Source organism: Nicotiana sylvestris, chromosome 11, assembly GCF_000393655.2.
Source record: "Nicotiana sylvestris chromosome 11, ASM39365v2, whole genome shotgun sequence".
Classification (NCBI taxonomy): Eukaryota; Viridiplantae; Streptophyta; class Magnoliopsida; order Solanales; family Solanaceae; genus Nicotiana; species Nicotiana sylvestris.
In genome coordinates this window covers 22,342,813-22,414,901 of record NC_091067.1, presented here as the reverse complement: position 1 = coordinate 22,414,901, position 72,089 = coordinate 22,342,813, and the positions used below count along the sequence as shown (strand labels likewise).

General features: G+C 40.0%; 1 protein-coding gene and 1 long non-coding RNA gene across 2 annotated transcripts; both read left to right on the top strand.

Moving 5' to 3' along the window:
* Positions 1–17,076: 17,076 nt before the first annotated feature.
* Positions 17,077–22,211, top strand: LOC104221710 (uncharacterized). The gene is made up of 7 exons (XR_709792.2): positions 17,077–17,309; positions 19,907–19,978; positions 20,061–20,127; positions 20,283–20,450; positions 20,751–20,849; positions 21,406–21,552; positions 22,140–22,211. It is a non-coding gene; the product is annotated as an uncharacterized lncRNA (long non-coding RNA).
* Positions 22,212–45,989: 23,778 nt separating this feature from the next.
* LOC138880813 (uncharacterized) lies at positions 45,990–47,897 on the top strand. The gene is made up of 3 exons (XM_070160992.1): positions 45,990–46,790; positions 47,028–47,428; positions 47,834–47,897. Exons 1-3 carry the CDS (start codon positions 45,990–45,992, stop codon positions 47,895–47,897), a joined length of 1,266 nt encoding a protein of 421 aa, XP_070017093.1.
* The last annotated feature ends 24,192 nt before the right edge of the window (positions 47,898–72,089 follow it).

Below are 72,089 nucleotides of genomic sequence, written 5' to 3'. Positions count from 1 at the left end.
CGAAGATTTTTTTTAAGGCTGTGTGGGTCAAATGGATCAAAAATCCTAAACATGACCCAAAAGGTGGTTGTTTATGCAAAGTCAGCCTTCCGGCGTCCCTTTCGGGAACATTCGGCTATGTCTTGATAAAACAGCGTTACCCGACTTCTTTATGACAAAATTAAAATTTTGACACGTTTTTTATTTATTTATTGGTTTTTGGCTATTTTAGCAAAAAAAGGGGGTTGGACCCGATGAGGGTTGCCTACGTATCTCACATCCGGTGAGAATCAAACCCGCGTAGTTCGGGCAAATTAACCGAACTATTTTAAAACAAGATTTTTTTTCTCTTTTTCTTTTTCATCAGTAAATAACAAAACCACTTTCCATGAACGACTTTCATTTTCATTTTAGCATTTTCAGAAACAAATAAAAAAAACTATTTTAAAAGTAAGACTCTTTTTCATTGTCATTTTCAGGGGAAGACAAACTATTTTCCTTTATATATATATATATATATATTTTTTTTTTGAAAAATAAGACAGAAACTTTTTTTTTCTATTTTTCTTTTGCTTTTAATAAAACAAACTAATAAAACATTTTTTTTATTTTCTCAAAAATTCGGCAGAGTTTTGACAGTATTTGGGCATTGGTTTTTTTTTTCAAAAATAAACAATCAATTCCCTAACCGCTATTTTTTTTAATTTCAAAATATTATTCTTTATATTCAAAAGTCAGTCAACACACAAGTCCGAATCAAATAAATGCGCAAGTAGCAGCAAGTAAGATGCATCAGGATGGTCATTTTCATTTTTTGGTACACCTGTCCTAGACAGACCCAACCCCTGTGTTGAGCCTCCAAAGTCAAATGCACGTGATGCAAACAAACGTTCCTACTAGGGATCCGGCATGAAGCTGAGTTATTCTAAGTGAAAAAAAACCTGAGGCATATTGTTCTAGCCCTGGCTTACCCAAGTGGACAGCTTGAGCCGAAATGGGGGCAACGTACCGGGAGCACGAAAGTCTGCCCGGCCTAGTTACTTGTCCCAACTTCGTCTTATTTGGTATGACTTCTAACAGAAAGGTGGGCCACGCGCACGTGTACACCATAAATTCAGAAGACTCAGAAAGAAGAAGGGTTTCGTAGCAGTTTTATATACACAATTCAGATAATATTAAAGCGGTAAAAGCATCATTTAGCACATTAAGCATAAACATGTAAAAATCAGAGAATAAATAAAGCCAACTATAACAGTTATTTTAAGCTCGAATTCTTAAACCCTGAACCAGAGATTCTGGGTTCGTTCCCCAGCAGAGTCGCCAGAGCTATCACACCTCCTTTTTCCGCCCCCAGCGGGGGTGCGAGGAGTTTTCTCCAATTAAAGGACAGTCGAAACGGGATTTGTTTATTTGTTTCAGAGTCGCCACCTGGGAATTTTATGGTGTCCCAAGTCACCGGTTTTAATCCCGAATCGAGGAGAATATGACTCTGTTTGTCATTCTGCGAACCAGAAATCCAAGTAAGGAATTCTGTTAATTCGGGAGAAGGTGTTAGGCATTCCCGAATTTCGTAGTTCTAGCACGGTCGCTTAACCGTTATTATACTTGGCTTAATTATCTTGATTTGCTAAATACATTTTTTATTGCATGATTTTGTTACCGCTTCTTGTTTAGATTGTTTATAATTAAAGGTTTTCTTGAAACGAATCCCGCGTACGTATATTCGTGTTATATATTTTTATAAACGTGAAGAATCATGTCACGCATACGTGTACACAATAGTATTGATAATATTATTTTTGTTTATTTTTTTAATAAAAATAGACTTATGTTCGAAATTGTGCTTAAAAAATAAAATTAAGAACATCGTCATTCTTGTATGATTAAATAGTGAACTGCACATCTCGGGTTTAATTTAACATCCTCCGAAGAACCTCTTTTATTAAAAGTTTGTTCGAAGTTGCGCGAACGCATAATCCGAATTGCCTTTAGAAGAATAATCAAGTCACGCGAACGCATCCCTAATTACACAAAAATATTCTTTATAAATTCTCTACAAATGTTTATTATGTCCATCTATTTTTATGTGAAAGTCATGAGAAGTCACTATTTGGGACGCCTCTAAAATAATGATACGGAAAACTAAATAACGTGCAACTAAATTTACCGTTTTTATTCGTGAATACGGTGTCCGTATTTTATTTATGTATTTTTAGTTTTTGGTAATTATATGCACAATTTATTCGTTATTTTCTTAGGCTTAAGACTAAGTGTATACGTTTGAAAATTTACCAAAATAAATGAATCATGTGTGAAAACTAAGAAAGTTCACTTAATAAACAAACTAAAAATTTTCGAGGGGTTTTCCTTATTCTATTGGGAGCGAACGCTATTTTATACATTTCAACTAAAATGTTACAATTCGTATTTATAAATCTCATCTCCTTCTCATCAATTGGTTTTTAATGCAAAGCTATAATCATTTGGTTAATTTGCTTACAATGATAGATAAAAATCAAGTTGATAAGAAAGAGAACTATTCTACAAATTGAAAAAATGGCATTACATGTAACGTAATTGTACGTCTGAACCATTCATAATATTCCAACATCGTAACGGATTATATCAACTCACCTTTCACCTATGGTTATACACATAACCTGTTATTACGCCATATACGAACAAAATGCAACCAACATCATCTAGCCTTAAACAACAATCGAATATTTAACAAAATAGGCTAGTAATGTAGTTTCTTGATATTCCCATACTATTCTATGCTTAGCTAACAATATCACAAGATTTAATTAATGGCTAGCTTACTGCCATGTTCCTTATCTTATAATTCTTAATATAGCTATACTTAATGAGATTCTGAAATAAATAACATTATTACAAAACTTAGGCGAATTTCAAAAGAAGATGATTAACTAACAGTTCTCACGTCAAGTGTAAGCTAATAGTTAATAAAAAATAAAATAAACTCAACTATTGCTTTAAGATGAACACCACATATTTGAAATTTTAAATTTCATTTTTTCTTTTTCTTGCAATATTGAAGCTTTTCATGGCATAGACCTTCAGTTGTGTACCTGATATTGGAAGCAAAAGAAAATGAAGATGAGAATCAGCAGCAGTAATAACAATACAGCACAGCAACAACAGTCCAGCAACAGTAACAACCCAGGAACAGAGTTTTCAAACCAGTGGAGCAATAATCTCAAAACAAAAGCTTCAAGCTTTTATGAAACAACAACAATTAATGCTGATTTCAAACAATGAAAGAAAGCAGAAGATTTTTTTTTAGTTTTTTTTTATTTGAAAGTTTGAATATTTTTCGAAATTTTTCTCTCTCTTAAATATTCAGCTCTCTTTTTTTCTCTCTGTTTGTGTTTTTCTGTTATGTTATTCTCTGTCTATTCTGTCCGATTTTTTTTTCTCTATCTGTATTCTGTTCTGTCTGTGTCCTTGTGTTCAAGACTTCCTATATATATCCCATCCCATAAATTTTTAATCAATTAAAATTAACCCATTTTCTCTACCAAACCCATTATCTTCCCACTCATCCCAATTACATTAAAAAAATATATCATCACCACCCCATTATCTTTTGTCCCCCATGCTTCACTAAACAAATACAAGATTCCTCTCCATAAAATTTTGTCTTGTCCCCCCTTTATATTAAACAACTATATCAAAAACTCACCCCATTACATTTTGTCCCCCATGCTTAACATAAAGAATTACAAAATGTTCAATTACCAAACTACCCCTCCGACCTTATTGCAATTACCATTTTACCCTTGAACATACTACAAATTACCAAACTACCCCATCAGCTATAACAAATCAATTAATCACACTCAACCAAAATATAGCCAATATGACCAATTTCGACATAAATTCAAACAACAAATCTCATGAACATGATTTCTTCAAAATTTCAACAACAAATCACATGAACACAAATTGAACAACAAAGAACAACTAAAATTTTATTGAATAATATTTTTAGCAACAAACAAATCTATTTTCAGATTCAACAACAACAATCAAACAAGTATATTTAGATTTCTAAATTCAATAATATTGAAATTAAAATCAACTCTACCAACATTACAACAAACAATTCCTATATTAAACTTTAAATAAGATTATGAGACAAATTCAAGAAATAATCATAGGTGATAAACAAGAAATCAAACTATACAAATTTCGGATTCAAGATCAACCAAACAAAGTATGAACATGAATTAAATCTATTTTAACACAACAAACATGACGAGTTAAATGACTCAAACAACATTAATAATTTTCTGGAAAATACATAACAACATGAAACAAATTGAAAAAAATAATTAATTAATTTTCAATTTGAATCTAACAAACATTAAACTAACAAATTTTTACCTAAACAATAAAACAAACATGAAATAAACATGAAAAACTACTAATTAACTTTCCATTTGAAATCTGAAAATTAATTCAATCAAAATACACGAACAAAACCAAAAAATCAAATATCTACTAACCGGATTGAACGAAATATGTACGGACTGTTTCGACAAACTTGGACCAAAGCTCGACCAAACGATGACGAACATGAATAAATGAAGCCACGCCGAAGCAGCAACAGTAGTTGACACCGCAGAAACGCTGCTCGAGCAGCAACACGACGACGGGGAAGTACAGACCCATATGACGGACAGTTCAGACTCATATGACGGGCTGTTCGTCATCGACGACTGGATGTAGCGAAGAAGAAACAGCTGGTCGACGCAGCATCAATGGAGTAAAAGAAGCAGTGGTCGTCTACTTGCTGCTGCGTTCAGCAGCTTTGAGAAACAATGGAGCAACAGCGCGAGCTTGACGCAGCAGCAGTTGGGTCCGTTCGAAGAAGGTCGATTTATGGGCAGCAGCTGTGACGAGGAAACAACAACAACATGGAGGATCTGGAGCTATTGTTGGCTGCGTCAATGGTGGACGTTCACGATGGTGAGGTCGAGGAAGAAGGAGAAGCAGCCGCCATGGACGGGCTGCTGCGTGTGTGCGTGTGTGTTTTGTTGTGTATGTGTGTGTGAGTGTGACGAGCTGTTTGTTAATGGAGTTTGGACGTGAGGGAGTGGGGTCGAGGGCAGCCATGGTTGTGTGCTTGAGGAAGCTTGAGGAAGAAGAAGAAGATAGGAGGGGTGGCGGATTGGTTAGTATAGTTTTAGGGTTTTCTTCTTCTTTTTTGTTTTTGTTTTGTTTTTGTTTTGTAAAAAATGAAAGACAAAGGGGGTTTGGGTATTTTAGGTTATGGACTGGGTCGACCCAGTTCGAAATGGACTGGGTCGTTTTGGAAGATTGGGTATTTTTTGGGCTTGTGGCTTAAATTTGAAGAAGAGGCCCAATTCCGATTTTTTGTATTTTTGTTTTCTTTTTTCTTCTTTTATTTTTCTAAAACTAAATTATAAAAATACTTAAACTATTATTAAGAACTAAATTAAGTTATAAAAGCGCAAATTAACTCCCAATAACAATTAACGCACAATTAAGTAATAATTAAGCATAAAATTGTATATTTGGACATTAAATGCTAAAAATGCAAACGATGCCTATTTTTGTAATTTTTATTTTTTGTAAAACAAATTTAATTACTAACAATTGTAGAATTAAATCCTACATGCAAAATGCGACATATTTTTGTATTTTTATTAATTTAACAAATAAACATGCACAGACAAATACAAATAATTATTCAAAAATATCACAAAATATCACAAAATTGCACACCAAAGAAAAATCATTTTATTTTTGAATATTTTGGGAGTAATTCTCATATTGGGCAAAAATCACGTGCTTACACTTGGCGCAAACAAAGATAACTGGTGATTCTCTCTAACAGACAAATTGCTCAAAAAGCAGGAAGTCATTCAAGATATCAGTAAAGGTCACCTAAGAAAAGGCCTCTAGTTGGGATAATGCTGATTGGGCCACAAATACAAATGGTACTGGGTGTGAAACAATTAGGGTTTATGCAGAGCAAAAGTCTCTCGAAACCGACTCAAGTTGACTGAGCAGAAGCCAAGCTACCCAAGACTCAAGGCCACAAACCGACCACCATTTTTAAAACTAACAAATTTTTCTTTGTGTGAAACAGGAACAAAGCAGTGCAAGAAAAGTGGTTCAAAAAAATAAGAGGAAAAAAAGAAAAGAAAAAAAAAGAGAAAAGAAAAGAAGAGAAGACCCGACAAAGGGAAGTTTCTCAAATCTTCACCTTTATTTGTCTTCCTATTGTGTATAAAATCTTGCCATTGATCTTCACATTTTGCCTCCTAGGATAAAAAGTCCTGGTCTGATGGATTTTCCTCCCAATAAAAATCTTAGTCTGATGAATCTTTCTCCTAAGACAATAAAAATGGACCTAGTCTAATGAATTTTCTCCCAGGATCAAAATCTTAGTCTGATGAATCTTTCTCCTAAGATAACAAAAATGGATCTAGTCTGATGAATTTTCTCCTGGGATCAAAATCTTAGTCTGATGAATTTTTCTCCTAAGATAATAAAAAAAAGACCTAGTCTGATGAACTTTCTCCTAGGATCAAAATCTTAGTCTGATGAATCTTTCTCCTGAGATAACAAAAATGGACCTAGTCTGATGAATTTTCTCCTAGGATAAATGTCTTAGTCTAATGAATATTTCTCCTAAGATAAGAAAACCCTAGTCTGATGAACTTTCTCCTAGGATAGAAATCTTAGTCTGATGAATCTTTCTCCTAAGATAACAAAAAGGGACCTAGTCTGATGAATTTTCTCCTAGGATCGAAATCTTAGTCTGATGAATCTTTCTCCTAAGATAGAAGACCTAGTCTGATGAACTTTCTCCTAGGATCAAAATCTTAGTCTGATGAATCTTTCTCCTAAGAGAGAAAACCTAGTCTGATGAATTTTCTCCTAGGATCAAAATCTTAGTCTGATAAATCTTTCTCCTGAGATAACAAAAATGGACCTAGTCTCTTATGAATTTTCTCCTAGGATAAATGTCTTAGAGTGATGAATATTTCTCCTAAGATAAGAAAACCCTAGCCTGATGAACTTTCTCCTAGGATAGAAATTTTAGTCTGATGAATCTTTCTCCTAAGATAACAAAAATGGACCTAGTCTGATGAATTTTCTCCTAGGATCAAAATCTTAGTCTGATGAATCTTTCTCCTAAGATAGAAGACCTAGCCTGATGAATTTTCTCCTAGGATCAAAATCTTAGTCTGATGAATCTTTCTCCTAAGATAGAAGACCTAGCCTGATGAATTTTCTCCTTGGATCAAAATCTTAGTCTGATGAATCTTTCTCCTAAGATAACAAAAAATGGACCTAGTCTGATGAATTTTCTCTTAGGATAAATGTCTTAGTATGATGAATATTTCTCCTAAGATAACAAAAAAGGACCTAGTCTGATGAATTTTCTCCTAGGATCTAAATCTTAATCTGATGAATCTTTCTCCTAAGATAGAAAACCTAGTGTGATGAATCTTTCTCCTAGGATAAACGTCTTAGTCTGATGAATTTTCTCCTAAGATGGAAGATCTAGTCTGATGAACTTTCTCCTAGGATCAAAATCTTAGACTAATGAATTTTTCTCCTAAGATAAGAAAGGATACCTAGTCTGATGAACTTTCTCCTAAAATAGAAAACCTAGTCTGATGAATTTTCTCATAAGATAATTTGAAAAAAAAGGATGTCTCATTTTTTAAAAAAAGGCGTTAGGGCAATTTGTTCAAAAGATTGATTTTCTAAAAAAAATGTTGATTTTTCTTTAAAAAAAAAGAAGAAAAAAATCTTTCTTGGTTCATTTTAGTATAGGTATACAAGTCAGTAATATTTTCCAGCATAGGGTCTCACTCCCTAGTTGATGCCAGCATAACCTGATAATCTTTCCAACATAGAGTCTCCATTCCCTAGTTGATTTTATTTTAGACATAGGGTCTCCACTCCCTAGTCTTCTTTTCCAACATAGGGTCTCCACTCCCTAGTTGATTTTGGTTTAGACATAGAGTCTCCACTCCCTAGTATGCTTTTCCAACATACGGTCTCCACTCCTTAGTTGATTTTATTTTAGACATAGGGTCTCCACTCCCTAGTTTCTTTTCTAACATAGGTTCTCCACTCCCTAGTTGCTTTCATTTTAGATATAGGGTCTCCACTCCCTAATCTCTTTTGCCCAAAGGATATATAATCCTGACTTTTATTGCTTTCAATAAAGAAGTAGTTTAGAATTTTGTTACAATAACTCCAAAATTTTCCTAGTGAAAACTGGGGCAGAAAAATTTCGTTCGTTTATTTGTTTTGGTGTCTGAGCAGGTTTTACCTCGAGGCACAAGGTTTGAGATGACCAAAATAAGTAGCCTCAATCCAGAATAAAAGAAAAAAGAAGAAAAGAAAAATAAGTAAACTCAAAGTGCAGAAGCAGAGAAAAGCTATGGAATGCTCGAGATGTGATTGAAGTCACAAGATTTGCATGTCCTGCCTTAATCCGAGAAGTTGAAAAAGTAATGAACCAGCACCTGCAGCTAACAAGCATCAAGATTCAAATCAGAGTCCACGTGAAGAACCAACTAAGACTCGAGATCAAGCTTCGAAGACTCATAGATAAAAATCTTGTAACTCGTACCTGATAGGCTTAGTTAGTCTTTTTAATTTTTGATTTTGATGTAATAATGAGACCGAAACCTCGACGGAATGACACCTCGATCGGCTCTCCACCTCGGTATACTCCATCATCTCACTCACATCTGAAATACACGTGGCCTGATTCCTTTATAGCCAAGGATATGTTGGCAGCTCAGATACCAGGGCTCGATCACATTCTCCTTTGTTTTAGTTTTAGTCTCCTTAAATAAGGGTCGAGTCAAAAAACCTGTCTAGTCATTCTTTGTCAGAAAACTCTTTGCATTTCCAGTCAAAGAGGGGCAGCTGTAAACATGTTATTTTTGACACTCCCCAAGATTTTTCATATTTTAGGATGTAAAAATTTAATTTAGGCCTAATATAGCTATTTCAACTAATTTTTACTCTGTTACTTTATTTTATTACAAGAAAATGAAAATTACAAAAGAAAAAATAGTTTCATTAATGTTTTGTAGTCATTTTTAATCTTGAAAAATACCAAAAATAATTTTGTTTCAATGGTTAGTCTTATTTTAATAGTTATTTTACTTAAGTAGGACTAGTTAATAAATGAGATCGTATTTTAATCTCGTTCGCGGGGAAAGAATGAAACTTGGGCTCGAGCAACCCATTTTTAGGTCTAATTTTTGGACCTAGTCCATAATTACCAAGCCCATAATTCCTAGGCCCATACCCCTAACTAATTCCTATCCCTATATAATAGTACCTAATACCTAAATAAGTACCTATACCAAGAGACCCCCACCGTTCTTCTTCATTTTGGCAACCTAAGAACACCCACTAAAACCCCACAAAAATTTTATTAACATAAGGCTAGTGTTGCTGCAAAGGTCATACAACTTTTCCGTTTCTTTTGCATAAGGATTTGGATTCAGCCTTCTTCTTCAAAATAACAACAGAACGAAAAAAAAAAAATTAAAACCAGCAGCCTTTCTCCTCCATCCAAGAACCCCTGTCTTCCTCTATTGAAATACATCAAATTACCTCCAAAATCAACTCCTAAAACTCCATCAAAAGCCATGGAAATCAGCCCTTAAACTTAGCTAAAGAAAAATGCAGCAACACATCCATTAAACAGCCATGAAAAGCATCCGAAATTGACCCAAAACGTCACTCAAAACCCGCCCAAAAAATGCAGCAAAAAACAACCCCCAAACCTACGAAAATCTGTTTGAAAAACAATCGCAAATCCACCAAAATCAGCTCCAAAAAATGCTTCCAAAACCCAACTAAAACAGCTTCTAAAACATGCCCAAACCAGCCCAAAAAATACCCAAAAACAGTCCCGAAAAATTAGATCTAGGACACCTTTAAATCCAGCTCTGTTTCACCACAAAATCGCAGCAATTTCTATCTTCACTTACTGCCAATGCTCTCTTGAATTGAGAAAGTCCAACGAGGCCATCGAGGTTTGAGTCTTGTCAGCTGAGATCCGTGTTCATCGAGGTCCTGTCTCGGGATTATTTGCTTTGGGATTTCCTTGTTGTAAAACTCAAAAGATGAGGTTCAATACAAAGGTCCAGTTCTCTTAACTCTTTGTCAATTCTATTTACTGATTTTAGCCTTGATATGGATCACTTATTGTATGATTCTATTGGATATTTAAACATTTGATGAAGCTTTCTCATAACATGCTTAAGTGATTTGGGGATAAATGTTAAAATTGAAAAATAGATTCTTACTAATAGTTACATGTAGTGTCGTATGTGAGATTTTGAAGGTTTGTTATGGATCCTTATTTTCTTACTTGGTACAATCTTATGGAATTTGTCATTCATTACCGTTTGGGTCTTAGTTAACTAATATTGAGTTTGATGAGCTTTAATTTCGTGGGTAAAAATCTGAAGTTGCAAGGCTAGTGTTTTGTTTGGATTGGTTTTGAAGTTTATCTAGCTTATTGGGCATATTCATTCACTTTTGTTTATTTGAGTTGGCCTAATACCTAGTAATTCCAAATAGGCCAAGCCCATTCAAATTTGGCGTTAATTCTGCCTCATTATCTGTCCTCACCTAATTCATAATTTAGTGTTAATTAGAATAAGTTCAAAGATTGAGTTGTAAGTAATTCAAAGCAATTTGTTAATGATTCTTGTTTCTAAATCATACATCTTTTTTCACAAATTAATGTCCATAAACTCTCGGCCTTACAATAATCTTAAAATCTAGGAAAAATAATGAACACTCATAGTTTGCTTTAGGCTCGATTTAGACTAGTATTGTGATTATGTGTTCGCGTAACATAATTGCAAATTTAATTCTAAAAAAAGACTCGAGGGATGCGTTCGCGCAACTTCGACAAAACTTTCTTAATAAATCAACAAAAACGTTATTGATCGTGGACACGTTCGTGTGACATGATTTTGGCATGCCAAAAGAAAAGAGTATACGTACGCGTAACTCAATTCTTTAATTACGAATAATTCAAGCGATTAAAAAGCGGTAAAAAGATAAATGCACATAGGTCCTAAAATATGTAATTAGACAATTTAAGCCAAGTAGTAATCACTAAGCGACTGTGCTAGAACTACGAAACCCAGGAATGCTTAACACCTTCTCCCGGGTTAACAGAATTCCTTATCTAGAATTTCTGGTACGCAGACTTTTAAAATAAAATAAAAACTTCCTCGATTTGGGATTTAAAATAAACAGGTGACTTGGAACACCAATTAAATTATTCCAAGTGGCGACTCTAATTAAATAATTTAAATAATCCCATTTCGAATAATGTCACTTTAATTGGAAAAGCTCCTATATACCTCTCGGGGTGTAAAAAAAGGATGTGACAGTGGGGTCGTGCACTATTGGAGATTGTGACTTGGTCCGTCCCGATTGATGATTTTACCGCGTATTTGACTGAAATCTATTTGCTATCGTCATTATTTGTGCTGAATGCCATATTTGGGGCCTCGTGCCAACTATTTGAACCATTCGGGGATTTATATTGATATTTCCTCATTGTTTTGACTTTATACTTGAACTCAATCATGTTAATTTCCACTATTTTCAAAACTCAGTCATGCTTACTCTGCTTTAATATTTGAAATGATATTTTAAATAATATTTTGGGCTGAGCATCATGTTTACTGTTGCCCGAGTAGCTTACGTGATTTTTGACTGAATAAGGTCGAGGGCCTGTATTGTGAGTATACTTTTGGGTCGGGCTGTACACCGTAGTAGTGAGATACTAATTATGATAATGAGGCGGAAGGCCTAAGATTATGTGCCACGAGGTGGCTTGATATTGATATGAGGCCGAGCGCCTGTTTATGATGCCACAAGATGGCTTAATATTGCGCTTGGCCCGTAGGGCCCCTCCCGGAGTATGTACACCCCCAGTGAACGTAGGTACCCATTGTTATGTGAGATTTAGCCCGAGGGGCTGGTATTATTCTATGTGATTGCTCGAGGGGCTGGTACTGCTCTATGTGATTGCCTGAGGGGCTGGTATTGTTCTGAGATATTGCCCGATGGGCGGAGTTATTGACACTGTGCCCGAGGGGCGAACCTTATGTGCTTATCCTTCTTATTTGCCTGTCATTCACCTGTTTAATTGTGTATTTGTGCTCGAGGGGCAGATTTTTGTGCTTATCTACACTAATTGTTTTGCATTCATTTGCGTAACTATGGGAAACATCATTTTCAAAGAAGTTTAAACCGAGCTAATATGCTTTTAAGAGATTTTACAGCTTCATTGCTTTCTTACTGGTTTTTGAACTGCTTTTATACAATATGTTGATGCACTTTTCGTGATTTCTTACCATTCAGACTTTAGTTATGATTGTTACTCACTGAGTTGGAGTACTCACTTTACTCCCTACACCTTGTGTGTAGATTTAGGTATTCCTGCACCTGGTAGCGGGTATTGGCTGATTGGAGGCAGAGTCATCGAAGTTTAACAAGGTAGCTGCTGGCGTTCGCAGCACTGCTTTTCTCCCTCTTCATTTCATTAGTCTGTATTTTGTACATTTTTGAATTTTTAGTTGTATTTAGACCCTAGTAGACGCTCGTGACTTGTGATACCCCGATGTCGGGCTATATTCATTTTCGCATTTATTTTATTTTGCTAAGTCTATATTTGTTGGGGATTTATCCTTATAAATGACTTAAATTGATTTATATATCTGTTAAAACTGAATTTGGGAACTATGTCGGTTGGCCTTGTCTTCACGAGAGGCACCATCACGATCGGGTCCGGTGTGGGGTCGTGACAAGTTGGTATCAGAGCCTAGGTTACATAGGTCTCACGAGTCATGAAAAGGTTCAGTAGAGTCTCGCGGATCGATACAGAGATGTCTGTATTTATCCTCGAGAGGCTGCAAAACCTTTAGGAAAACTTCATATTCTTGAATTCTTATCGTGCGTCCTTGATTCATCTTGAAAAGTAACTCTTTGAATTCCTTCCACGCGTTCGTGTGCGCGTATGAGCGCTCAGTATCAGATGTGCATTGATGGCTTGTGATTTCCTGATCGAGGGGCGAGATGTGATCTCTGTGAGTTGATGTTGGGCCATTCTGGAGGACTTGAGGCCAGATTTTTGCCTATAGCTTGAGCACCGAGGTGCTGATTGTGTGAGCATGTATTTTTGAACTTATATGTTCGGTAGTGTCCCTATTAGTGGAAGTGACGGCTGGATGGCTATGTGATGAGTATGTTAGTACTGCGAGATGTATCTATACGATTTGGAAGCGATGAGAAGGGTCTGCTAGAGGATAGAAGAATTATTAGGTGCTTGAATTCCATCTTAATTCGAGGTATAGCCCCGAGGTATGGGCGTGTGAGGACTTTTTTCATGTTTCCTAGTCGGAAGTGAGGTAAATTTCATGTTACGGTATGAGTTCAGACTCAGGAAGACTAAGTGACTGTGTAATGTTTATGATAGTGGAAGGTATGCAGAAATGCTAGTTGGAGGCAAAACAGGTGGGTTATCTCCTGTAGAGTATTCAGAGGTTGTGTGATCCTTAAGTTGTCAGTTAGAAAATCTCATTTACAAGAGAAATATATGTGTTGAAATTTAAATTTGGGTCGCGTAAGAGAGTGGGCTTGACTGTTGTGTGAGTGAATGTGAGGTTTGCAGAAGATTTAAATTACAGATGGTCTGTGTTTCACGGGCTTATGAAGGATCGAGTTCAATCTCACTATGGTATTATGGCAACAATAAAGTATGTGCGTTATGAGTTATTTTTTGATCTATGGCTTCGAGCCAAGTGGGGGAGTCTGCTATTGCTTAGTTGATTATACGATTATATGCTATGTTGGTCCCAGTTTGAGGCATTCAGGCGAATTAGTTATGGCCTACAGAGATTGAGACCGAGGATGGCTCGAGTAAAGGGAAAATTCTTAACAAAGGATAAAGTATGCTTCATAGGTGTGTAAGAATCACGGGATGTCTTGAGTCGTGTTGGTAAAGGATGCTCAGTGCATAGAGCAGGAAGTTGCTTGGTTGTAATGGAATGATGTCACATTCTACAGTGTCAAAGTTCTAATAAGGCACGGGTTGTTCAGTTCGTTTGATTAGGCTAATTGCGGTTTGAGTAGAGTGGATGACTCTCGGGAATGGTTCTAATGGGTTCAAGATTTTCAAGTAATAATTGGAGCTTTTCAAGTGTATATTTGGGATAGAAACTGAGGTTTGCATTAGAGGGTGCCAAGAATTATGTCATATCTATATCAATTATGGGATTCTATATATCCGTATTAGGAAGGTACTGATTCTAGATTTGCAAGAAGTCCCTTCGGGGTAGATATTTTGAACGTGGTGCTTTTGGAAACATTTAAGAGGGTACTCAGCGGCTTATGAGCCTTAAACCATGTAGTTTTATGCTTGGGTCTCGTATGGTAAGTCTGGGTTGAGGAATTGTGGTGCTACAACAAGAGGGTATATCAAGTTGAAGGTAATCAGAAGGAAACTCGGATAGATGGGGTAGCTTGGTAGTGAGTCAGATCGGTATGGTAATGCTTATGAGGTAATGAGTTATACAGGTATTTCGCGATAATGCTCTTTGGTTTTGATGGCTTGCGTAGCTTGGTCGAGTTAGAAGGATTCAGTCCTGGCCGGTTTGGTTTGTGCAAGGGGAACTCAGAGAGTTCTTGATAGTTCCTACCTCGGTTGGAGATGTATATTTTCTATGGGCATGAGGAGCATGGGATATATAGTGATTTTCTTCTAGATAGGATTAATTAAAAGTTCTTGGTTGGTTGAGTACATAGTTTCTTGTGGCTCGAAAGGGATATGAAGTCCTAATGTTATCCTAGGATGGTATGGTATATACGGTATGTTGTGAGGATTGAGATTGCATGTGTAAGGTTACGGTTCAATTCTTAAAGGAAGGTCATAAAACTTTTAGGCAGTGGGCAATTTCAGACAATTTGAGAAATGAGCTTCAGATAATTAAAGAAAGGGTCTTCGGATGATTAAGGAAATAGTATTGCTAATTAGAGTGATTTGGCGAGGGTATATGTTTCAGAAAAGGCAATGTAATTAAGTTAAGGGCACTTTGGTAGTTTGCAGCATTTTCTTGTTAGATTGACTGCTGATATTCGAGTTTGCTTGGTGGCACAGAGGAATTTTAAAGTATCTCTCGTGGAATGATTGAGTATTTGAGGTGTGGTATGCATTCGGATGGCGGAATTAGGATCAGGTATGGTGATTCATGTGCTATATGGAGTTGGAGACTGGGAGTTCTCATGATCAGGCTATGTTATGATTGTGTGCCGTGTGTATCGACACTGTTTAGTGACTATCGGGGTTTGGAGACTCGAGCGGATCTTTTGTTGCTTGGTATGTTAGATTTTAGATGTGATATTGGGTTCAGACTGGTTGTCTCCATGTTGTGTCATTCTAGACTATTGCGCTAAGGCGACGCTGTTGGCTAAGCTGGAAATTCCACGAAATGAGTGGCGAGGTTCGACGGATTATGTCCTAGTAGAGTAGTTTTATATTTCGAAGACCCAGCGGACGGCTGGGAAGGATTGTCTTTCTTATTTGGGGTTTTGTGATGGATGTCAGTGCAGAGGCTTTTACCATTGATTCAGTTTCGGTGGTGAGGGACTTTTCGGATGTATTTCTTATGGTCGGGCATATCGCCGGGCAAGGTTGTTGATTTCAGAATTGATCTGATGCCGGGCACCGTATCGTATGGCACCGACAGAGTTGTAGGAGTGGAAGGAGCAGCTTGGGGTTTCCTTGATAAGGAGTTCGTTGGAAGGCCAATGTGGATGCGTGTTCTAACTTGAGTCGGCTTGGTTGAGTCGGCTTGTATTGTTGAGGGATGTGTTGATTCGACTGTATTGAGCTTATCAGTAATCTGGGGAGATCTATGAGTTACCTTTCCGTGTTGCGAGGCGTTAGGATTTGTTGGTTATCGGCACATGTGGTGTGGTGTTATTGGGGTCTCCTAGTAGAATTCGAGTGGGAAGAGTATTGGATATTGCTTGGCGGATGGCACATCGGTTATGTCCTTTCGAGTTGTGTGGTGTTATGTATTTGCTTTACCGTGGTTATGATGATTTACTGTGGTTCTAGACATCAATTGAGCGTGGTCGTCAATTTCGAGCAGAGTGACTTGAGGTGTGTCATGTGGAGCAGTGTTTGTATAGGATCGCGCATTTGCAGTGAAGTTATGTAGAGGTATGACCTTGCGGATTAGATTCGTATATTCTATTTCTATGATGTGAGACGGGTTCTCAGCCTTGTGTTGTGGTTATACTGGTGAGCTTGCAGTACAACTTTTTCATTTGAGTCATTTTCATGATTTGAGTATGTTCGGATTGTTGCTTATTTGTGCGCGTATTGCGCAAGTCGTGGCATTAGTTTATATTGAGATGTCATGTCACCAGGGTAGTTGTGTTGGACTAGATGAGATCGTTGGGATCTTTAATGAATACGAACGGATTCGATCTCAGCATGTTGGAAGGATAATATCGAGATTCGGCTCAAAAATTTGCTATAGTCTTTGCCAAAGGAGAGGTGACTTCATGAATGATTGATCTGAGAGAAGGGTTATACTTTACTATGTGTTTCATGATCATTTGCAGCATATGGAAGTGTTGGAATGAGACTTTAGTGATAAGAGTTTTCTATCGGTATTCAGGTGTTGTGCGCAGCTGATGTGATTAGAAGTTATCACTACAAGTGTTTGAGTTATGTGGTATATCATGTGATTGCACCTGAGATAGCAGGTATGGTTTATTACAGCTTGTTCGGGCTTGTGCAGAGTATGGATGTGAGATCACTACTACAAAAATTACTTTTAGTGGCCACTATTTAGCTGCGATAAATTAATTGCCGATAATTCATTTCCTACGCCAAATTATTACCGGTAAATGAGCATTAGCCATAAAAACACATCTTTACTGGCAATTGAATATAAAGGCATGTAATAGGTAATAGTAGTAGATAACCGATTTATTCTTCCCTCCAAAGCTTTTCATTTTGCCGCCTATAACCTTTGGTCATTCCCTCCCATTTCTTCCCTAAAAATAAGAAAACAGACCCAACTAGGAAAATTTGGAAAGAATAAAATAACTAAAATGACTCTCCTTTCTCAAACTGATGATCCAATTGCAAAAAATTTCATCGCCGCCAACCAAGTACTAACTCATGTATTTCTCCATCACGAGCCCCAATTTATCGCGATTTCAACATTGTCGGCCACCATATCCAGGTAACCCATCATATCTCTCTCCACTCTCTATCTCTATTCTGCGATTTTAATTTGTGAGATATGATTCTGATAGAGTATGTGAGGAAACATAGAGAAGGGAACTAGATTGGGTTTAGAGGAATTGAAGGTTGAAGAAATATGTAAAAAGTTGTAGATTAATATTTTGTGACCTAATCTTTGCAGGGGGTAGAGGTGGCGATGAGGTTGGGTTACTACTGCAAATTTGGTATTTATGCATGTTCTAGGGTTCACGATTTAAAAACTCTTGATAAATTAGAAAGTAAACTAAAAAATTCAGAAAATCTTAGCAGGGGGGATGGAAGTGGTGATGAGGTTGGGTTACTACTGCAAATTTGGTATTTATGCATGCTCTAGGGTTCACGAATTAGAAACCCTTGATAAATTGGAATGTAAACTAAAAAATTCAGAATAGATGTGTGGATTGCATTTTCTTCCTTTGTAATAACTATACTAGTAAATTACTTGCCACTCATCATTTTGGCTTAATTTTGTATCATATGCACTATCAATAGAATTAGATTCTTAAATATTTTTTAGTAGTAATTACACTATTATTATGAAGAATATATGGAAATAGAATGGTAATTTACTTGTTCTCTCCAAACAATTCTAACTATCCTTTCAAGTAAATGTATTAATCTTTTGCTATTGTCAAGCAGTGGAAGACTAATAATTTACTTATTCAATATGGCACTTTACAAAATTTTGTAAAGAGAAATATTGGACCTTAGCTTTTCAGGTGTTTAAAATGACTTGGAAAATATATTTAGTTTTGATAAGTTGGAAAAGAAAAAGTAAAGTTGGGAAAGCAGATAAATTTGTTTCTTGCTCCCTCCAAAAGAAATCTACATGATATTTATATGCTAAAGATTTTCACTCTTTTTCATTATTAATAAAATGAGCGTCTTGGTTTTCATATAGCTGATATGGGTTGTGGTAATTCATGTCTATATAATAACATGGTGACATAGTTTTAATACTTAATCTTCAGATAAGTTAAAATAAAATATTATCTCTCAATTATCTTAGAAGCCTTTTCAATTAATGAGTAACATAATAGCTGATAGCTGACATCAAGCTTATGTGGTAAGTATGAATCACATATGACCTTAATATAGCAGGTTGGTACCCTGCCTCCATTTGATCTTCTCAATAACTATGAATTGCTTGAGAAATATCAGAAAAATATTTTCTTTCAAAAACCAATAATATTTTGAATAAGTATTTAGCATGAAAGTACCATGGTTATGATAGGTAAGTAAACAATGTCGTGGTTTAGATTTCTCTCTGTTTTTGTTTGGCTTTGTGAGATACAATTATCTTTTTCTTGATGGAGTCAAGAGTAAATCACTCTACTTACATTCTACCATATTCAAGCTGATTATTGAATTGATGGTTGTAAGTTGTATTTTTTTTACATGATGATACACTTTATGTGCATATATTCTGAAGATTGGATTGGATTGATTGTTTGACCTTAATGTACATGCGAATGACATGAACATCTTATTATAATATATCTGCGGTTTTCTGTCTTTGTGGTTTGTACCATTTTGAATCTATTTAAAGAATGAGGTTTATAAATATGATGGAAAAACATTTCTTATGGCATAAACTTACAGTTTTAAACCAGTTTTGGGTATTTTATTTTACTACAACATGTATACATCATGGACTGTGATCTTACTAAGAAGTACATATATCTTTAGACACATAAGCATATACCATATAAGTATGAAATGTAACTTTACTCAGTTCCATAAAGATCTTATATGGTCTTTTATTTTCAGAATATTATATTTTCTAGCATGTTCTACATATATTAAGTCTCTTATGCCAATAGTATCTATAAACAAGCACCACAAGTACCATGGATTACATTTCAGTTACAAAGTATTGTTGAAAATACCTCAACCTCATGATGTTGCACTTGCGTTAAATATGTTAACATAAGCTCTTTTCCTTTTTAACTTATGCTTAATTTTTTATGGAATGGAAAACAGATAACTATAAAACTCAATCTTTTATTTGTGAAATAGTTTCATATAATTCATTCTTCTAAACCATGATGGGGAAGTGTTCCTTCTAACAATAGTTGTTTGCTCTAATATTTTTCACTTATAGACATGATGGACACATTCTCTTGATTTTAAATGCATGAACAATAGTCTAGCCTCCTTTATTGTACATCAATGTTAGAAGGGATTGGTAGTTTATTAAGTGAAGGAATTATTGATTTACAAGTTAATAGTTTAAAACATGTGAAGGAATATATGGTTTATGCTTTCATCATAACCTTATGCTAGCTATTACAACATCTGGGGAGCTTGTAAGCAAATTTTGAAAAGTCCAGGATGCTTATGACTATGAACGACTGAAAGTTCAAAAAGAACAAGAAAATATGTGCCTAGTCATGTTATTATTTTAGGCAGTTACACTATATTGATAAATATTTCCAATATAAAGTATCTTTCAGTTAATTAAGATGCTTCTTTTAATGTCTAAACTTCTATCTTCCACTTTTTCTTTAATTTGTGACAATTTTATGTCCTTCCTCATATAATTTTTTTTTCCAGGTGGTCAGGCTCAGTGCCAAGTCAAGGGAAGCTGTCAGTTCTCCTGTCGAGCATTTAACCCTTCAATACCAGGTTAGTTTTTTAATTTTTTTTCCTCAAATTCTTATATCTCGTTCTATTTTTAATGATATCTTGTACACTTTTCTTTATACAGGTTCGCCATATTGACACATGTGAGAAGAGTGAACTGTACAAGTTACAACAACTGAAGGATGAACAAGGTTTGTGTTGCTTTCCTGGATTTTCGTTGGCCTCATATGTATTGGGGGGATCTAGCATTTACATGGTTATACTTTTAGCGTAGTACTCGGTTTTTTTTCTCATTCTCATTATATATCCTTTATTAGAGCATTTTAAATGTGTGCTCATGATTCAGAGTCATTTGATTTATGAATTTTCGGGAGAGCTCTCTAGGAGTTATGAGAAGAAATATAAAGCTTTGAAGTGGGAAACAAAGAGGGAAATAACTCAGAGTGTTAATGTAATTTGCTACACATGTATTGGTGCTGGATATCCTAGATTGGCTAATTTCAGATTCCATCAGGTTGGTTTACCTTATTACTAAAGATTTGAGAATTTCCTAACTATTTTAGATCTTCAGTATTTTTGTTCTCATGTACTCATTCTGGATTCTTGCTTGTTTTAATGTTTCTGTCATGTTAAACGTCTTGGTAGGTGCTTATGATGAATCCACTCAGGTTACTGAGCTTGAATATCTTATTCCTTTGGTTCTTAGCACAAAATAGGTCACTATTGCATTTAATGTCACGTTGACATTCTTTATGCAAAAATGTCATACTGAAGTATATTACGATATTGGATCTTACTGTGAGTTTTGTGCTAGGCTATTTTTGTTGGTGATCACTGCCCAGCTTGGACCGGTCATTATGTGCAAGAAAGAGACACATGCTAGACTTGCTCAATCTCTATTTGTGCGTTACAGGTGATTGCCTGTCTGTTGATGTGTTAACTTGTCTATCAGGGTTGGCAGTGGCTGAAGTTAAATTTGAGATTCTCTCTTTTCAGTTATTCTCTTGTTTCCCATATAGTTGACATAGTGATTAAAAGTGTTTTTTAGTCATATGAAGACTTAGAAGTCTGCTTTGCTGATTTATTTAGGGGGGGGGGGATTGTGGAGTAAGATGTTCCTGGTATTTTAACTCTTCTTTACTAATCCGCCATTTCCCCATACCCTTTTTGTGTGGCGGAGCTGCAACAAATCATGCTAGTTTTAATATTTTCTGATTTTTCTGTGCTTCATGTAGTATCTACGCTTCTCATTCTAGCTGCTTTTATTTGCTTGCCAAGCAATAATTGTTAATCCCCTCTAGCTCATCTCGTTTTTTTGTTTTGTTTCCTTGGACTTAGAGTTGCCGGGTCACTTCCTCTTTTAAAGTATTGTTTATCTTTATTTAGCTATTTTTTAAATCTGAAAGCATCAGAATTATTGTATTCCATTACTAATGTTGATTATGTTGTCTATTTGTTTGCAATTCCAGGTACAAAACCGTATGCATCCTGCATTATCTGAGTTTCCATCAAATAGCTTTTATGAATTTACATTCCAAACCATCAATGAAAGGCAATCAACATGCATTGATTTCACGTGGCCTGTGCCCAACCGTCCCATGTTCTTCTATGTTCAGGTATTATCAGATTGTTTTAGCTTACTCTTCTTTGTTATTTGTTTTTGAGTTGTAAAAAAATCTATCATTGTTATGGATATACTAAAGATTGTTTCTCCTATATAGTTTGTAGGGAATTTTTTCCTGATTTACTTGATATAGTCAAATTTGAATACTTGATAATTCATCTATATATGGGACAAGAGGAGATCAGTGCTAGTGGAAGCTGGAAGTTTATAAGGATATTTTCTTGAAATAGAGGAAGCTAGAAGCTTGAATCACGCATGCACTATGTTGATAAAAATTTGCTTCTATTAAGAGTCCAAATGAATAGTGAGTGATTTATAAATCAAGCTCCAAGTAGCATGAGATTGAGGAATAATAGTGGTTGTATACTTGTACTACAATCATATACTTGTAAAAGCCAATCAGATAGTCCAACTAGTCTGAGCTCTATTTAACTTATAAAATCTATTATTAAGGCACTTATTTTCCTCTAAATCAAAAATGTATTCCATGATATATGAATTTAATACTTTTGCTCGATAAACATCCCAGTTAAAGACTATTATATTTCACCTATTGGCATAATTATTTTATAATTTCAGGTCATACAGTCTGATGATCGATAATTTAGCGGGCGGAAGATCTCCATATGATGAAGCATTGCATAAACTGTTTGAAGACTATTATTTGTTAGGATTAGTTATATAATGGCACTAGCTATTATCTTCTAACAATATAAGTTTTTTTAAGTTACTGTGATATTAATCTTTTGGATTAGTACTTCCTTTTTGTTTTTTAAGATTTAATGAAATACATTATGTATTTATGAATTGATATTATTATGCTTTATTATTTGGATAATTTTTTGAATGAATGTAGTAGCTATTATTAATGGTGGCTAAACTATTGTCGTTATAGCTTGTGACTTTTAGTTACAATTTAACAAGATATATTGGTTATAAAAATAGACGATAAAAGGGCAAATTATAGTGTTTCTACAGGGGATATTGTAGCCATTATAATTGTTGTTAAAGATGACTTTTAGCAGAAATTTAATTGAATTTATTAGTCATTAAAATGGATGCTAAAAGGGCATACCAGTACGTTTTCAGAAGGAATATTATAGCCATTCTAATTGCCGCAAAACAATTATTGCTAAAGATGTGGGCCTTTAGCGACAATTATTTTTAATTTAGCGGCTATAAAAATGGACGTAAAAAGAGAATTAGTAGCCATTTTAGATTGGATTTAGCAGCCATCATAATTGCCGCAAACAATTGCCGTTAAAGCAAATGATATTTAGCGGCAATAAGTCAGACCTTTTACCAGCTTTTGTGAGAAATGCCGCTAAAGGCTTTGCTGACCCTGATTTCAGCGGCTAAACATCAATGGCTGGTAAATGATATAGCGGCTATTGTTATTGCCGCCAATGCCCTTTTTTATTGCCGCTAAAGCCCCTTTTTGTTGTAGTGGATTTGGATTTTGTGGGTAGTTTCAAGAGTGGAAATGCAGTTCTAAGGTTTATGGGCTAGGTTGGATTGTGAAATTTCAGTTGCATTGTGTTATCAGACCTATATGAGATAGGGTGACATGGGATCACCCCCGGGTATATGCACGGTAAGGTTATTCAGCGATTGGTTGGCTTTGGAACAACTCTGGGCACGTTCCAGGACGAACATATGTTTAAGTGGGGGAGGATGTAACGACCCGACCGGTCGTTTTGAGCTTTTGCACTTTGATCGTCAGCTCTCGGGCATGACTTGCCCCGTGTGGTGTTCTATGACTTATGTAAATCGTTGGTTTTGGTTTCAGGTTAAGCAGAATGAATTTGGAAGAACAGTTCCCAGTTTAGAGCTTAAAAAAGTTGAAAGGTTTGACCAAGATTTGACTTGTTTGTATATGATCTCCGGTTGGAATTTTTATATTTTGGTTAGCTCCGTTAGGTGATTTGGGACTTAGGAGCATTATCGGAATGCATTTTGGAAGTCCGTGGAAGGTTTAGGCTTGAATTGGCGAAATTGAGATTTCGACATTTTCCGGTTGATAGGTGAGATTTTGATATAGAGGTCGGAATGAAATTTCGAAAGTTGAAATAGTTCCGTTGTGTCATTGGGGATGTGTGTGCAAAATTTTAGTTCATTTGGACGTGGTTTGGTTAGGTTTTTGATCAAAAGCGGAATTTGGAAGATTTTGGAAACTTAAGCTTGAATCCGATGTGTTTTGGTTGATTTGATGTTGTTTGAGGTGTTTTGAAGATTGGTACAAGTTTGAATCCGGTTTTAGGATATGTTGGTGCCTTTGGTTGAGGTCCCAGGAGCCTCGGGTGAGTTTCGGATGGTCAATCGGACCATTTCATGCCTTAGAGAAGTGCAGAATTGCAGGTTCAGCTGTTGCAGAGATTCCTTCTTTGCAATCGGTTCCTACGATCGCATAGAAGCTTTTGAGGGGTAGTCCATTTTGGTCTTTGCGTTCGCAAAGGAGGAGTTGCGATCGCATTGAGGTGGTAGAGTTGTTGATTGCGAATGCGGGGAGGTGGTCGTGTTTGCATAGGGTTGAGCGGACCAGGGGTCTTGGATGGAGGTTGTTCATTGCGAACGCGGTAGCTAGTCTGTGATCCCATAGAGTTGGGAGCTTGAGCATTGCATTTGCATAGTGTTTTTCGTGTCGCATAGAGTAAGTTTTGGGAGCTGAGAATTTGTGCTTCGCGATCGCGAAGGTTGTTTCGCGATCACAATGAAGGAAATTATGCCTGGGCAGAAGGTTTTTAAACTCGTCTTGTCCGTGAGGATTGGGTTTATTTCTTCCATAATTAGTCATTTTTGGAGATTTTTGAAGGAGATTGAAGAGGAAATCAAGGGGAATCACTTGGAGGTAAGATTCTCGGACTGAAAACTCGATTATTATGTGAATTCCACCTAGAAAATCATGAAGATTAAGCCAAAAATTGAAGAACTAGGGCTTGGAAATTTAGTCCTTTAAATGAGGATTTGAGGGGTCATTTGGACTCCGATTTTGATGTTCTTGATATGTATAGGCTCGTGTGAGGATGAGGATTCCATTGATGTTAATTTTATCAGATTCCGAGATATGGGCCGGGGGGGGGGTGGAGAGGGGTTTGAGCAATTTCGAGATTTTGATGTAAATTGGATATTTTCGAGTGGGCTTCGTTCCCTTTGCATATTTAATGATTATGTACCAATTGTGGCTAGATTTGGAGCATCCGGAGGTCTATTCGTGCAGGCAATGTCATTCACCTATTTAATTGTGTATTTGTGCCCGTGGGGCGGATGTCTGTGCTTATCTGCACTAATTGTTTTGCATTTATTTGCGTAACTGTTGGAAAAGTCATTTTCAAAGAAGTTTAAACTGAGCTAAGATACTTTTAAGATATTTTACAACTTCATTACTTTCTTACTAGTTTTTGAACTGCTTCTATATAGCATGTTGATGCACGTTTTTGTGATTTTTTACCATTCCGACTTTAGTTATGATTGTTACTCACTGAGTTGGAGTATTCACTTTACTCCTTGCACCTTGTATGCAGATTCAGGTATTCTTGCACTGGGTAGCGGGTATTGGCTGATTGGAGGCAGAATCATCGGAGTTTAGCAAGGTAGCTGCCATCGTACACAACACCGCTTTTCTCCCTCTTCATTTTATTAGTCTGTATTTTGTACATTTCAGACTTTTCAGTTGTATTTAGACCCTAGTAGATGCTCTTGACTTGTGACACCCCGATGTTGGGCTGTATTCATTTTCAAATTTGTTTTATTTTGCTAAGTCTATACTTGTTGGGGATTTATCCTTATAAATGACTTAAATTGATTTATGTAGATGTTAAAACTGAATTTGGGAACTGTGTCGGCTGGTTTTGCCTTCACTAGAGGTGCCATCACGACTAGGTCCGAATTGGGGTCGTGACACTTATCTTATCCTGTCATCTTTATATTTTATTTAACCTCAGTAGGGCCCTGACCTTCCTCGTCACTACCCAACCAAGGTTAGGCTTGGCACTTATTGAGTACCACTGTAGTGTACTCATGCCCCTTCTGCACAAGTCTTTCATGTGCAGATCCAGGTACCGCTACTTAGGCCTATCATCCTTGAGAAGGCGACTACTTTAGAGACTTCGAGGTACATCTACCGCATCTGCAGACCGAGAAGTCCCTTTCTATTCCTGTTTTTATTATTTAGCCCTTATGTATTTTTCTGTTCTTATTAGACATTTCGGAGTTAGAGCTATGTAGTATTGATCTTAGCTTATGATTCGTGGGTTTTCGGGTCTTGGATTTATGTTTTGGTATTGAGAGTTAAACATGGTGTAAGCCGAACGACACATTTAAACACTGTTACTACTCTATTTCTATTTTAAATTGTTTTCTTCCACAAATTTGGTTTATGTTCTGCATATTAGGCTTACCTAGTCGTAGAGACTAGGTAACGTCACGATGGTTCACGGAGGGCGAACCGGGGGTTGTGATAAGTTGGTATCAGACCTCTAGGTTCATAGGAGTCATGGATCACAAGCCGGTTTATTAGAGTCACACTGATTGGTATGGAGATGTCTGTACTTATCTACGAGAGGCTATGTAACTGTTAGGAAAATTCACCTTCATTTGATTTCCTTATCATGCGATATTTGACATCACAATTCTAAACTTCTGTCTTCTATTCTCTCACATATGGTGAGGACACGTGCTACCCGAGATGGTCAGGCACCCGCACCCCCTACTGCAGCTGTTAGAGGCCGGGGTAGAGGCCGAGGACACACATGTGGTGTAGCCAGAGCACCTACGCAAACTACCGCCGAGGTACCACCAGTAGTTCCAACCGGAGTCCAGGCACCTGACACTTCTACTGCTACTACTACTCCAGCTCTTTAGGAGACTTTGGCACAGTTCATAAGCATGTACACCACTCTGGCTCAGGCAGGGTTGCTTTCCCTTGCTGCAGCTATATCTCAGGCTGGGGGAGGAGCCCGGACTCCTGCCGCCCAGACTCCTGAGTAGCGAGTGCATGTTGAGCATGTCCTTGAGATTATTCTTGTACCGCCTACAGTGCCAGTTCAACCCGAGGACAAGGCAGCGACTTCTAAGGAGGATCAACTGAGGCTTGAGAGGTTCAAGAGGTACAAACCTCCTATATTCAGCGGTCTAGCATCGGAGGATGATCTGGGATTTCTGGATGAGAGTTACCGTATTCTTCGTACCATGGGTATATCAAGATCGAGCGGGGTTTCCTTCACTACTTTCCAGCTTTGAGGAGCCGCCTATGAGTGGTGGCGCACCTATGAGTTAGACAGTCCAGATGAGGCTGCTTCACTGACTTGGACTCAGTTTTCAAATCTGTTCTTGAGAGAGTATGTTCCTTAGATCCTCAGAGACGCATGGCGCGCAGAGTTTGAGCATTTGTGCTAGGGTGCTATGACTGTCTTAAAGTATGCTGTCTGTTACACTAGTTTGGCTAGGCATACACCAACCTTGGTTTCTACTGTATGCGATAGAGTTCGTTGGTTTATTGAGGGCCTTATTCCAAGCATCAGGTCTATCATGGCTCGTGAGTTGGAGATGGATATTTCTTATCAGCAGGTGGTGAGCATTGGTAGGAGGATTGAGGGTATGCATGCTAGGGAGAGAGAGGAAAGGGAGGCCAAGAGGTCTCGAGAGTCGGGCAATTATTCTAGAGCCCGTACCCCAGCTGCAGGTCGTCATGGTAGGGGTTATATGAGTCATCCTGTTCATTCAACTCTTCTAGTAGCCAGTAGTGCTCTAGCTCCTCTTAGGCCTCAGGAGCCTTATTATGCACCTCCGGTTTCTAGCGTGCCTCTTGCGCGGGGTGCTTTCAGAGGTCAGTCCAGAAGACCTGGTCCAAGCCTGTCACAGCTACCACATCCTCTAAGAGCTTGTTTTGAGTGTTATGACACATTCCACGTGGTGAGGGATTGCCCTAGACTTGGGAGGAGTGTACCTCTACAGACGTCTCAGCCATAGTTTGCCTCGCAGAGTTCTCAGGCTATGATTACAGCTCTTGTTGCTACCCCACCTACTCAGCCAGCTAGAGGTGGAGGTCGAGGAGGTAGAGGTCGCCATAGAGGGGGAGGCCAGGCCAGATACTATGCCCTTCCTGCCCGTACCGAGGCTATTGCCTCCGATTCTGTCATCACAGGTATTATATTGGTTTGTCACAGAGATGCATCGGTTCTATTCGATCCAGGCTCTACTTATTCTTATGTGCCTTCTTATTTTGCTCCGCATTTGGGTGTATCTCGGGATTCTTTAAGTTCCCCTATTTATGTTTCTACTCATGTGGGAGATTCTCTTGTTGTGGACCGCATCTATCGGTCGTGTTTGGTTGCTCTTAGTAGTTTTGAGACCAGAGTCAATTTATTGTTACTCAACATGGTTGACTTTGATATTATCTTGGGTATAGACTGGTTGTTTCCCCATTATGCTATTCTTGATTGTCACACCAAAACCGTGACACTGACTATTCCAGGTGTACCACGTGTTGAGTGGAAGGGTACTTTAGATCACACTCCCAATAGAGTTATTTCTTTTATTAAAGCTCAGCGTATGGTTGAGAAGGGGTGTGATACGTATTTAGCTTATGTGAGAGATGTCAGTATTGATACCCCTTCAGTTGATTCAGTTCCAGTAGTAGGGGATTTTCCCGATGTGTTTCCAGCTGATCTCCCAAGCATGCCGCCTGATAGAGATATTGATTTTGGCATTGATATGTTGCTGGGCACTCAGCCCATTTCTATTCCTCCGTTTCGTATGACTCCTCCTGAGTTAAAGGAGTTGAAGGATCAGTTACAGGAATTTCTTGATAAGGGTTTTATTCGGCCCAGTGTATCACCTTGGGGTGCTCTTGTCCTGTTTGTGAAGAAAAAGGATGGTTTTATGCGTATGTGTATTGATTATCGCCAGTTGAACAAAGTGACAGTTAAGAACCGTTACCCTTTGCCTCGTATTGATGATCTGCTTGAACAACTTTAGGGCGCACGAGTGTTTTCTAAGATTGATTTGCCCTCAGGTTACCATCGGTTGAAGATTCGGGGGCCAGATATCCTGAAGACTACTTTCAGGACTCGGTATGGTCATTACGAGTTCCTTATTATGTCATTTGGGCTGACCAATGCCCCAGCAGCCTTTATGAATTTGATGCACAGTGTGTTCTGGCCGTATCTTGACTCGTTCGTCATTGTCTTTATTGATGATATTCTAGTGTATTCCCGAATTTAGGAAGATCATGAGCAGCACCTGAGGACTGTGCTTCAGACTATGAGAGAGAAGAAGTTATATGCTAAGTTCTCGAAATGTGAGTTTTGGTTGGATTCAATGGAATTCTTAGGCCACGTGGTATCGAGTGAGGGTATTCAGGTGGATCCGAAGAAGATAGAGGCCGTGTAGAGTTGGCCCAGGCCATCCTCAGCTACAGAGATCCGTAGTTTCTTTGGCTTGGCGGGTTACTACCATCATTTTGTTAAGGTGTTTTCATCGATTACAGCCCCTATGACCAGACTGACCCAGAAGGGTGCTCCGTTCCAGTGGACGGAACTGGAACGGAGGAGTGTGAGGTGAGCTTTCAGAAGCTCAAGACAGCTTTGACTACAACCCCAGTTTTGATATTGCCTACAAGATCGGGGTCTTATACGATCTATTATGATGCCTCGTAGGTTGGCCTTAGAGCGGTGTTGATGCAGGACGGTAGGGTGATTGCCTACGTGTCCAGACAGTTGAAGATACATGAGAAGAACTACCCTGTTTATGACCTTGAGTTAGCTGCCATTGTTCATGTTCTGAAGATTTGGTGCCATTATTTATACGGGTTTCCCTGTGAGATTTATACTGACCATCGAAGCTCACAACACTTGTTCAAGCAAAAGGATCTAAATTTGCACCAGAGGAGGTGGTTAAAGTTGCTGAAGGACTATGACATCACTATTTTGTATCATCCGGGCAAGGCCAATGTGGTGGCCGATGCTTTGAGTCACCGGGCAGAGAGTTTATGGAGTTTGTCTTATTTACCAGCATCAGAGAGGCCTATGGTGATGGATATTCAGGCCTTAGCCAGGCAGTTTGTGAGATTGGATCTTTCAGAGCCCAGTCGGGTTCTCGCTTGCGTGGTTTCTCGGTCTTCCTTATCTGATCGTATCAGGGAGTGGCAGTATGATGACCCTCATTTTCTTGTCCTCAAGGACAAGGTTCAGCACGGTGATGCTAGAGATGTGACTATTGGTGATGATGGGGTATTGAAGATGTAGGGTCGGATTTGTGTACCCAATATTGATGGGCTTCGAGAGTTGATTCTAGAGGAGGCCCATAGTTCGCGGTATTCCATCCATCCGAGTGCCGCAAAAATGTATCAGGATTTGAGACAGCACTACTGGTGGAGGCAGATAAAGAAGGATATAGTTGGATTTGTAGCTCGATGCCTCAACTGTTAGCAGGTGAAGTATGAGCACCAGAGACCGGGTGGGTTGCTTCAGCAGATAGAGATTCCGGAGTGGAAGTGGGAGCGGATCACCATGGACTTTGTAGTTGGGCTCCCACATACTTTGAGAAAGTTCGATGCTATTTGGGTGATTGTGGATCGGCTGACCAAGTCCGCTCATTTCATTCCTATGTGTACTACTTATTCTTTGGATCGTTTGGCGGAGATTTATATCCGGAAGATTGTTTATCTGTATGGTATTCCAGTGTCCATCATCTCAGATAGGGGTACTCAGTTTACATCAAGGTTCTGGAGGCTGTTCAGCATGAGTTGGGTACTTGGGTGGAGTTGAGTACAACATTTCACCCTCAGATGGACGAACAGTCCGAGCGCACTATTCAGATTCTTGAGGATATGCTCCATGCGCGTGTGATTGAGTTTGGAGGGTCTTGGGATCAGTTCTTGCCTTTGGCGGAGTTTGCTTACAACAACAACTATCAGTCCAACATTCAGATGGCACCATATGAGGCTTTATATGGGAGACGGTGTAGATCCCCGGTGGGTTGGTTTGAGCCGGGTGAGACCAGATTGTTGGGCACAAACCTGGTTCAGGATGCTTTGGAGAAGTTCACGGTGATTCAGGATAGATTCCATACAACCCAGTCCAGATAGAAGAGTTACGCGGACCGGAAGGTTCGTGATGTTTCCTATATGGTTGGAGAGCGGATTCTGCTTCGGGTTTCGCCTATGAATGGTGTTATGAGATTCAGGAAGAAAGGAAAGTTGAGTCCGAGATTTATTGGCCCTTTTGAGATATTGAGGCATGTTGGGGAGGTAGCTTATGAGCTTGCCTTACCTCCCATCTTGGCCGGAGTTCATCCGGTATTCCATGTTTCGATGCTCCGGAGGTATCACGGTGATCCATCACACGTGTTGGATTTCAATTCAGTCCAGTTGGACAAGGATCTATCTTATGTTGAGGAGCTAGTGGCAATATTGGATTGGCAGGTTAGAAAGCTGAGGTCAAAAAATATTGTATCCGTATAAGTTCAGTGGCGGGGCCAGCGGTCGAGGAGGCGACCTAGGAGATCGAGCAGGATATGCGCAGCCGTTACCCTCATCTTTTCACTACTTCATGTATGTCTCTATGCTCGTTCGAGGACGAACACATGTTTAAGTGTAGGAGGATGTGACTACACGGCCGGTTGTCTTAAGAATTAACGCCCCGATTCCCTATTAACTACTTTCCCCAAGTTTATTTCTGCTATTTTGATTTGCCGGGATGTTCGATTTTAAGTTTCGGAGAGTTTTGGGACACTTAGTCCCTAAATGAGAGCTTAAGTGTTGGAAAGTTGACTGTAGTCGGAACAGTGAGAAGACGACCTCGGAATGGAAATCCGATGGTTCTGTTAGCTGCGTTGGGTGATTTTGGGGTTAGGAGCGTGTTCAGATTGTGTTTTGGAGGTCCGTAGCTAATTTAGGCTTGAAATGCCGAAAGTTGAATTTTTGAAGTTTCTGGTTCGATAGCGAGATTTTGATCCGAGGGTCGGAATGGAATTCTGGAAGTTTGATAGCTCCATAGTGTTGAATATGACGTGTGTGCAAAATTTCAGGTCATTCAGACAAGGTTTGATAAACCTTTGATCGAAAGCGTATTTTTAGAATTTTTGGAATTCTTAGGCTTGAATCCGATGAGAAATAGGTGTTTTAATGAATTTTCGTGCGTTTCGAAGGTTGGAGCAAGTTCGAATGAGGTTTTAGGATATGTTGGTATGCTTGGTTGAGGTCCCGAGGGCCTCAGGTAAGTTTCGAGTGGTCAATCGGACCATTTCATGAAGTTTGGAGTTGTAGAAATTGCAGGTTCAGCTGTTGCAGATATTTACTCTTTGCGTTCGCGAGTGGACCCTCGCGTTCGCGAAGAGTCAATGGAAGATGGTGAAATTTTAGCCTTTGCGTTCGTGAAGGGCTGGATGTTTGTGCATTGCATTCGCGAGAAGGGCAGCACGTTCGTGTAAAGTAATTGGTCAGCTGGGTCTGAGGTCGAGTTTGTTCATCGCGTTCGGGAGAGAGAGAGTGCATTCGCGAAGGGTAAGTATGAGGAATCATCACATTCGTGAGTGTCTTTGTCGCGTTCGTGTAAGAGGATTTTGGTCAAAGTCATTTTTGTGCTTCGCGAATGCGAGGAGTTGACCGCGTTCGCGAAGAAGGAAACACCTGGGCAGATTTTTAAAACCTAAAATCGAGGGTTTGAGCCATAATTCATATTTTAGACTTGGGAGCTCGGGAGATTGCGATTTTTGAAGAGATTTTCATCTAAGCGATTTGGGTAAGTGATTCCTACTCGGTTTAGACTAATTTCCATGAATCTACACTTAAATCCATCCTTTAATTTTGAAATTTTGGTGAAAATCTGGGAAAGGTTCTTAGACCAAGAAATTGAGTTTTGATTGGGTATTTGACATCGGATTGGGATAATTTTAATATGGATAGACTCGTGAGAGTATGAGGATTCTGAAACTATAAATTTTACCCGATTCCAAGACGTGGGCCCGAGGGGCGTTATGGTCATTTTACCTAATTTCACGTATTATCTTAGAATTTAATTGTAGAATTAGTTACTTGAAGTGTTATTTACATTATAAAATTGAATTGAATAGATTTGGTCCATTTGGAGTCGAGTACTCGTGGCAAGAGCGTGGTTTCGGATTGATTATTGGGCCGATTGTGGGCGACCTTCCCCTTAGGATAAGATATATTTGATAATTGAAATGCCTTGAACGCGAGGTGACGAGAGCGTACTTGAGCTAATTGTTGAAAATCCGGTTTTTCCTTATGTATTTCAATTGAGTTCTTTTTCCTGTTTTATTCTACTTGCGAATTTAGCTTGTTGCTAGTTTAGAAAAACATGTTTAGTTGACTTAATTGCCTATTTGCTTAAACTGCCTTAATTGCATTACATGAAGCATGTTAGGATAGAATTAACTGTTTACTTGATACGAAATTTAGTTTAATTGCGTATTCTTGTGTTGCTACTGTGTGTTTTTACTTTGGGACTACGAGACGGCATCCCGGGAGATCCCCTGTACGTATTTATGATCTGAACTGAGGTGCGGGATACCAAGAGATCCTTGGCACGTATATTGAGGATACCAAAAGATCCTCGGAATACCTAGAGATCCCTAGCATATATTGAGGATACCAAGAGATCCTCGGGATACCGAGAGATCCCTAGCATATATTGAGGATACCAAGAGATCCTCGGGATACCGGGAGATCCCTAGCATATATTGAGGATACGAAGAGATCCTCAGGATACCGAGAGATCCCTAGCATATATTGAGGATACCAAGAGATCCCGGTTATCATCCTTGTTATGATTGGTACTTCCTTATGGTTTGCCTTTATCTCTGTTTCCATTATTGTACTCTTATTATCCTGTATAGATTTTTACTGTAGATTCTCAATTGCACTGCTTATCTTATCCTGTCATCTTTATATTTTATTTAACCTTAGTAGGGACCTGACCTTCCTCGTCACTACCCAACCGAGGTTAGGCTTGGCACTTACTGAGTACCGCTGTGGTGTACTAATGCCCCTTCTGCGCATGTCTTTCGTGTGCAGATGCAGGTACCGCTACTCAGGCCTATCATCCTTCAGGAGGCGACTGCTCTAGAGACTTCGAACATCTGCCGCGTCCATAGACCCAGAAGTCCCTTTCTATTCCTGCTTTTAATATTTAGCCCTTCTGCATTTTTCTTTTCTTATTAGACATTCCGGAGTTAGAGCTATGTAGTATTGATCTTAGCTTGTGATTCGTGGGTTTCCAGGTCTTGGATTTATGTATTGGTATTAAGATTTAAATATGGTGTAAGCCGAGTGGCACATTTAAACACTATTACTACTCTATTTCTGTTTTAAGTTGTTTTCTTCCGCAAATTTGGTTTATCTTCCACATTTTAGGTTTACCTAGTCGTAGAGATTAGGTGCCGTCACGATGGTTCATGGAGGGCGAACCGGGGGTTGTGACATGAGTTGATAGGTTTGGGTTCAGAGTATTTTTGGAGTGAAATGATCACTTAGTCTCTTAGTTAGAAAGCTAAGTTAGAAAAGTCAACCGGAAGTTGACTTATGAGTAATCAAATTTGGATTTGGATATTTATGATTCGGTTAGCTTCGTTGGGTGATTTTAGACTTAGGAGTGTGTCCGGAATGTAATTTGGAGGTCCGTGGTAGAATTAGGCTTGATTGGCGAAAGTTAGAAATTTGGCGATTTTGGTCGGTAACAAAAAATTAGGTATCGGGGTGGGAATGGAATTCTGCAAGTTGGAGTAGGTTCGTAGTGTCATTTGTGACGTGTGTGCAAAATTTGAGGTCATTCGGACGTGGTTTGATAGGTTTCGGCATCGTTGGCGAATTTTGAAAGTTTAGAAGTTCTTAGACTTGAATTCGAGGTTGATTTGGTATTTTGGTGTTGTTTTGGTTCTTACAGAGGTTCAACGAAGTTCGGGTAGTGATATATGACTTGTTGGAATTATTGGTTGAGTTCCCGAGGGCCTCGGGTGAGTTTCGGATAGGTTTGGTTGTGTTGCGCTCGTTTTTCTTAAGTTTCGACGCTGTTTCTTCAAGCATAAATGATATCATATTAAACAAACGAGCTCTAATTTCTTTCTTTTTGATTGAAGCATTAGATCCGTATCGTAATTACGGACCCGTAGCAAAAAGAATCGTCGAATTTGGACATCATATGAGGATTTTATGGTCATTTTACTAAGAAATAGGTTGCTAGATTTTTCAGAGTAATTACGAAATTGCCACTGACGACGTATTTAAAAATCTGCACTATTTGCAAATATTGCAACCAACATATCTTATTCATTATATGGTTAAATTGAGTGATTCAAAAGCCTAACTTGACTATAATTTTACAAGGAATCCATTGTAGGCATAAAATACGAGTTTCGGTATTGTTTGGCACAAGACACGAGGCAAAATAGCTTGCAAAAAAATATATAAAATTAGGGTTTGTTCATTCGGTCATATTTTGAGTTGGGGAGCTCGGATTTGGGCGGTTTTGGAGGCAATATTCACCATAGGGATTGGGGTAAGTGTTCTCTACTCAGTTTTGGTTATATTTTATGAATCCATCTTCATTTTTTGGGATTTGATTGATGATTTCAAAGTGAAATTGAGGGAGTTAGGGTTTGAGTTTTGGAGAGTTTTAGATTAGGATTTGAGGGACCAAACAAAGTTTGATTTTGATAAATTTTATATGGTTAGACTAGGGAGAGGACGAGGATTATTATTCTGCCATTTTTGATTGGTTTTGAGACGTGAGCCCAGGGGCTGGGTTTTGGCCGATTTTAGATTTTTTGCATATTTTGTAGTTTTTATCGTGGAATTAGATTATTTAGCACATGTTGATGGTATTAATTTGATTATGGTTAGATTTTGAGATTTTGGAGACCGAGTCCAGAGACGAGGGCATCCCAGAGTAGGATTTTACGCGGTTGAGGTAAGTAACAGTTTTAACTTTGGACTTGAGGGTATAAACCCGGAGAATTTGATATTATGTGATTTTTTGGAGGTGATACCCACTTTAGGTGACAGGCGTGTGGGTGTATACCTCGAGGGATTGAGACTTGGTCTATCTCGTGAGGCTGTGAGGCCTAATAACCATCATCTGTATTTACGTAGTTGCTTGTTGTTGAACTTGTCTGCCTTCATGTTAGAGATCATGCCTAGGCGTTATCCATGCTCACATTATTTGTACTCAGTCATAGAAATTTTTGTACATGTTTAAACTCAGTCTTTATTATTTGCTAATATGCTGTGATACTTGATGTGGGTTGTGTTCCCTTATTTGTTGATGATAGTAAGGTTAGTAAGGTACATGACTGAGTGAGGCCGAGGGCCTAGTTGTGAGGATATTAATACCATAGCGTGTGAGTTGTCCGCATAGCACGTGAGTTGACCGTGCGGGTCTAGGTACTAATACCATAGCGTGTGAGTTGTCCGCGTAGCACATGAGCTGACCATGTGGATCCACGTATTGATATGGTAGCCCGTGAGTTGTCCGTGCTTAGCGCTTGGGCTTTGGAAGCCCCACCGGAGTCTGTACACACCCTCAGTGAGCGCAGAGTGTTGAGTGTTGTGTGTTGAGTGTATTGAGTGTTGAGTGTTGAGTGCTGAGTGATGGAGTGACATTGCTGTGAGGTTGCATCTACTTTTGTTGTTGCTGCATTTATCTGTTAATTTTCTTTGTGGCATTTACTGAGTTATGGAATTTACCTGTTTATTCCTGTTATTTTTAAAATTGTGAAAAATAAATAATTGGACTGTTTTGCTTATCTCGTCACTACTGCTCAGTTCCTTAGTTATTTCTGTTACTACTGAGTCAGTTGTACTCATACTACACCCTGCACTTTATGTTAAGGTGAGTTAGAGCGCGACAATCATTTAGTTCAGGTCGGCTATCTGTAGAGATTGCAAGGTAGTTGTTAGTGTCCGCAGGACCTTATTACTCCTTTTGTCATTTCTTCTTTTGGACAGTTAGACAATTTATATATCTTAGTTTATAGTTTTAGACGCTCATGACTTAGTGACACCCTGATGTTTGGGGCTCGTTTTCGTATTTTTAATATTATATTTAGAGTTGATTTAGTTTATGAAAAATTTAAATGTTGAAATGTTTTATTAATTTCTTTTAATCGGTTTAGTAGTAATATTTTTGGAAGTAGGCTTGCCTTGTAACTTGATAGGCGCCATCACGACCATGGTTAGATTTTGGGTCGTGACAAGGTGGTATCAAAGCCTAGGTTACATAGGTCTCATGAGTCATGAGCGAGTTTAGTAGAGTCTTGAGAATCGGTACGGAGACGTCTGTACTTATCTTCGAGAGGCTGCAAAACCTTTAAGAAAACTTCACCTTCTTGAATTCTTATCGTGCGGTATTGATTCAGCTTGAAGTGTAACTCTTTTTATTCCTTCCACGCATTCATATGCGCACATGAACGCTCGGTATCAGTTGTGCATCGACAAATTGTATTTTCTGTATGAGGTGCGAGATGTGATTTCTGTGTGTTGATGTTGGGCCAGTGTGGAGGACTTTAGGCCGGGTTTTGACTGTCGATTGAGTACTGAGGTGTTGATTGTGTGAGCACGTGCTTATATGTCCGTTCATGTCCCTATTAGTGGATTTGTGATTTGATGGCTATGTGGCGAGTATGATTTGACTGCGAGATTGTGTTCGGATTGATCGAATGTGATGAGAAGGGTTTACTTGAGATGTAGCAAGGACTAATGGGTGTTTGATTTGTGACTTGATATAGCTTATTCAGGCTTTGTCTGATAAGAGATTTATTACCAACGTTTTGTTGTTTTGGGCAGCTGCTATGATTAGAAATCATCATTGTGAGTGTTTGAATTATGTGGTATATCATGTGATTTCAGGTATGTTTTAGACTAGTTCGAGGACGAACATTTGTTTAAGAGGGGGAGGATGTAACGACCCAGTCAGTTCTTCTGAGAGTTATAGCCCTGTTTCCCCCATTTCCGTTTCTTTATGTGTTGTTCAACTGTGTTGATTTGTATCGAGTTGGTAGGTTTGGGTTCGGAGTAGTTTTGGAGTGAAATGATCACTTAGTCTCTTAGTTAGAAAGCTAAATTAGAAAAGTCAATCGGAAGTTGACTTATGAGTAATCGAATTCAGATTTGGATCTTTATGATTCGGTTAGCTTCGTTGGGTGATTTTAGACTTAGGAGTGTGTCCAGAATGTAATTTGGAGGTCCGTGGTAGAATTAGGCTTGATTTGGCGAAAGTTAGAAATTTGGCGATTTTGGTCGGCAACAGAAAATTAGGTATCAGGGTAATTCCGGAAGTTGGAGTAGGTTCATAGTGTTATTTGTGACGTGTGTGAAAAATTTGAGGTTATTCAGACATGGTTTGATAGGTTTCGGCGTTGTTGGCAAATTTTGGAAGTTTAGAAGTTCTTAGGCTTGAATTCGAGGCTGATTTGGTGTTTTGGTGTTGTTTTGGGTGTTCCAGAGGTTCGACTAAGTTTGGGTAGTGATATATGACTTGTTGGAATTATTGGTTGAGGTTCTGAGGGCCTCGGGTGAGTTTCAGATAGGTTGGGGTTGTGTTGCGCTCGTTTTTCTTATGTTTCGCCATCGTTTCTTCAAGCATAAATGATATCATATTAAACAAACGAGGCCCGATTTCTTTTTTTGATTAAAGAATTAGATCCGTATCGTAATTACGGAACCGTAGCAAAAAGAATCATCGAATTTGGTCATCGTATGAGAATTTTATGGTCATTTTACTAAGAAATAAGTTGCCAGATTTTTCAGAGTAATTACGAAATTACCACTGACAGTATATTTAAAAATCAGCACTATTTGCAAATATTGAAACTAACATATCTCATTCATTATAAGGTCAAATTGAGTGATTCAAAAGCCTAACTTGACTATAATTTCACAAGGAATCCATTGGAGTCATAAAATACGAGTCTCAGGATCGTTTGGCATGAGAAACGAGGCAGAATAGCTGGCAAAAAAATATATAAAATTAGGTATGTTCATTCGGTCATATTTTGAGTTGGGGAGCTCGGATTTGGGCGGTTTTGGAGGCGATTTTCACCATAGGGATTGGGGTAAGTGTTTTATACTCGGTTTTGGTTATATTTCATGAATCCATCTTCGTTTTTGGGATTTGATTGATGATTTCAAAGTGAAATTGAGAGAGTTAGGATTTGAGTTTTGGAGAGTTTTAGGTAAGGATTTGAGGGACCAAACGGAGTCCGATTTTGATAAATTTTATATGGTTAGACTCGGGAGAGGACGGGAATTATTATTCTCCCATTTTTGACTGGTTTTGAGATGTGGGCCCGGGGGCCGAGTTTTGGCCGATTTCAAATTCTTGGCATATTTTGTAGTTTTTATCGTGGAATTCGATTCTTTAGCACACGTTGATGGTATTAATATAATTATGGTTAGATTCTGAGCTTTTGGAGATCGAGTCCAGAGACGAGGGCATCCCGAAGTACGATTTTACGTGGTTGAGGTAAGTAACAGTTTTAACTCTGGCCTTGAGGGTATAAACCCGGAGAATTTGATATCATGTGATTGTTTGGAGTTGATACCCACGCTAGGTGATGGGCGTGTGGGTGTATACCTCGAGGGATTGAGACTTGGTCTATCTCGTGAGGACGTGGGCCCTAATAACCATCATATGTGTTTACGTAGTTACTTGTTGAACTTGTCTGCCTTCATGTTAGAGATCATGCTTAGGCTTTATTCATGCTCACATTATTTGTACTCAGTCATAGAAATTTTTGTACATGTTTACCTTAGTCTCTATTATTTGCTAATATGTTGTGATACTTAATGTGGGTTGTGTTCCCTTATTTGTTGATGATGGTAAGACTAGTGAGGTACATGACTGAGTGAGGCCGAGGGCCTGGTTGTAAGGATATTAATACCATAGCGCATGAGTTGTCTGCGTAGCACGTGATTGACTATGCGTGTCCAAGTATTGATACCATAGCGCGTGAGTTGTCCGCGTAGCACGTGAGTTGACCATGCAGATCTAGGTATTGATATGGTAGCATGTGAGTTGTCCGTGCTTAGCGTTTGGGATTTGGGAGCCCCTCTGGAGTCTGTACATACCCTCAATGAGCGCAGAGTGCTGAGTGTATTGAGTGTTCAGCGTTGAGTGCTGAGTGATGGAGTGACATTACTGTGAGATTGCATCTACTTTTGCTGTTGCTGCATTTATCTGTTAATTTTATTTGTGACATTTACTGAGTTATAGAATTTACTTGTTTATTCCTATTATTTTTAAAATTGTGAAAAATAAATAATTGGACTGTTTTGCTTAGCTCGTCACTACTGCTCAGTTCCTTAGTTATTTCTGTTACTACTATGTCGATTGTACTCATACTACACCATGCACTTTATGTGCAGATCCAGGTAAGTTAGAGCGTGGCGATCGTTAAGTTCAGGCCGACTATCTGTGGAGATTGCAAGGTAGTTGCTAGTGTCCGCAGGACATTGTTACTCTTTTTGTCATTTCTTCTTTTGGACAATTAGACAGTATATATATCTTAGTTTACAGTTTTAGATGCTCATGACTTAGTGACACCCCGATGTTTGGGGCTTGTTTCCGTATTTTTGTATATTACATTTAGATTTAATTTAGTTTATGAAAAATTTAAATGTTGAAATGTTTTATTAATTTCTTATGATCGGTTTAGTAGTAATATTTTGGGAAGTAGGTTTGCCTTGTAATACGATATGCGCCATCACCACCATGGTTAGATTTTGGGTCATGACACTGAAGTTATTTAGCTCATTTCTAAAAATCTCAGCACTTAATAAGCTGAAGTTTTTTTTGCTGGATTCATTAATTTTGTCATACATGTTTTTCAAAAACATCAGTAGAAGATGCTAAAGTGATTTAGTTCATTTGTAAAAATTTCAGCACTTAATGAGCTAGAGTTTTTGTCCTGGATTCATTAATTTTGTCATACAACTTTTTAAAAACTTCAGCAAAAGATGCTGAAGTGATTTAGTTCATTTGTAAAAGCTTCAACACTAAATAAGCTAAAGTTTTTGTCTTACAGTCGACACTTTTGTTATGACTTTTAACCAAAACTTCAGCCTAAAAAGTAGAAGTTTTAACCAAAACTTCAGCAGCAAATGCTGAAGTTGTTTAGTTCATTTGTAAAAACTTCAGGACAAACCACCTACAAGTTTTCCTCCTGCACTATGTAATTTTCTCCTGCATGCTGAAGTTAAATTTAGTTTATGATTAAGTCTTATCCTACATTAATTAGCTTCTTCATGAGCTTTTTTTTGAAAACTTCACTATAAACAAGCTGAAATGTTCTAGTACATTTGCTCAAACTTCAGCTGCAATGTGCTTACATTTTTTATGAACTTCATAATTAAATTCTTCTGTTCAGTTTCCTAATACTTGACACTAAACATGCTTCTGCAGGATGAGTTCGATTTGCGTTGTTATTACTTTCAATGGGAGGTGGACTCTTGATTTCAAATACTTGGATCATGATACAAAACTTGTGCTGCTTAATGAACAAGTATCATTCAATACTTTCCTGAAGAAAATTAGTGAAGTTACAAATATTGATTCAAGCAGATATTCACTAAAGGTATGGTTTGATATCAAACTAAATACAAGCAAAGGAATATTTGTAACTTCAGATGAAGAACTCAGTACCTGTATACATGTGCTTACAACTGATTCAGCCTACAAGAATTGCCATTTTGTCATAAAAAAAAATACAACATTCAGAATCTGTAGCATTCAAACAATCGCTTCCATATATAATAGATTCAGAACTATATGTTGATTATCAACATGAACTAGGATAGCCAATACTGGAAGTAGACAACGAGCAACAACTTTCTAACGTTACAGCTGCTTCAGAATATATAATGCTGCAACAATTACCCGCTCCTCTAATAAATTCATACCAGTTTGTCGATGACCAAGAAGAAGAAGGACAACTAATAATGCAAATTGACAACAAACACACAATCCAACAAAGTTTTTTGTTACCTTCTACAATGATAAGCAACAACGAATATGAAGTAAACATGGAATTTATACTGATAATATCAGATACAATTGAAGAAATTGTTGAAACTTCTAGTGCTTCTAAGAAATCAAGAAAAAAGGTAAGGAGAAAGCTGAAAGAATCTCCACCATGTAAAATACCTAGACAGGATGCATTGCCCGAGGAAGTAAAAGTAGGATAAATTTTTGAGAACAAGCAAAACATGACTAAATTTTTCTGCAGTTTGGAGATAAACCAAAAAGTTGAATTCAATGTTGTTAGATCATGTTCAAAGAGATACGATCTGAAATGCATCATGGAGAAATGTGGTTGGAATGTACTTGTTGCCAGAATAAAAAATTCCACACTTTTCAGGGTGATAAAATATCATAACAACCATGAATGCTCGGTTGATGCAAGAAAATCAGATTAGAAACATGCTGTGATGACCCGGCCAGTCGTCTCATGAGTTACCACTCCATTTTCCCTATTTCTGCTTCTAATTGCTTTGTATTATGGTTCTATATGTGATCGGGTTGATTGGTGACGGTTCGGAAAGGGTTTGGTTAGATTTGAGACACTTAGTCTCTTTAGAGTGAGTTTAAGTTGGAAAAGACAATCGGATATTGAATTTTGTGTTAGAGGGCTCGGATGTGCATTATGATGGTTAGATTAGTTTCGTGAGGTGATTTGGGACTTAGGAGCGTGATCGGAATGACTTTTGAGGTTTATAGACGATTTAGGCTTGAATTGGCGAAGTTGATATTTTAGCGATTTCAAGTTGGCAGGTGAGATTTTGATATAGGGGTCAGAATGAAATTCTGAGAGTTGTAGTAGCTCCATCGTGTCATTTGAGATGTGTGTGCAAAATTTCAAGTCATTCCGATGTGGTTTGGTTGGGTTTTTGATCAAAAGCATATTTTTGAAGATTTTAGAATGTTTAGCTTGAATCCGATGTGTTTTGGGAGATTTGATGTTCTTTGAGGTGTTTTGATGATTGGAAAAAGTTTGAATAAGGTTTTAGGATATGTTGGTGCCTTTGGTTGAGGTCCCGAGGGCCTCTGTAGTGTTTCGGGTGGTCAATCGGATCATTTTGAAGTTAAGAAAAGTTGCAAAATTGCAGGTTCAGCTGTTGTAGGAATTCCTTCTCTACGATTGCGTAGGGGTTCCTGCGATCACATAGAAGCTTTTGAGGGGCAAACCATTTTGTTCTATGCATTCACAAAGGAGGAGATGCGATCGCATAGTGTGAGGAGCTGGGTCATCGCGAACGCGGGGAGGGGGTTGCGTTCGCATAGAGTTAAGTGGACTAGGGGTCTTGGATGCTATTTGTTCATTGCAAACGCGACAACGGGTCCACGATCGTATAGAGTAAAATGGCAAAGTATTGCGTTCGCATAGGCTTATTTGCGTTCACATATAGTAAATTTTGGGATCTGATTTTTTGTGCTTCGTGATCGCGAAGGTTTTCCCGCGATCGCGATGAAGAAAATTATGCCTGGGCAGAATGTTTTTAAGCTCGTCTTGTCCGCGAATGTGGGTCTATTTTACTCCATAGTTGGTCGCTTTTGGAGCTTTTTGAAGGAGATTGAAGAGGCATTCAAAGGGAAACGTTTGGTGGTAAGAATTTTGGACTTAAAACTCGATTCTATTGTGAAATCTACCTAATAAATCATGGAATTTCAGCCTAAAATTGAGGATTTAGGGCTTGCGATTAAGAGACTTTAAATGAGGATTTGAGGGGTCATTTGGACTCCGATTTATGTGTTCTTGATATGTATAGGCTCGTGGGGAGATAAGGATTTCGTTGATGAAATTTTATCGAGTTTTGAGACGTGGGCCCGGGGGTCGGGTTTGGCCAATTTCAGGATTTTTGATATTTTTCGATTATTTTCGCTTGGGCTTCGTTCCTTTAGCATAATTTGATGATGTGATTCTTCTTTTGAATAGATTCGACTCGAGTGGAGGCCAATTCGAGGGGCAAAGGCTTCACGGAGTAGTATTTTCACCGATTTGAGGTAAGTAACCATTGTAAATCTGAAACTGAGGGTACAAAACCCCAGTATTTGACTTGAATTGATAAATGCGGTGACGCACATACTAGGTGACGAGCGTGTGGGCATACACCAGTAGGGATTGTGACTTGGTCCGTCCCGTAGCGACTATTAATCCGCGTAATTGATTTGCAAATCTTATATTATTTTGTATTTCAGTCATTTATACTGTCTTATGGGCTGTATGCCATGTTTGGGTCCTTGTGCTGACCTGTAGAAACCCTTAGGGAATTTCGACTATTTTTCCTCGCTTTACTTGCTAGAAGTATATCCTCACTCTTGTTTCACCTGTTTAAATGATTTAAACTGATTTTATCACTCTACTCCTAATTGTGAGGACTGTTTGGGCTGAGTTCCCTAATTTCTATTGTTGTGCCCGAGAGGCTGTGAGGTTAATGACTGAGAGAGGTTGAGAACCTAATTGTGAGGATATTTGTACATATGGTAGTTATGGATCGGGCTGCACATTGCAGCGATATATATATATATATATATATTGGATCGGGCTGCGCGCTGCAGCGATATGACGCTTGGGTTGTAGGAGCCCCTCCGGAGTCTGTACACCCTTAGTGAGCATAGTCAACTATAAATTACGGACCAGGCTGCACGCCGCAACAATTACTATTATTTCGGTTATTATGAAATATTAAGGAGCCGAGTGCTGAGAGTGAGTACCAAGTGATGGGAGTTGAGTCACGAGTGACTGAGAGGCTGCCCGAGGGGCCATATTCTGAGTGATTACTTGACCGAGGGGCCCTGTTGTGATGTTTTCACTGATTTCACTCTCTTTTCTAATAAGCCCTAGTTGGATATATTTCTAAGTATTTGATTTCAAATGTTTTAAAACTGGAAATGTTGATTTTTTGACGAACTGATTTTAAACGGTAAAGTTGACCAGTTATTCTGTTGATTATTCAGTTATATGTTTTTGAACTGTTCGTCACTACTTTCAGTCCTTATTTACCTTAGGTACTTACTGAGTTGGCGCACTCACGTTACTCCCTGCACCATGTGTGCAGACCCAGGTGCTCGAGCGGCCTAGTGAGGGCCTTCAGCTGATTCAGCATTGTCAGAGATTTCGAGGTAGCTGCATGGCGTCCGCATCCCTATTTTCTCCCTCCTATCTTGTATCTTTTCGCATTTTCTAGATTATTGATGTAGTAGGTATTCAGACATGTATTAGAGGCTCTAGACTCATGACACCAGATTGTTGGGGCTGTGTAGTTTCCTGTTATCTTGACTTTCCGCATATCTTTTGTTGCTTAAAACATTTATAATGAATTTGGTATTTAAAACTTGTGTTAGAAAATGGCTTAATGTTAAAGGAAAAAAGGGGGTTGTGGTTAATTGATTAGTTGGCTTGCCTAGTAATGTGATAGGCGCCATCACGACGGGTATTTGGGGTCGTGACAATTTGGTATCAGAGCCTAGGTTACATAGGTCTCGCGAGTTATGAGCCAGTTTAGTAGAGTCTTGCGGACCGGTACAGAGACGTCTGTATTTATCCTCGAGAGGCTGCAGAACCTTTAGGAAAATTCTGCATATTCTTGAAATTCTTGTCGTGTGAACTTGTTGACCTGAATACTAAACTTCTGTTATTCCATTCTTTCACAGATGTTGAGGACACGTGCTACCAGGTGGGGTGGACGACCACCAGTTCCACCAATTGGGGCTACCAGAGGCCGAGGACGTGGTCAAGGTCGTGGTAGGGGTAGAGCAGCTAGGGCAGCACTTGCAAATTCACCAGGTGCCCCAGTTCAGTATCAGGTCCTAGTTGTGGATGCTACAGCAGCACCAGCCCAGGCACCAGCCATGCCTATTGTGATTCCAGGCCTTTAGGAGGCTTTAGCTCAGATCTTATCAGTGTGTACCGGTTTGGCTCAGGCGGTTTCAGTTACTATGGCCGCAACTACTTCTCAGTCCGGGAGAGGCACCCAGACTCCCGTTGCTCGCACACCTGAGTAGGTTGTGCAGGGACTCCAGACACCGGGGGCACCTCCAGCCCAGCTGATTGCACCAGCTCAAGCGTTTGTGGCACCAGTTATACCAGATGACTAGCAGCATCGACTTGAGAGGTTTGTTAGACTCCAGCCTCCGACATTCACCGGTGCAAAGGGCGAGGATGCCCAGAGTTTCTTGGATAAGTGCTAGAGGATGCTTTGTATAGAAGGGATTCTTGAGACCAGTGGTGTGGAATTTATTACCTTTCAGTTTCCTGGGGCTGCCTTCACTTGGTGGGAGGAGTATGAGAGGCCGTAGGCCTATTGGTGCAACGCCCCTTACTTGGCAGCAGTTCTCTGTTCTCTTTTTGGAGAAGTATGTGCCATAGTCTCGCCGAGAGGAGCTGTGCAGGCAGTTTAAGCAGTTGCGTCAGGGAGAGATGACTGTGATGCAGTATGAGATGTGGTTCTCTGGGTTAGCCCATCATGCAGTTTGGTTGGTTCCCACAGATCGAGAGAGGATTATGAGGTTTGTTAATGGTCTCACATATCAGCTTCGGATTCTCATCACTAGGGAGAGGGTGACAGGTGCTACTTTCAAGGAGGTTGTTGACATCGCCAGTGAGATTGAGTTGGTTCGCCGCCATGATCAAGAGGAGAGGGAGGCCAAGAGGCCTCGGGGATCTGGTAACTTTAGCAGTGCTCCTTCGAGGGGTCAGTTCCAGCAGGGTAGAGGCCGTCCTTTCAGACAGACTTATTCAGCTCACCCAGGGTATCGTGGGGCATCATCGGGGCATGGTTCCCACAATTCTAATTGGGTCCACTCATCACTCAGTGCCCTCCCAGCCCATAGTTCGTCCTGTGCTCCATCAGTGCAGAGTTCTTCCATGCCAGGTCCTTCTACTGGTCACTCTGGTGCCAGGGGTTCCCTTCAGTCCCCATCTCTAACATCAGAGAGTTGTTATGAGTGTGGAGAGTTTGGGCATATGAGGAGGCAATGTCCTCGTCTTCGTGATGGTCAGTCTCAACAGAGGGATCGGCCTTCGACTTCTGCTCCAGTTACTTCACCACCCACCAACCCAGCTAGGGGTAGAGGTCAGTTCGCTAGGGGCCACCCTATAGGGGGAGGTCGATCAGGTGGTGGTCAGGCTCATTTCTATGCTCTCCCGCGTAGATCAGATGTTGCAACTTCAGATGTCGTGATTTTAGGTATTGTTTCAGTCTGCCACAGAGATGCCTCTGTATTATTTGATCCTGGTTCCACCTTTTCTTATGTGTCATCATATTTTTCCTATTATCTGGATATGCCCTGTGAGTCTCTTGTTCCACCTGTTCATGTATCTACTCTAGTGGGCGATACTGTTGTTGTAGACTGTGTGTATCGGTCGTATGTGGTGACTATTAGGGGTCTGGAGACCCAAGCGGATCTTTTATTACTGTGTATGGTATATTTCGATATCATTTTGGGCATGGACTAGCTATCTCCGTGTCGTGCTATTTTGGATTGTCATGCCAAGACAGTCACATTGGCTATACCGGATGTGCCACAGATCGAGTGGCGAGGTGTGACTGATCATGTTCCCACTAGAGTGATCTTATTCTTGAAAGCCCAACAGATGGTTGGGAAGAGTTGTCTTTCGTATCTAGCCTTTGTAAGGGATGTCGGAGTTGAGACTCCAAGTATTGATTTTGTTCCAATTGTGAGGGATTTTCCCGATGTGTTTCCTGCTGACCTATTGGGCATGCCACCAGACAGGGACATTGATTTTGGTATTGACCTGGTGCCGGGCACTCAGCCCACTTCTATTCCATTATATCGTATGACACCAGCAGAGTTGAAGGAATTAAAAGCACAACTTCAGGAACTCCTTGATAAAGGGTTCATTCGGCCTAGTGTGCCACCTTGGGGTGCGCCAGTTCTATTTGTGAAGAAGAAGGATGGCACTATGAGAATGTACATTGATTATAGGCAATTGAACAAAGTAACAATTAAGAACAAGTATCCTTTGCCTCACATTGATGATTTATTCGACCATCTTCAGCGAGCGAGAGTGTTTTACAAGATTGATCTCCGTTCAGGTTATCACCAGTTGAAGATCAGGGACTCATATATTCTTAAGACAACTTTCAGGAACTGATATGGTCATTATGAGTTATTGGTGATGTCTTTTGGGCTGACCAATGCCCCAACAACGTTCATGCATTTGATGAACAGTGTGTTTCGACCTTATCTCGACTCGTTTGTCATAGTCTTCATTGACGATATCCTGGTGTATTCGCGTAGTCAGGAGGAGCACGCAGAGCATTTGAGAGTTGCATTGCAGAGATTGAGAAAGGAGAAGCTTTAGGCAAAATTCTCCAAGGGTGAGTTTTGGCTCAGTTCAGTGGCTTTCTTGGGGCATGTGGTGTCCAACGAGGGTATTCAGGTTGATCCGAAGAAGATAGAGGCGGTTCAAAGTTGGCCTAGACCGTCCTCAGCCACATAGATTCGCAACTTTCTTGGTTTGGCAGGTTATTATCGCCCGTTTGTTCAGGGATTCTCATCTATCACATCGCTCTTGACCAAGTTGACTTAGAAGGGTGCTTCATTTGTATGGTCGGACGAGTGTGAGGAGAGCTTTCAGAAGCTCAAGACAACTTTGACCACAACTCTAGTGCTAGTTTTGCCATCAGGTTCAGGTTCATATACCGTGTATTGTGATGCTTCGAGAGTTGGGATTGGTTGTGTGTTGATGCAGGAGGGTGGAGTTATTGCTTATGCTTCTTGTCAGTTGAAGCCCCGTGAGAAGAACTACCCCGTTCATGATTTGGAGCTGGCTGCCATTGTTCACGCATTGAAGATTTGGAGACATTACTTGTACGGCGTGTCTTGTAAGGTGTTTACTGATCATCACAGTATTCATCATTTGTTCAAGCAAAAGGATCTTAATTTGAGACAGCAGAGGTGGTTGGAGTTGCTTAAGGATTATGATATCACTATATTGTACCATCCCATAAAGGCCAATGTGGTGGCCGATGCCTTGAGCCGAAAGGCGGTGAGTATGGGGAGTTTGGCATATATTCCAATTGGGGAGAGACCTCTTGCAGTTGATGTTCAGGCTTTAGCCAATCGGTTCGTGAGATTAGATGTTTCGGAGCGTAGTCGGGTATTGGCTTGTGTGGTTTCTCAGTCTTTCTTATATGATCGCATCAGAGAGCGCCAGTATGATGATCCGCATTTGCTTGTCCTTAAGGACAAAGTTTAGCATGATGATTCCAGAGATGTGATCATCGGTGATGATGGGGTGTTGAAGATGTAGGGACAGATTTGTGTGCCCAATGTGGATGGGCTTCGGGAGTTGATTTTGGAGGAGCCCCATAGCTCGCGGTATTCCATTCATCCGGGTGCCACGAAGATGTATCAGGATTTGAGACAACACTATTGGTGGAGAAGAATGAAGAAAGACATTGTGGGATTTGTAGCTCGGTGTCTCAATTGTCAACAGGTGAAATCTGAGCATCAGAGACTGGGTGGCTTGTTACAGCAGATGGATATTCCCGAGTGAAAATGGGAGAGGACCACTATGGACTTTGTAGTTAGACTTCCACGGACTTTGAGGAAGTTTGATGCTGTTTGGGTGATTGTGGATTGGCTAACCAAGTCTGCCCACTTCATTCCTATGTGTACTACTTATTCTTTAGAGCGGTTGGCAGAGATCTATATTCGGGAGATTGTTCGTTTGCATGGTGTCCCAGTTTCCATTATTTCAAATAGGGGCACTCAGTTTACCTCGTAGTTTTGGAGGTCTGTGCAGCGAGAGTTGGGTACTCAGGTTGAGTTGAGCACAACTTTTCACCCTCAGATGGATTCGAGCGCACTATGATATTAGAGGACATGTTGCGTGCTTGTGTCATTGATTTCGGAGGGTCATGGGATCAGTTTCTACCGCTTGAAGAGTTTGCCTATAACAATAACTACCAGTCGAGTATTCAGATGGCTCCATATGAGGCTTTGTATGGGAGGCGGTGTAGATCTCCAGTTGGTTGGTTCGAGCCCGGTGAGGCTAGGCTATTGGGACAAATTTGGTGCAGGATGCTTTAGAGAAGGTGAAGGTGATTCAGGAGAGTCTTCATACAGCACAATCGAGGCAAAAGAGTTATGCTGACAAGAAGGTTCGAGATGTGTCCTACATGGTTGACGAGAAGGTTCTGTTGAAGGTTTCACCCATGAAGGGTGTTATGAGATTTGGGAAGAGAAGGAAATTGAGTCCGAGGTTCATTGGGCCTTTTGAGGTGATTCAGAGGATTGGGTAGGTGGCTTATGAGCTTGCTTTGCCACCCAGTTTGTCGAGTGTGCACCCGATATTCCATGTTTCTACGCTCTGGAAATACATTGGAGATCCGTCTCATGTTTTGGATTTCAGCATGGTCCAGTTGGATGATGATTTGACCTATGATGTGGAGCAGTAACTATTTTGGGTCATCAGGTTCAGAAGTTGAGGTCGAAGGATATAGCTTCAGTGAAAGTGTAGTGGAGAGGTCGACCCATGGAGGAGGCTACCTGGGAGACCGAGCGGGAGAGGTGGAGCAGATATCCTCACCTATTTGAGGCTTCAGGTTTGTTTCTTGACTCATTCGAGGACGAACGTTTGTTTAAGTTGGGGAGGATGTGATCACCTGGCCAGTCGTCTCATGAGTTACCGCTATGTTTCCCCCATTTATGCTTGTAATTGCTTTATATTATGGTTCTATATGTGATCGGGTTGATTGGTGAGGGTTCGGAAAGGGTTTGGTTAGATTTAAGACACTTAGCCTCTTTAGAGTGAGTTTAAGTTGGAAAAGTCAACCGTATGTCAACTTGTGTGTTAGAAGGATCAGATGTGAGTCCTGATGCTTCGGTTAGCTTCGGGATGTGATTTGGGACTTAGGAGCGTGATCAGAATGAGTTTTGGAGGTTTAGAGAAGATTTAGGCTTGAATTGGCGAAGTCGATATTTTGGAGATTTCCGGTTGGCAGGTGAGATTTTGATATGGGGGTCAGACTAGAATTTCGAGAGTTACAGTAGCCCTGTCGTGTCATTTGGGATGTGTGTGCAAAATTTCAAGTCATTCGGATGTGGTTTGGTTGGGTTTTTGATCAAAAACGTATTTTTGAAGATTTTAGAAAGTTTAGCTTGAATCCGATGTGTTTTGGGTGATTTGATGTTATTTGATGTGTTTTGCTGATTGGAACAAGTTTGAATAAGATTTTAGGATATGTTGGTGCCTTTGGTTGAGGTCCCGGGGGACTCGGGTGTGTTTCTGGTGGTCAATCGGATCATTTTGAAGTTAAGAAAAATTGCAAAATTGCAGGTTCACCTGTTGCAGAAATTCCTTCTCAGCGATCGCGTAGGGTTTCCTGCGATCGCATAGAAGCTTTTGAGAGACAGACCATTTTGTTCTATGCGTTCACGTAGAAGGAGATGTGATCGCATAGTGTGAGGAGCTGGGTCATCACGAACGTGGGGAGGTGGTCGCGTTCGCATATAGTTAAGTAGACCAGGGGTCTTGGATGCTATTTGTTCATTGCGAACACGGCAACGGGTCTGCGATCGCATAGAGTAAAAAGGCAGAGCATTGCGTTCGCATAGGCTTATTTGCGTTCACATAGAGTAAATTTTGGGAGCTGAGTTTTTGTGTGTCGTGACCGCAAAGGTTTTCCCATGATCACGATGAAGAAAATTATGCCTGGGCAGAATGTTTTTAAGCTCGTCTTATCCGCGAATGTGAGTCTATTTTCCTCTATAGTTGGTCGTTTTTGGAACGTTTTGAAGGATATTGAAGGGCAATTCAAGGGGAAACGTTTGGAGGTAAGAATTTTGGACTTAAAAATCGATTATATTGTTAAATTTACCTAATAAATTATGGAATCTAAGCCTAAAATTGAGGAAAAAGGGATTGAGATTAAGAGACTTTAAATGAGGATTTGAGGGGTCATTTGGACTCCGATTTATGTGTTCTTGATCTTTATAGACTCGTGGTGAGATAAGGATTTCGTTGATGTAAATTTTATCGAGTTTCGAGACGTGGGACCAGGGGTCGGGTTTGGCCAATTTCGGGATTTTTTGTATTTTTCGATTGTTTTCGCTTGGGCTTCATTCCCTTAGCATATTTTGATGTCGTGATTCTGATTTTGAATAGATTCGACGCGAGTGGAGGCCAATTTGAGGGGAAAAGGCTTCAAGGAGTAGTATTTTCACCGATTTGAGGTAAGTAACCATTGTAAATCTGAAACTGAGGGTACAAAACCCCAGTATTTGACTTGAATTGATAAATGCGGTGACGCACATACTAGGTGACGAGCGTGTGGGCATACACCAGTAGGGATTGTGACTTGGTCCGTCCCGTAGCGACTATTAATCCGCGTAATTGATTTGGAAATCTTATATTATTTTGTATTTCAGTCATTTATACTGTCTTATGGGCTGTATGCCATGTTTGGGTCCTTGTGCTGACCTGTAGAAACCCTTAGGGAATTTCGACTATTTTTCCTCGCTTTACTTGCTAGAAGTATATCCTCACTCTTGTTTCACCTGTTTAAATGATTTAAACTGATTTTATCACTCTACTCCTAATTGTGAGGACTGTTTGGGCTGAGTTCCCTAATTTCTATTGTTGTGCCCGAGAGGCTGTGAGGTTAATGACTGAGAGAGGTTGAGAACCTAATTGTGAGGATATTTGTATATATGTGAGTTATGGATCGGGCTGCACAGCGCAACGATACTTATATGGATCGGGCTACACATCGCAACAATATATATTGGATCGGGCTGCGTGCTGCAGCGATATGACGCTTGTGTTGTAGGAGCCCCTCCGGAGTCTGTACACCCCCAGTGAGCATAGTCGACTATAAATTACAGACGGTGCTGCACGCTGCAACGGTTACTATGATTTCGGTTATTATGAAATATTAAGGAGTCGAGTGCTAAGAGTAGGTACCGAGTGACGAGAGTTGAGTTAGGAGTGACTGAGAGGCTGCCCGAGAGGGCCATATTCTGAGTGATTCTTTGCCCGAGGGGCCCTGTTGTGATGTTTTCACTTATTTCACTCTCCTTTCTAATAAGCCTCAGTTGGATATATTGCTAATATTTGATTTTAAATATTTTAAAACTGGAAATGTTGATTTTTTGACGAACTAATTTTAACGGTAAAGTTGACCAGTTATTCTGTTGATTATTCAGTTATATGTTTTTGAACTGCTCGTCATTACTTTCAGTCCTTATTTACCTTAGTTACTTACTGAGTTGGCGTACTCACGTTACTCCCTGCACCTTGTGTGCAGACCCAGGTGCTCGAGCGGCCGAGTGAGGGCCTTCAGCTAATTCAGTATTGTCGGAGATTTTGAGGTTGCTGCATGGCGTCTGCAGCCCTGTTTTCTCCCTCCTATATTGTATCTTTCCACATTTTCTATATTATTGATGTATTAGGTATTTAGACATATATTAGGGGCTCTAGACTCGTGATGCCAGATTGTTGGGGCTGTGTAGTTTCATGTTATCTTGACTTTCCGCATATCTTTTGTTGCTTAAAACGTTTATAATGAATTTGGTATTTAAAACTTGTGTTAGAAAATGGCTTAATGTTAAAGGAAAAATGGGGGGGGGGGGTGTGGTTAATTGATTAGTTGGCTTGCCTAGTAATGTGATAGGCGCTGTCACGACCAGTATTTGGGGTCGTGACACATACTACATCAAATTTTATAAGTGAACAAACTATATAACATGTTCGAGACAAAAAAGATAGAGGTTACACCAGCCTTTGTAGAAAATGAAATGAAAAAGAAATTTGGAATTGACATTGGTTATCACAAGGCATGCCGCGCTATTCAAAAAGCTATTGCGTGCATAAGAGGAACACCGGAAGTGAACTGCTGGATTCTTCCTTCATACCTACACATGATGGTGCATAGAAACCCAGGAACATACACAAGCATAAAAAGAGATGAGCAGAATAGGTAAGCAAAACAATACTAACCATCAGCCTGTAATTTCAAATGTTCCTATTTGAATAACTTCTCACCTTATGATTTGTTTTTTTTGTGTTTCACTGTAAAGATTTGCTTACATGTTCTTTGCTCCTGCAGCATCAATAGCTGGTTGGTCGTATTGTAGACCCGTAATTGTAGTAGAACAATGTTTTTAAAGTCAAAATATCATGGTGTTTTATTTGTTGTTGTATCAAAGGATGCAAACAATCAAATCTTTCCTCTATCCTTTGGTGTAGCAGATTCAGAAAACAATGAGGCATACATTTGGTTCTTCGGGGAAATGAGAAAAGCAATTCAAAGTCCGTCGTGAACTGGTTTTCTTGTCAGATAGAAACCAATCGATCGCAAATGGGATTAAAAAAGTTTATCCTGAAGCTCACCATAGTATATGCCTCTATAACTTTGAGAAAAATTTAAAGCAAAGACATGCAAAATCCATGGTAACAAATCTTTTTCAAAGTGCTACAAGGTCATACAAACGTGAAGATTTTAATCAGTTAATGTCCCAACTCAAAAGTGTTGACAAGAAAATATACAATTACATAATGGAAGAGTCTCCAGAGAGATAGGCTCGATCATAGTTCCCACAACGACGTTATGATATGCTGACAACAAATATGGTAAAATCAATGAATTTCGTGTTACTAAAAGTGAGAGAGATACCTATTTTAAGAATGTCAGATTTCATCCAAGAAAAGTTAGGAGAGTGGTTTTACGAATGGAGAGAAAAAGCAAATGAAACTTTTCATAAAGTATCAATATGGGCAGAAAAAAAGATGGATAAAAAATAGACTTGGCTTGCAAAATGTTTGTGAGTATATTTATTAACTTCAGGATTTACTTCAGCTTGTTTTCTCTAAATTAATTAAATAATGCATAATCACTTTATATCTGCTGCAGTGATTTGCTACTTACATATAAAAAACTTCATACTTTTTCTTTTTGAAACAATAATACACTAATGTAGTTTATCTTAATGGTTTATTCCTTATTAGGTGTTCAACCTTGAGTCAATGTTGTTTAGAATAAATAGTGAAGGAATCGAATTCATTGTGGACTTAAAGAAGAGAACTTTTGACAGCTTGAAATTCCAACTTGATGAATTGCCATGTCCACATGCAATTGCTGCTATTAATAACAGTTATTTGCAGAAATCTGATTACTGCTCAAAATGATATTCAAAGGAAACATGGTTCAAAATATATGACGGACATGTGAATACTGTGGGAGATCAAAAATCATGGGATATTCCATAAAATGTAGAATCTGAGATCACAAAACCTCCTAATGTAGAGATTTTACAAGGAAGAAGACAAAAGAAGAGGCATATCCCTACGACTGAATCAGTACCATTGAAGTCTACCAAATGCAATCGATGTAAACAAGTTGTGCATAACAGAACAACTTTCTTGTCTTCTCCAGCACCCCATCCATATTCCAAGAAACAAGCTAAAAAATACTCCAATGTTCAATAATCCTTGGTCTGAATTTAGACTTTCATTATTGTATGATATATTTGAAATGTGATATTTTTCATAGGAATAAAAAAAATAAGCTCTTGGACTCTTTTATATATTGTTGAAGTAGAAACCACTCATTTTTGTTGCGCAGGCTTACAGGTTTGGTTGCATTTTAAAAAAGTACGCAATGACTTCAGCGAGAAAAAACTGTATGTGAAAGACATATCCTTAACACACACACACACACATATGCTAACTTATATATGCTAACTTCAGCCTTTAAAATTTAAAAAAAATTATACACAAAAACATAACAAAGATTTTCATTTATATAACAACATAAAACATTAACAAAATATGTCCATCATCAAAACATTGACAAAACAAAATGAAGAATCATAAAAAACATTAACAAAAAAGCACAACATAAAAACATAAAAAAGGATTACAAAAACTAAGCATCATCACCATCATCAAAACAATACTCATCAATTTCTCGAAATATCTCATCATCATCATCAGTATCATAGATAACTATCGGATACTCGGGCAAAAGACCACAAAGTCCAATGAGATCAATCTTCAACTTGTTGAATTCATTACGCAACTGACTTTGCTCAACTATCACTCTGTCCATAAGAGAAACAAGAATCTTCAGGTTGTCTTGCAGCTTGGCATATTCGTCCTAGATGGGAAACTTAAAACAATCAAACTGCTTTGCATAATTTCATCCATTGTAAGCTTCCTACTTCCGCTTTGACCAGACATTGTTTCTTAAAAAAATACTAAAAGGCTAAGGATGAATATAAATTTAAAGAAATATGATAGAAGTCTATGGATGACTATGAAATTTTCAAGTGAAGAAATTGTTAATATACCCAAAGAGTGCACCTAATCAATTTAATATCTATAAATGTAAAAGCAACTTTTCAGGTCTGTTTACTGTTTTACGTTCAGAGAAATTGAATGTAACAAGATAAGTAGGTGGTAAAATGTCACAACCCAGGTTCGCCCTCCGTGAACCATCATGATGACACCTAGTCCTCTACGACTAGGTAAGCCTAAATTGCGGAAGATAAACCAAGTGTGGAATAAAACAAATTAAAACAGAATGAAGAATGATAAAACAGTGTTTAAAAGTGTCACTCGGCATGTACAATATTTAACTCTCAACCAATACATACATCAAAGACCTGGAAACCCATGAATCACAAGCTAAGGATCATTACACAGTACTCTAACTCCAGAATATCTAACAAGGAAAAGAAATATAGAAGGGAAAATGTTTAAAAGATAGAATAGAAAGGGACTCCTCGGTCTGCAGAGGCGACAGATATACCTCAAAGTCGCTAGAGCAGTCGCCTCGCCTCAAGGGTGATAGGACTGAGTCGCAGTACCTGGATCTGCACATGAAAAATATGCACAGAAGAGGCATGAGTACACCACATCGGTACTCAGTAAGTGTCAAGCCTAACCTCGGTCGGGTAGCGGCGAGGAAGGTCATGGTCCTACTGAGGTTAAATAAAATATAAAGATCAACAGTATAGAACAGAACAATATAAATAAGTACAGTAGTAAAATAACATAGGATGTACAGGACAACAACAACTATATAGAAGAAAGGTAAATACAGAAAAGAAATACAGCTCAACACCAATAATAACAATCGGGGATCTCCCAGGATACCGTCCAGTAGTCCCATATATACATATCCAATGGATCTCCCGGGATCACGTCCCGTAGTCTAACTCATAGTGCACGGGGATCTACCGAAATCCCGTTCCGTAGTCCCAAATGTAAATACCCAATACTGAGGAAATCTACCGAGTGCATTCCCACAGTTCCATATAACTGTGCAAGGGGATCTACCGGAATCCCACATCCGTATTTCCAAAATAAACAGACAAGGGGGAGCTACCGGAATCCCACATCCGTAGTCCCAAAATAAATACACAGCAGCAACAGGAAAAATATACAGAAATGGCAAAATTTCATATTAAGGAAACAAGTGATTCTAGACTAGCATGCTACACAGAATTCAGGTAATGCAGGTTGAGCAAATAAAATAATTAAATCATTTAGACATGCTTTCCTAAGCTAACAACAAGCTTAATAGTGCAAGTAATAAAAACAGGAAAGGAAACATCACTAGTAACTACTTAAAGAAAAAAATCGGATTTCCAACAATTAGCACAAGTACGCACTCGTCACTTCACGTACAAGGCATTTCAATTACCAAATATACCAAATCCTAAGAGGAAGGTCCCCCACACAAGGTTAGACAAGCAATTTACCTCGAACCGATTCAATAATCAATCCGAACCCACGCTCTTGCCACGAGTACTCGACTCCAAATGTCCCTAGTCTATTCAATTCAATTTCATAACGTAAATAACAATTCAAGTAACTGATTCTACAAAGAAATTCTAAGCTAATACGCAAAATTAGGTAAAATGACCAAAATGCCCCTCGGGCCCACATCTCAGAATCAGGTAAAATTTATATTTTCAGAATCTTCATACTCTCACGAGTTCAAGCATACCAAAATTATCCAAATCTAAGGTCAAATTCCCACTCAAAAGTCAAATTGTTTGTCTAAGAACTTTCTTCCAACTTTTCCCCAATTTTCATCTCCAATCCGAAATGAAATGGTGAAACTAACTATAGATTGATAGAGTATAACTAGAACGGGATAAAGAATCGTTACCCTATGATCTCCTCCTAAATTTTCTCTCAAAATCACCCTCTCCCGAGCTCCAAATCGAATTTCTAACTTTTGAAACTAAACCCTCAAAATTACATATTTCTGCCCAGCTGTTTCCGCATCTGCAGTCCCGCATTTGCGGAACAATGGTCGCATTTGCGATTTTTCACTTAAGGCCCAACTTTCTACATCTGCGGCTATCCTTTCGCAGATACGGGGATGCTTCTACGGTGAAGACCCTGCTTCTGCGGCCCCTACTGCCTTTCTTCCTATTTCGCTTCTGCGGTAGATCCGCCGCTTCTGCGGCTCCGCACTTACGGTCCCACACTCACAGATGCGGTTATGGCAGAAGAACAGTTGAAGCTGCAACTCCAAAGTCCTAAAATCCTTCCGTCAACCATTCGAAATCATCCCGAGGCCCCTGGGACCTCAACCAAACATACCAACATATCCCATAACTTCATTCAAACTTGTTCCAACCTTCAGAACACTCAAAACAACATCGAAACACCTATTTTTCATCGGATTCAAGCCTAAGAATTTTCAAAAACTCTAAAAATACGCTTTCGATCAAAAAGTCTATCAAACCTCGTCCGAATGACATGAAATTTTGCGCACACGTCACATTCAACACTATGGAGCTACTCACTATCGAATCGGAAACTTCAAATTCGACCTTTCGGTATTTCAAGCCTAAATTAGCTACGGACCTCTAAAACATAATCCAAACACGCTCCTAAACCCAAAATCACCCAATAGAGCTAACAAAACCATCAGATTTCCATTCCGAGGTCGTCTTCATACTGTTCTGACTACGGTCAACTTTCCAACACTTAAGCCCTCATTTAGGGACTAAGAGTCCCAAAACTCTCTGAAACTCAAAACTGAACATCCCGACAAATCAAAGTAGTAGAAATAAACTTGGGGAAAGTAGTTAATGGGGGATCGGAGTGTAAATTCTTAAGACGACCAGTCGGGTCGTCACATCCTCCTACACTTAAACATTCATCCATCCTCGAACGAGCATAAAGACATACCTGAAGTAGTGAAAATATGAGGGTAACGACTGCACATATCCTGCTCGGTCACCTAGGTCGCCTCTTAGACGGGCTGGCCAAGCCACTAAACCTTTACTGATGCAATGTTCTTTGACCTCAGCTTTCTAACTTGCCTGTCCAATATTGCCACTGGCTCCTCAACATAGGATAGATCCTTGTCAAACTGGACTGAATTGAAATCCAACACATGTGACAGGTCACCGTGATACTTCTGGAGCATCAAAACATGAAATACTAGATGAACTCTTGCCAAGATGGTTGGTAAGTCAAGCTCATAAGCAACCTCCCCAACGTGCCTCAATATCTCAAAAGGGCCAATAAACCTCGGACTCAACTTTCCTTTCTTCCCAAACCTCATAACGCCCTTCATAAGCAAAACCCGAAGCAGAACCCGCTCTCCAACCATATAGGAAACATCACGAACCTTCCAATCGCGTAACTCTTCTATCTGGACTGGGCTGTATGAAGTCTATCCTGAATTACCTTAACCTTCTCCAAAGCATCCTGAACTAAGTCTGTGCCCAATAATCTAGCCTCACCTGTCTCAACCCAACCCACCGGGGATCTACACCGCCTACCATATAAAGCCTCATACAATGCCATCTGAATGTTGGACTGATAGCTGTTGTTGTAAGCAAACTCCGCCAATGGCAAGAACTGATACCAAGACCCTCCAAACTCAATCACACATGCACAGAGCATATCCTCAAGAATCTGAGTAGTGCGCTCGGACTGTCCGTCCGTCTGAGGGTGAAATGTCATACTCAACTCCACTTGAGTACCCAACTTATGCTGAACAACTCTCCAGAATCGTGATGTGAACTGAGTACCTCTATCTGAAATGATGGAAAATGGAATACCATGCAGATGAACAATCTCCCGGATACTCTCTGCCAAACACTCCGAAGAATAAATAGTACACACAGGAATAAAGTGAGTGGACTTGGTCAGCCGATCCACAATCACCCAAATAACATCGAACTTTCTCAAAGTCCATGGGAGGCCAACTACAATGTCCATGGTGATCCGCTCCCATTTCCACTCCGAAATCTCTATTTGCTGAAGCGACCCACCCTGTGTCTGGTGCTCATACTTCACCTGCTAACAGTTAAGGCACCGAGCTACAAATCCAACTATATCTTTCTTCATCCGCCTCCACCAATAGTGCTACCTCAAATCCTGATACATCTTCGCTGCACCCGGATGAATGGAATACCGCGACTATGGTCCTTCTCCAGAATCAACTCCCGAAGCCCATCAACATTGGGTACACAAATCCGAACCTGCATCCTCAATACCCCATCATCACCAATAGTCACATCTATGGCATCACTATGCTGAACCTTGTCTTTAAGGACAAGCAAATGAGGGTCATCATACTGCCGCTCCCTGATACGATCAAATAAGGAAGACCGAGAAACCATGCAAGCTAGAACCCGAATGGACTCCGAAAGATCCAATCTCACAAACTGGATGGCTAAGACCTGAACATCCATTGCCATAGGCATCTCCGATGCTGGTAAATAAGCCAAACTCTCTGCCCGACGACTCAAAGCATCGGCCACCACATTGGCCTTGCCCGGGTGATACAAAATAGTGATGCCATAGTCCTTTAGCAACTCTAACTACCTCTTCTAGCGCAAATTTAGATCCTTTTGCTTGAACAGGTTTTGCAAGCTCCGATTGTAAGTATAAATCTCATAGGGAACCCCGTATAAATAGTGGCACCTAATCTTCAGGGCGTGAACAATGGCAGCTAACTCAAGGTCATAAACAGGGTAGTTCTTCTAATGTATCTTCAACTGTCTGGATGCGTAGGCAAATACCCTATCGTCCTGTATCAACACCGCTCTGAGGCCAATCCTCGAGGCATCACAATAGACCGTATAAGACCCCGAACTTGTAGGCAATATCAAAACTGGGGCTGTAGTCAAAACTGTCTTGAGCTTTTGAAAGCTCACCTCACACTCCTCCGTCCATTGGAACAGAGCACCCTTTTAGGTCAGTCTGGTCATAGGGGCTGCAATCGATGAAAACCCCTATTTGAGGATGGTCTATAGCCAACGAAACTGCGGATCTCTATAGCTGAGGATGGTCTGGGCCAACTCTGCACGACCTCTATTTTCTTCGGATCCACCTGAATACCCTCACTCGATACCACGTGGCCTAAGAATGCACTGAATCCAACTAAAACTCACATTTTGAGAACTTAGCATATAACTTCTTCTCTCTCAGAGTCTGAAGCACAGTCCTCAGGTGCTACTAATGATCTTTCCGACTCTGGGAATACACCAGAATATCATCAATAAAGATAATGACGAACGAGTCAAGATACAGCCGGAACACACTGTGCATCAAATGCATAAAGGCTGCTGGGGCATTGGTCAGCCCAAATGACATAACAAGGAACTCATAATGACCATACCGAGTCCTGAAAGCAGTCTTCGGGATATCTGGCTCCTGAATCTTCAACTGATGGTAACCTGAGCGCAAGTCAATCTTAGAAAACACCCATGCGCCCTGAATCTAGTCAAACAGATCAACAATACGAGGCAAAGGATAACGGGTCTTCACTATAACCTTGTTTAACTTGCGATAATCAATACACATATGCATAGAACCATCCGTTTTCTTCACAAACAAGACAGGAGCACCCCAAGGTGATACATTAGGTCGAATAAAACCCTTGTCAAGCAATTCTTGTAACTGATCCTTCAACTCCTTCAACTCAGGAGGAGCCATATGATATGGAGGAATAGAAATGGGTTGAGTGCCCGACAACAGATCAATGCCAAAATCAATATCTCTATCAAGCGGCATGCCCGAAAGGTTAGCTAGAAACACATCGGGAAAATCCCGTACTACTAGAACTGAATCAATTGAAGGGGTATCAATACTGACATCTCTCACATAAACTAAATACGCATCACACCCCTTCTCAACCATACACTGAGCTTTAAGAAAAGAAATAACTCTACTGGGAGTGTGATCTAAAGTACCCCTCCACTCAACATATGGTACACCTGGCATAGCTAGTGTCACGATTTTGGTGTGACAATCAAGAATAGCATAATGGGGCGACAACCAGTCCATGCCCAAGATAATATCAAAGTCAACCATATTGAGTAACAATAAATCGGCTCTGGTCTCAAAACCACTAAGAGCAACCAAACACGACCGATAAACGCGGTCCACAATAAGAGAATCTCCCACATGAGTAGAAACATAAACAAGTGAACTCAAAAAATCCTGAGATACGCCAAAATGCGGAGCAAAATAAGAAGACACATAAGAATAAGTGGAGCTTGAATCGAACAGAACCGATGCATCTCTATGACAAACTAGTATAATACCTGTGATGACAGAAACGGAGGTAACGACCTTGGTACAGGCAGGAAGGGCATAGTATCGGGCCTGGCCTCCCCCTCTAGGGCGACCTCTACCTCCTCGACCTCCACCTTTGGCTGGCTAAGTAGGTGGGGTAGCAACTGGAGCTGTAACCATAGCTTGAGAACTCTGCGGGGCACGCTGTGGCTGAGAAGTCTGTAGAGGTGCACCCCTCCCAAGTCTGAGGCAATCTCTCACCATATGACGTGTGTCACCACACTCAAATCAAGCTCTGGGAGGATGTGGTAGCTGTGACTGGCTCGGTCCAGGTCTGCTGGACTGACCTCTGAAAGCACCCCGCGTAGGAGGCGCGCTAGATACCGGTGGTGCATAATAAGGCTCCTGAGGTCTAGGAGTAGCTAGAATGCCACTGGCTACTGGAAGAGCTAAATGAACAGGGCGACTCATATAACCCCTACCATGATGATCGATTGCTGGGGCACGGGCACTAGAGAAATGGCCTGACTCTCGAGACCTCTTGGCCTCCCTCTCATCTGTCTCCCTATTATGCATACCCTCAATCCTCCTAGCAATGCTCACCACCTGCTGATAAGAAATATCCATCTCCAACTCATGATCCATGCTAGAACTGATGCTGGGAATAAGGCCCTCAATAAACCGGCGAACCCTCTCACGAATAGTAGAAACCAAGGCTGGTGCATGCCTAGCCAAACTAGTGTAACAGACAGCATACTCTGAGACAGTTATAGCACCCTGGCGCAAATGCTCAAACTTTGTGCGCCATGCATCCATGAGGCTCTAAGGAACATAATCTTTCAGGAACAGATCTAAAAATTGAGTCCAAGTTAGCGAAGCAGCCACATCCGGACTATCTAACTCATAGGTGCGCCACCACTCATAGGCGACTCCTCGAAGCTGGAAGGTAGTGAAGGAAACCCCGCTTGATCCTGATATATCCATGGTACAGAGAATGCGGTAACTCTCATCTAGAAATCCCAAAGCATCCTCCGATGCTAGACCGCTGAATAAAGGAGGCTTGTACCTCTTAAACCTCTCAAGCCTCAGCTGCTCCTCCTCGGAAGCCGCTGCCATGTCCTCGGGCTGAACTGGCACTGCAGGCGGTATAGGAATAATCTCAGGGATCTGCTCAACATGCACTTGCTGTACATGAGTGCGGGCAGCGGGAGTCTGTGCTCCTTCCCCGACATGAGATATAGCTGCAGTAAGGGGAAGCGACCCTGCCTAAGCCAGAGTGGTGTACATGCTCATGAACTGTGCCAAAGTCTCCTGAAGAGCTAGAGTAGTGGTAGCAGTAGGCATGTCAGGTGCCTGGACTCCAGCTGCAACTGCTGGTTGTACCTCGGTGGAAGCTCACGCAAGTGCTCTAGCTATACCACGTGTGTGTCCTTGTCCTCTACCCTGGCCCCGACCTCTGAGGGCTACAGTAGGGGGCGCAGGTGCCTGATCATCTCAGGTAGCACGTGTTCTCACCATCTGTGAGAGAATAGAAGACAGAAGTTTAGAATTGTTATGTCAAAATATCGCACAACAAGGAAATCAAATAAGTAGAATTTTCCTAACAGTTACATATCCTCTCGTAGATAAGTACAAACGTCTCCGTACCGATCAGCAAGACTCTAATAAACCGGCTTGTGATCCATGACTCCTATGAATCTAGAGCTCTGATACCAACTTGTCACGACCCTGGTTCGCCCTCCATGAACCATCGTGACGACACCTAGTCCTCTACGACTAGGTAAGCCTAAATTGCGGAAGATAAACCAAGTACAAAATAAAACAAATTAAAACATAATGAAGAACGATAAAACAGTGTTTAAAAGTGCCGCTCGACATACATAATATTTAACTCTCAACCAATACATACTTACAAGACTCGGAAACCCATGAATCACAAGCTAAGGATCACTACATAGTACTCTAACTCCAGAATATCTAACAAGGAAAAGAAATACAGAAGGGCAAATGTTTAAAAGCTAGAATAGAAAGAGACTCCTCAATCTGCGGACACGACAGATATACCTCGAAGTCGCTGGAGCAGTCGCCTCGCCTCAAGGGTGATAGGACTGAGTCACAGTACTTTGATCTACACATGAAAAACATGCGCAAAAGAGGCATGAGTATACCACAGCGGTAGTCAGTAAGTGCCAAGCCTAACCTCGGTTAGGTAGTGACGAGGAAGGTCAGGGCCATACTAAGGTTAAATAAAATATAAAGATCAACAGTATAGAACAGAACAGTATAAATAAGTACAGTAGTAAAGTAACAAAGGATGTATAGGACATCAATAACTATACAAAAGCAAGGTAAATACGGAAAAGAAATACAGCTCAGCACCAATAATAACAATCAGGGGTCTCCCAGGATACCGTCTTGTAGTCCCATATGTACATATCCAATGGATCTCTTGGGATCTCGTCCCATAGTCCAACTCATAGTGCGCGGGGATCTACCGGAATCTCGTTCCATAGTCCAACTCATAGTCCCATAACTGATTCTACAAAGAAATTCTAAGCTAATACGCGAAATTAGGTAAAATGACCAAAGCACCCCTCGGGCCCACGTCTCAGAATCGGGTAAAATTTATATTTTTAGAATCCTCATACTCTCACGAGTTCATGCATACCAAAATTATCCAAATTTAAGGTCAAATTCCCACTCAAAAGTCAAAGTTTTGGTCTAAGAACTTTCTTCCAACTTTTCCCCAATTTTTATCTCCAATCCGAAATGAAATGGTGAAACTAACTATAGATTGATGGGGTATAACTAGAAAGGGTTAAATAATCGTTACCCAATAATCTCCTCTTCAATTTCCTCTCAAAATCACCCTCTCCCGAGCTCCAAATCGAATTTCCAACTTTTGAAACTAAACCCTCGAAATTTCATATTTCTGCCCAGCTATTTCTGCATCAGTGGTCCCGTATTTGCGGAACAATGGTCGCATTTGCGACTTTTCAATTAAGGCCTATCTTTCTGCATCTACGGCTATCCTTTCATAAATGCAGGGCCACTTCTGCGGTGAAGACTCCCCTTCTGCGGTCCCAACTGCCTTTCCTCCTTTTCCGCTTCTGCGGTAGATCCGCCGCTTCTACGGCTCCGCACCACACTCGCAGGTGCAGTTATGATAGAAGAACAACTGAAGTTGCAACTCCAAAGTCCTAAAATCCTTACGTCAACCATTCGAAATCATCATGAGGCCCTCGGGACCTCAACCAAAATACCAACATATCCCATATCTTCATTCAAACTTGTTCCAACCTTTGGAACGGTCAAAACAACATCGAAACACCTATTTTTCATCGGATTCAAGCCTAAGAATTTCTAAAAACGCTAAAAATACGCTTTCAATCAAAAATTCTATCAAACCTCGTCCGAATGACCTAAAATTTTGCGCACACGTCTCATTCAACACTACGGATATACTCCAACTTTAGAATTCCATTTCGACGCTCGGATCAAAATTTCACTATCGAACCGGAAACTTCAAAATTCGACCTTTCGGCATTTCAAGCCTAAATTAGCTACGGACCTCCAAAACACAATCTGAACATGCTCCTAAATACGAAATCACTCAATGGAGCTAACGGAACCATCAGATTTCCATTCCGAGGGCATCTTAACACTGTTCCGACTACGGTCAACTTTAATGTTACAACCCATATTCATGTATGTTAGCTCATGCCATAAGGTAGTCAACGTAAATCCATGAAGATATTATCTTTAAGGTGATAAGAAGTTAATCCTATTGGTTTTAAATGATACAAAGGTGTATAAGGGTGGTTAACAAGTATTAGAAGTTAAACGAATAAAGGATGTTGTCAACCATATTTTCGGATAAACCTAGAGGTTCTTAATACAATCAAGAGGTAGTTTTTAAGGTATTTGAATCATATAATATCCGTATTATAAGTCTTGAAGTCAAACGAGTTATGAGACAAAAGTCGACAAAAGTTGTCACAACTTAGGTTCATAATTTTACTTAAACATTAGGTCAAATGTTACTAAGCTTTCTCCCAATTTACTTAGAATTATGGGGTACTCTTCCTACAAAATTGAATATCTATGAGTCTAGTTTCCAACGCATTAAAACTTTCATCAATACGATCTCGGAGTAGAGAGATATTCACATTTTTGTGAGACTGCGCCAAATACCTCTCTATGGGGCCCACTTAGGCGGTTTAAGACATTTGGGTATATATATGATGCCTCCAACCCGTTTTAAGTCATTTGTTCACTATATTCAGACTTTATAACCCTAGGAACACCCTCTCAAGGTTTTGTCAAGATTCAAGACCCAAACAAAGGGCAAACAATACAAATCAAGTGTCGGGAATCCTGTGGCGCTAGTAAGTTTCTTTTTCTTCTTGTTGTTGCTCATTTTTGTGTTGTTCCAGCTCGTGTGGGAGGTTGTTTTAAAAGGTTTTTGTTCTGTAAATACTCCCTCAAGTTCTTAATATCAACCCTAGGAGATTTCAAGCCTTTTAAAGTAATTTTAGTGCCAAAAAACACTAATTGATTGCTAGTTTCGCTTTCTTGTTGTTGTGGCAGCATTGGAAGGATATTTCATGGAAAATTAAGGTCAAATTGGAGTTGTTATTTCTGTATAGAGGAAAGGAACCTCTTACTCTATATGTATTTAAGATTATCCAAGTTGCGGCTAAGTCATTAAAGCTAGAACTTGTGGAATATATATCGAAAGGCTTGGTAGTTATTTTATCGGTTGGTGGACTATTTTGGAAGGTTCAATATGATTAACATTGATGTTGTTTGGGATGTTTCGTGATTGTTTTCACTTGCATAAGTTATATAACTAGGGGAGGTGTTGTCCGTTTCATCATAAAATAGTTTGTGGTCGGTACATAATAGTTACGACGCTTAAACGGTAACGATAGTGTCATTTCTCCTATTGTAGACTAAGGAGTTTTGACATTTGCATAGCTTGAGGTTGGGCATTATATACAAGGTATGTGAGGCTATCCCTTTCCTTCTTTTGCACGACTCCGATTATACATAATGTAATGAACGAGCTTCCAAAGATACTCTACTCTTAGAAGCTAGTAGTACTTACATTATTTCCCCTCTTGTGGAACGATTAATGTTGATGCTACTTCTATTATTCTTATATATCAATGTTATTGGTACTTCCTAATTCTTGTAAGGTTCATAGTGAAGAGTTAGTCCTAATAACGTGTACAGAGGATACCGACGTCACTCTGAAAGGTTTAGAACGTGATTCTATGAGTCGAGCATGCTATATTATATATGTATCTATTTTACTCTACCGAGCCGCGCTATAGTCGGCCGGGTATGACACCTATTGTGCAACCACTGATCAGTTGGATTTTACCGAGCTCCACATGGTCGGGTATGATTTTACCGAGCCTTATGATGGCCAGGTACGTTTTTACCGAGCCTATTACGACCGGGTATGATATAATGATGATGATGCCCACACAGGCGTATGTTTTAAAAGTTTATGCATATATACATATGTATCATGCATTGCATGTCAATAGCCCTCAGAGGTACCCAGACATTACTGGTTGTATATTCTCTATCCCTGCTTACATTACTGTTCGTACTTATGGTTCCCTGCCTTACATACTCAGTACTTTATTCGTACTGACATTCTTTTATTTGTGGATGTTGCATGTCCTGCTGCAGGTCCTGATAGACAGCCAAGCGCAACTCCCCCACCACAGTAGGCGGTCCAATTCAGCGGTGATTGGCGATATCCCTTCTTTGGACTTCCCGTGCTCTTGGTATGCATTTTTGTTATAGACATTATGGATATGTCGGGGCCCTGTTCCAGCAATATTGCAGCACTTATGTTCCTTTAGAGGATCATAGACAGGTGTCGACTCATGTACAGTTTGGTATGTTTTGTCGGTTGATTTTTGTTGTATAGTCTTTCATGGTAGCGTGGCAGCTCGTACCTTATATATAGTTTCTTGATTGTCTGTTTATCCCATGTTATGTATGTTCATGTCATCATCTTTTGTTGTTAGTTGTCCATGATCCATGTATACCAATTATATTGATCTCGTCGGCCTTAAAAGATAATAAAGAAGGTTAGATAAAATGTACGTTGGTGCTCGGCAAGTATGGCCGGGTGCTAGTCATGGCCCTCCAGTTTGGGTCGTGACAAACTTGGTATCAGAGCAAGTGTGTCCTAGGGGTTGTCTATGAGTCGTGTCTAGTGGAGTCTTGATTATGGATGTGTAGTGTGCTACATTTATAATCAGGAGGCTACAAGATATCTAGGGTTGTTACCTTCTTCCTGAATCTAGATAGTGCGTAGAGTTGAGTCATAAGTGTTCGTCCCTAATATTCACCTTGTTTTGTTTCAGTGATGCCTTCGACTAGGAAGCAAACGATTAGTAGACGACTTGATACATCAGCAAGAAAGGGTACCAGTCAGGTGCCCCAAGCCAGAGCAGGACAAAGTGATGCTCAAAGTGAGATGCCCTCTCATACCTCATATACTCCGTCTCCTCCAGAGGATATTAGGAGGTACCCAACACCTCCAGTTCCTCCATCTGGCACTACAGACTAGGATATGCGGAGTGCTTTGCAGTTGTTGACTAGCTTGGTAGCTGCTCAGGCTCAGAGGCAGAATACAGGTGCTGCTGATAAACCAGTTAGTATGAGAGTTCGTGATTTTATTAATTTAGACCCTCCAGTGTTTACCGGATCAGACCACAAAGAAGACCCACAGACTATTATTGACCAGGTTCATCATATACTGTGGGTTATGCATGCTAGTGATACGGAGGTAGTAGATTTGGCTTCTTATTGGTTACGGGATTTAGCGGTTTTCTGGTATGATAGTTGGGAAAGATCTAGGGTCCGAACGCTCCTCCAGCTGTGTGGAAGGAATTTTCTGAGGCCTTTCTTCGTCACTACTTGCTAGTTGAGATACGACAAGCTAGAGCTGATAAGTTCTTGAACCTTCGACAAGGTAATATGAGTGTGCGAGAGTATACTATGCAGTTTAATTCTTTGGCCAGGTATGCTCCCCATATGGTGGACGAGATGAGTGATAGGGTGCATCTGTTCGTGAACGGGTTGGGACCACATCTGATAAATGAGTGTACGATAGCCTCCTTGGTAAATGGCATGGATATTTCCCGTATTAAGGCTTATGCCCAGAATCTAGAGGATCATAAGCACCAGTAGAGGGATAATAGGGAGCAGGATAGGGGCCATCATAAGAGGGCGAGATTTGCAGGGTATTCTGATGACTTCAGAGGCCGCATCAGGCCACAGTTTTCGAGGAGTTCGGCGCCACCTGTAGCTAGTGCTCCTCCACAGTTTCAGAGGCCTCGATATGATCGATCCTATTCTGGTCCAGGTCAGAGTTCGCGGGCATCTGGCTCGCAACATCACAGGGATACTAGTCAGATGAGACCCCCAACACCACATTGTGATCAGTGCGGCAAGGCCCACTTTGGACTGTGTCGTCGAGGTTCTGATGCATGCTATTCGTGCGGGCAGCCTGGCCATATGATGCGGGATTGTCCTAATAGAGGAGGTGATGGTATGGCTCAGCCGACTGGATCTGTGTCTGGTTCTTCCTCATCAGTTCGACCTCCAGCACGGGGTTTTCAGCAGTCGACAGGTCGTGGTAGGGGTAGAGGTGCAGTGCCGAGTTCGAGTGGTGCTCAAAATCGAACCTATGCTCTAGTAGGTCGACAGGATCTCGAGTCGTCTCCAGATGTTGTTACAGGTATTATATCTGTGTTTTCTTATGATGTATATGCGCTGATTGATCCGGGATCTACATTATCATATGTTACACCCTTTGTGGCTAATAAGTTTGGCATTGAACCTGAATTGATAAGTAAACCCCTTGCGGTATCTACTCCGATAGGAGATTCTATGATTGCTAGAAGGGTATATAGAGGTTGCACTGTGATGATTTATAGTCATCAAACCTCGACAAATTTATTTGAGTTAGAAATGGTTGATTTTGATGTGATAATGGGAATGAACTGGTTGGCCTCATGCTATGCAAATGTTGACTGTCGTACGAAGATGGTTAGGTTCCAATTTCCGGGTGAACCCGTCATTGAATGGAAAGGGAACATTGCTACACCGAAAGGTAGGTTTATTTCCTATCTTAAGGCAAGGAAAATGATCTCAAAAGGTTACATTTATCATCTCGTTCGCGTTAGGGATGCGGAGGCGAAACCGCCTACTTTACAATCAATCCCTGTGGTCAACGAATTCCCAGATGTTTTCCCAGATGAACTCCCAGGCCTTCCTCCTGAAAGGGAGATTGAGTTTAGCATTGATGTGTTGCCTGACACTCAACCGATCTCTATTCCTCCATACAGAATGGCCCCGGCAGAGTTGCGAGAGTTGAAGGTGCAGTTGAAGGACTTGCTGGATAAGGGCTTTATTAGGCCTAGCACTTCACCTTGGGGTGCACCAGTCCTATTCGTGCGGAAGAAAGACGGGTCGTTACGGATGTGTATCGACTATCGACAGTTGAATAAGTCTACTATAAAGAACAAGTATCCACTTCCAAGAATTGATGACCTGTTTGACCAACTCCAGGGTGCCAAGTATTTCTCTAAGATTGATTTACGTTCAGGGTATCATCAGGTGAGGGTTAGGGAGAAGGATATTCCAAAGACGGCCTTCCGGACAAGATATGGGCACTTTGAGTTCTTGGTGATGTCGTTCGGGCTAACAAATGCCCCAACAGCTTTTATGGATCTCATGAATACTATATTCAGGCCCTATCTTGATGTGTTCGTGATTGTATTCATTGATGACATTCTAGTGTATTCTCGTTCGGAGGCGGAACATGCGGGCCACTTGCGGATAGTATTACAGACGCTTCAGGATCGTAAGTTATATGCTAAGCTCTCCAAATGTGAATTTTGGCTGAACTCAGTAGCGTTCCTTGGCCATGTGATATCTGACGAGGGTATTAGTGTCGACACTCAGAAGATCGATGCAGTAAAGAATTGGCCGAGACCTACAACACCATCAGAAGTCCGCAGCTTCCTAGGGCTAGCAGGATATTATAGGCGGTTTGTGGAAGGGTTTTCCTCTATATCATCACCATTGACTAAGTTAACACAGAAAGCTACCAAGTTCCAGTGGTCTGACACTTGTGAACGTAGTTTTCAGGAGCTGAAGAATCGATTGACATCCGCACCAGTGCTCACTCTTCCTGAAGGAACAGAAGGTTATGTGGTATATTGTGATGCCTCAGGTATAGGTTTGGGGTGCGTATTGATGCAGCGTGGGAAGGTGATTGCTTATGCATCAAGACAATTGAAGAAGCATGAAAAGAATTATCCAACCCATGATTTGGAATTGGCTGCAGTAATATATGCTTTGAAGATATGGCGGCACTACTTATACGGCGTCCATGTTGACATCTACACAGATCACAAGAGTTTACAATACATCTTCAAGCAGAAAGAGTTGAATTTGAGGCAGCGTAGGTGGCTTGAATTATTGAAAGACTACGACGTCGAGATATTGTATCATCCCGGTAAAGCCAATGTTGTGGCAGACGCTCTCAGCCGTAAATCAATGGGAAGCTTAGTACATATTGAGGCAGGTAGATGGGGGTTGATTAAAGAGCTTCATCAGCTAGCCAATATGAGAATCAGATTGTTAGACTCTGATGACGGAGGTGTTACTGTACAGAATACATCAGAATCATCTTTGGTAGCCGAGGTAAAAGCACGACAATATGAAGATCCTATCTTAGTACGATTAAGAGAAAGCATTCAACAGTGTAAAAGTATGGCTTTTGGGATCGGAAAAGATGGGGCACTGAGATACCAGAGCCGATTGTGTGTGCCTAATGTGGCAGGGTTGCGAGAGAAGATTATGAATGAGATTCATCAATCCCGATATTCCATCCATCCCGGCTCGACAAAGATGTATCATGATGTCAAGGAGCAGTATTGGTGGGATAAT

Coding starts and splice junctions, on each gene's coding strand:
- LOC138880813 (XM_070160992.1), top strand. CDS start 45,990: ATGACTGTGATGCAGTATGAGATGTGGTTCTCTGGGTTAGCCCATCAT. Junction 46,791..47,027: donor TCTGCCACAGAGATGCCTCT/GTATTATTTGAT, acceptor GGCATGGACTAG/CTATCTCCGTGTCGTGCTAT. Junction 47,429..47,833: donor CAGGAACTCCTTGATAAAGG/GTTCATTCGGCC, acceptor GTATTCGCGTAG/TCAGGAGGAGCACGCAGAGC.